This window comes from Callospermophilus lateralis, chromosome 10 (assembly GCF_048772815.1).
Source record: "Callospermophilus lateralis isolate mCalLat2 chromosome 10, mCalLat2.hap1, whole genome shotgun sequence".
Classification (NCBI taxonomy): Eukaryota; Metazoa; Chordata; class Mammalia; order Rodentia; family Sciuridae; genus Callospermophilus; species Callospermophilus lateralis.
The window spans coordinates 10,652,587-10,713,534 of NC_135314.1; the positions used below are offsets into that span (position 1 = coordinate 10,652,587).

General features: G+C 40.5%; 1 protein-coding gene across 3 annotated transcripts; it reads right to left on the reverse strand.

Annotated features, from left to right (window-relative positions):
- Nucleotides 1-26,712: 26,712 nt before the first annotated feature.
- Nucleotides 26,713-57,247, reverse strand: Ifnar1 (interferon alpha and beta receptor subunit 1). Of its 3 annotated transcripts, none has more exons than XM_076867937.2 (11): nt 57,076-57,247; nt 47,959-48,082; nt 44,362-44,462; nt 42,318-42,475; nt 42,061-42,202; nt 41,069-41,183; nt 34,521-34,720; nt 34,270-34,412; nt 32,056-32,206; nt 31,222-31,367; nt 26,713-30,037 (listed from the first exon to the last, which is right to left on the reverse strand). In XM_076867937.2, exons 1-11 carry the CDS (start codon nt 57,146-57,148, stop codon nt 29,780-29,782), a joined length of 1,611 nt encoding a protein of 536 aa, XP_076724052.2. In that variant the 5' UTR covers nt 57,149-57,247; the 3' UTR covers nt 26,713-29,779. The 3 variants fall into 3 exon arrangements, with proteins under 3 accessions (XP_076724052.2, XP_076724050.2, XP_076724049.2); XM_076867935.2 differs by having other exon boundaries at nt 31,222-31,322; nt 44,362-44,540; XM_076867934.2 differs by having other exon boundaries at nt 44,362-44,540.
- Nucleotides 57,248-60,948: the final 3,701 nt, after the last annotated feature.

Consider the following 60,948-nt stretch of genomic DNA (forward strand, 5'->3'; position numbering starts at 1 on the left):
ATTTTTTTGTTATTTGGCAAATCTATCATTTATATTCATATATAAAGTTAGGGGATCTGGGGTTGTGGCTTAGCGGTAGAGTGCTCGCCTAGCACAGACGAGGCCCTGGATTCGATCCACAGCATCACATAAAAATAAATAAATGAAGATATTGTGTCCAACTACAACTAAAAAAATAAATATTTTTTAAAAAGTTAGGATCTGATTTCTTTTTTTTTTTTGGACTAAAAATCTTTATTAAAAATATTGGCATTTTAATTAGGATACTACTGAATTTAGAAAATAGTTTGGTGATGGGGCTGGGGATATAACTCAGTTCGTAGAGTGCTTGCCTTGCATTCACAAGGCCCTGGGTTTGATCCCCAGCACCACCAAAAAAGAAAAAAAAAAAGTTTGGTGTGAATTGACATGTTTTACTTAGAAGAAGGTGAATATTTTCATTAACTCTTTTAAACACCTGAAATTCAACTCTTTCTACTTCTTACTAAGGTAATTCCTTGACATTCCTATTTTAATGTGTTCTTGCCACTTTTGTGAAAGCAACTTCTATTTTAGCTTTTTTATTTTTGGTCCTGGGGATTGAACTCAGGAATGCTTAACCACTGTTACCTCACCAGTCTTTTTTTTTTTTTTTTTTTTTTTACCTTTTTCTTTTATGCAGGGTCTCACTGAGTTCCTTAGGGCCTTGCTCAGTTGCTGAGGCTGGCTTTGAACTTGCCATCCTCCTGCTTCAGTCTCCTGAGCTGCTGAGATGACAGGCGTGCACCACTGTGCCTGGTGACAACTCTTACTTTTGTAATGAATTACATGATTCAGTGCCCTCTTTCTAGATGATTTTTCTAGATGTTTTCCAGATGACTCTATTTTCTTTTTCTCTTCCTTTCCTTTTCTTTCAGAGGGGGGGTCTCACTGTCTTTCCATGGTTGGCCTAGAACCTCCCAGGGGAGCTAGTATTACAGGCGCGCCCCACTGCGCCAGTCTTCTGCAGTTGATTCTCCTAGGCTCCTTGCACACTCTCAGTCCTCTTTGGATGCGAGGGCCTTTGCCTCCTCTTCCACCCGCTGCGACACGCCAGGCAGGGGAGGATTGTGCTTTGCTATGTGTCATGGCCTCCAGAGACCTAACCTGCTGCTCCTGCAGGATCTCAGCCAGAATGCTTCATTTGGACTGTGATCTAGTCTGGACTTCTCCTGAGGAAGGTGGGTGGGGTTGAACCTGCCAGATTCCCGGCAGGATCTTGGCTCTGCCCATTAATGTCACTAGTTAGTCCCTTCAGTGCTTGTCAGGCAACCCCAGACCTGGGGTATGGGAACAATAGGACCCTGAAGGCCCTTTTTGTTTCCTGGGAAAGGCAGGGTCCCTGAAAAGGTTTTGAATCACAACAGAATAGGGGACTCCACTGGGACACATTCCTTGCTATGGTTTAGATATGAGGTGCCTCCCAAAAGCTCGTGTGTGAGAAAGAAAGCTGAGATGTGAAAAGATTGGTGTGTTGATCCACACACAACAACCAGTGTGCTGATCCCCTGGCAGGGACTAACTGGGTGGAAACTGGAGGCAGGCAGGGTACGCTGAAGGAGGTGGGTCGCTGGGGGTGTGCCCTTGGGGTCTATGTTCTGTCTCTGGTAAGTGTGAGCTCTGTCTCTGTGACTCTCCAATTCTTTGTTACCTTGTCCTGAGCTGCTTTCCTCCTCCCCACTTTTCCACCATCATGTTCTGCCTCCTCTCAGGCCTAGAGTTATGGAGTCAGCCAGCTGTGGACTGAAACCTCTGAAACCAGGAGTCTCCGGATGAACTTTTCCTCCTCTAATTGCTCTTGTCAGCTCTTTGGGTCACAGCAGCGAAAGAGATGTCTAAAACATTTCACAGTGTGTCTTGGGGTCAGTTTCATCACCCATGATGGCTGAGAATGGCCTGGAGAAGCTGTTAAGGATTTCAACGATTCTCCATCCAGGAGAGAGAGGGAGTTGGCCTAGAGGCACAACCAAAGCAGAAACTCTGTGGCGGCAGGTGGCTGAAGTCATGGTAGTGCACATGGGGAAGTCACCCTTTGTGGCACCAGGAGAAAGAAGAGAGTGGGTTTCCCAGCCCCAATGGCTTCCTTAGACTCAGAGGTGGCTTTACGAGGCAGTGAAATGACCTGGGTCATTTGAGAAAGATAAAACCCCAAGACAGAGTGAACCTGGAATCCTTTTTGGAGAAGAGAAGGGAGACTTCTCCAGAACCACGGCCTTGAAGAAGTCCCCTCCCTGGACACTTGATGGCCAGTCTCTGCTCTAGGCACCCTACTGGACAGGATCCACTCTCCTGGAAGTAGTTCCACTAAGCTGTCAAAGGCCAATGCAAAGGGAGGCATGACCACAGCTGGGATGGCCCAGAGCACAGCAGGGAACAGCTCAGACTGCCTGCTGGCACCATCAGAGAGACTTTGTGAGCAGGGCCCAGCCAGGAGACAGACTTAGAGCCACCAGAAAACCAGTGGGGAGAGATTTCACTTCTGAGTACCATCTTTTGGCTACCTCACACTCACTCCAGCCCGGGCAACACTGTAATCGGCATGTAACCACCTGGTTCACAAATACTGCTGCCGTGTGGTTTAGGTGACACTTTTATCAGTGGTTAAAGTCCTTCAGACAAAGCGACGTGTGGTTACTATGCTATAACCACACAGTATCAAAGGTTACTTGGCAAAGTGCAAAAGTGAGCCCCACCAACATCAAGGAGGCTCAGGAAACCATTCCTCGAAGCCTTCTGGTGACATCCAGAATGGTGTCAAAATCACATCAGTTCCTCCCAGATGGAGCTCATGTGCCTAAACCCTCTCAGGACGCCCAGAAATCAGACCCTTGTGAACGGATCCTCTTGCTACGTTCCAAGGTCCTGTCGGAGAACAACCAGAGGTTCTAGATCATTGCATCAAAGGGAAGAGAGCCCGTCACTGAGAACATGTCACTGGCTGCATCCTGTCCTGTCCTGGGAACGAGCGTGCCTAGACCGCTCATCTGATTTGGCATCCGCAAATGCCTACTGATGTCACTGCTGAAGATGTCAAGTGATAACAGACTCTGCCTCCGAGGTCTTGCCATCAAACTGGAGAATCAGATGGGGACGTATGGGATGCCCAGGTGAGGCAGAGGAAAGCCCCCGCCCCCACCCCCAGAAGGAAGGGGCTGGTCGATGGCGTCCAACGCTGCAAAGGAAAATGAACCCAAGTCCAGGTGGCTCCTGAGGACGGCTGGCATTTTCAGAGAGCAGTTCAGAAGAGCAGCAGGCAGGGACGCTGAGTCAGGAGGGCTAACCAACGAGTGGGTGTGGGGAAGGAGAGAAAAGTGTGGTGGTGAGGCGTGGTGGTGAGCTGAGAAAGTGGCAGAGAAAGAAGGAACTTGGGCTTATTTTTTATGTTGCAGGAGACCTGGGCATCCCTGCAGCAGCAGGTGAGGTGTCAGTGGGAGACGGAGAGGGAGTCAAGCTCTCGAAGCTTCCATGTGTCACACTGTGGTTTGGACATTGTTTTGGAAGTCTCCCAAAGGTCCCTATGATAAGGGCTTGGTTGCCAGAGTGGTGCTATTGGGAGGAGGGGGATCTGAGAGGTGGGGTCTCATGGGAGGTCCCGAGGTCATTGGGGGTGTGCCCTCGGAAGAAATTGTAGGACCCTGCCTGTCTTCTCTCTGGCTCTACTTTCTGGCTTGAGGTGTGTGACCCACACACACCCCTGCTATGATGTACAGCCCTCAACAGAGGCCAAATCAGTGAAGTCATCCAATCTTGCACTTGATTCTCCAAAACTGTGAGTTAAAAAAACACTTTTCTCTTTATAAAGTTAGTTGCCTCAGGCATTTCACCATAGTCACACAGAGCTGATATTTAATATACTCCATCAGCACAACTGCACAACAAACGTACTCCTTTTTGAACTCAAGGGCACTTGACCACTGAGCCACATCCCCAACCCTATTTTGTATTTTATTTAGAGACAGAGTCTCACTGAGTTGCTTAGCACTTCACTTTTGATGAGACTGGCTTTGAACTTGTGATCCTCCTGCCTCAGCCTCCAGAGCTGCTGGGATTATAGGCATGTGTATAACTGGGCTAACCCACTCTTTTTAACTGCTGCAGTATGTTCAGAACAAGGGTATACCGTTGCTCTGTTAGTATTGTTTGTTTTACAATGAGAATATGCTAATATTTTATATGTGAGGTTTAAAAAAAAACAACAAGAACAATCTATTTCTTGGAGGAGCTCAGGGCAAATTCAAAAAAGTAACCATAGGTAAACAACATGTAGTCCGTGGGAGAGCATATTATTCAGCCATGAAAAGGGACAAAGTACTCGTACATGCTGTGACAGGGATGATCCTGAAAAATATGATGCTGAGTCACAAAAGGCCACACATTGTATGATCCCATTTATATGAAATGTCCAGAACAGGCAAATCCTCAGAAACAGTTGACGGTGTTTGCCAGGGTCTGGAGGGATAGAGGATGAGGAGTGAGTGCTTCATGGGTGTGGGTTTTTCTTTGGTGGTGATGAAAATATTTTGGAATTAGATATAGATTCCAAACACAACCCCACAAATGCTGGGGATATACAAAGAGCTGCCACTGAACTGTGCACTTTGAAGTGGTTGATTATGTTCTGGGAATTTTACATCAGTAATTGAAAAAAATAAATACACTACCATGAAAAATGATGGCCGGCCCTGGCCCTTGCTGGATCCTTCATCCTTCCTTTCAAGGATTCATTGTTTACGAAAGAAACCTGAACAGTGGTGGGTGGGTTAACTACCTGCACAGACATTGGGGCTGGTTTCCTGTCATCTTCCTTACAAACCTGGGTCACGTGTCACCTTTTATAGCTTCCCTATAACCCAGGCTTTAACTACAGTTAACAGGGACCAAGCTTTGCAAGGTAAGCAGCTACCATGGCTGGCCGTTGACCAAGGGTTTCCCCAGACGTGGGACTCTCGGTGCTGGAGCTGGGAAAGCCCTGGGCAACCTAGCATGAGTCAGACACCATGTCTCGGGCTCCGGCTACCCAGGGTTTGCAGAAGTCAAGACTGTGGCCTTTCTGGTCCTGCTGGCCAATCCCAGGCTCTTTCACCCTTTGAGGGCTTTCCCCCGGGGTCAGCACAAATGTACAGGAGGACTCTTGTGTCCCAGGAGGAGGCCGGATCATAAGATCAGTGAACATGGGATGATTCTGGATCAGAGAATGTCAATAGTCTTTCATTTTGGAGTGTAGATGGGAATTTCCTTTGAGGTCCACTTTGAGGTCAAGGGTTAACATCATGAATAGCCTCTTGAGTTACCTGGATGCCAGGCAACTACTTGCAGATTATGCTGATGGTGGTGGTGGGAGATTGGCAGGACACCTGGGCTCAGATGCCACTAGTGAATGTAATCAGGTGACACCTGGGTGATGCAAATAGACTGAGTAATTTATAGCCTCCTATAAATTACTGTATCTAGAAAGGAGATACGAGAAAGAGCCATTGGGACTCTCTGTTCTTTGCTTTTAAAGTCCAGGTTACTGGGGCATGTCTGATGGGTTGGGGTGGGCAGGGCTTGACTGCAGCTAATAAAAGGAAGAACAACAGGGGCTCAGGTTATCCCAAGGGCTGGGAGTCTGGAGGAGTAGGACTGAGGGGAGTCTGACCTGTGGTCCTGCAGTACAGGTCATTTTGGAGGAAGTATTGATTTGGGTCATCCTTTGAGGGTGACTCTGATGGCTGGCTCCAATGCATTATGGTGAATCAAAAGCACTATTTGTGATAGCCCCAAAGCAGAAACAGCCCAAATATCCATTAACTTATGAATGGCTAAACAAAATATGGGGTATCCACATCATGGAAATTATTTTTGGAATAAAAAGGAGCAGCCATGGCTCTACCCCGTGACTGTGGGCCTCAGCAAGGACCCCAAAGTGACCAAGAACCTGAGCATGCCAAGGCACAGCTGTCCCCTCCAGCACCTCACCGAGCAAGCCAATTCGTGTGCACCATGATCTAGGAGCTGTGTGGCTTTGCCCTGCAAGACTGGAATACCTGAAGCTGCTCAAGGACTCCAGGACTCCAGGACAAACAGGTCCCTAACATATTTTCACCAAATGATTTTAAGCATGAGCTTTCCCCAGATCAATTATTCCACTGGGAGTTGCAAGATGCTCATTGCCTGATTCTTTCATTAATTTTGCATTTTTGGGTGCACACCTGTAATTCAACAACTCAGGAGGCTGAGGCAAGAGAATTGTAAGTTCAAAGCCAGCTTCAGCAATTGGAGAGACCCTAAGCAACTTAGCAAGACTATCTCAAAAAAAAAAAAAAAAAAAGAAAAAAAAAAAAAAGGCTGGGGCTTTTGCTCAGTGGTCAGTGTTAGAGCACCCCAGGTTCAATCCCCAGAGTTGGAAAAAAATATATTTTTTGCATCTACTGACTGGAATTTTCTAAAAACAATGATTTCCTTGGTCGATTTCAGGAGTGATTTTCATGTCAACAAACATGGTTTAAAAGCACCAAATTAGTTCAACTACCTCTTTCACAAATGATAAATACTAAGGTTCAGTCCTCTCCTTGCTTTTTATTTTATCTTTTAATTAATTAATTAATTTAGTTTTGGGGGGATAGTTTTATTGTATTATACATAACATAAAATTTTTCATTTTTTTACATTTTAAGTGTGCAATTGAATGACAATAAATCTACAATTACAATGTTGCATAACCATCACCATTATCTATTTTTAGAACTTTCATCACCCAAATAGAAACTTGGTAATCGTTGAGCATCAACATCTAATTCCCCAATCCTTCCAGCCCCTGGTCTCTAACCTACTTTTTTTAAAAAAAATTAAATTATTTATTTATTCTAATTTGTTATACATGATGGCAGAATGCAATTCATTTCATATTACACATATACAGCACAATTTTTCAAGTCACTGATTGTGTGAAAATACTTTTTATTTACTTTTGTGGTACTGGGGATTGAGCCTAGGGTCTCACATGTGCTAGGCAGGTGTTCTACCACTAAGCTACATCCCCAGCCCCAAGAAGTACTGAGGTTCAGGTAAGTAAAAAAAGTTTGCTCAAAAGGCACAATAAATAGAAATGAAAGGATACTTTTTTAATACCAAGAGGAGAAAAATCTTTATTTTGCAATGACTCTGAAAGGCCAGGGCAGGGCACCTCTAACTGTCCTTTTGGAAAACTTGTCAGTATTTATTACAACAGGACAGAGCTCTGGAAACAGCCAGGATCTAGGAAATATTAGAAGATATTCTGTTTTATCCGGAAGCAAAATTTGATCCCAATCTCTCTCTGCAATAATTTCACATGACTTTGGGAGTTCTGGCTAACAGAACAAGATAAAAAGTAAACAAGAGGCATAATGATCATGAATAAGAATACAAAATCATCACTATTTGTATACAGTGTGAATATTCTTTCTAGAAGAGCAATTCTCAAACTTTTTAGTTTTGGGATCCATTTACCCTGTTAAAATTTACTGAGAACCCCAAAAGACCTTTGTTTATGGGGAATATATGTGATATATATGTGTGTGTATGGATACACACACACACACACACACACACACACATTTATCATATTAGAAATTTAGACCGAAAGACCTGAGAATATTTATTATTGTTTCCAAAGTACAAGGTAATTACATATTAACACAAACTACATATTTTCATGAAAAATAATTATGTTTTCCAAAACAAAAAAATATTTGGTGATAAAAATCACAGTGCTTTTAAAAAGATTCTACAAATCTCACTCATTTCTGACCTCAGGAAGCCAGCTTCGGTCTGCTGTGCTCTCAACAGGTGCCAAGAATGCAGCCTCTAGAAAATCCCACTTCACATTTTGCTGAGACAGTGAAGGTAGAAAAGGAAAACAACCTCTTGGCATTATTGTGGAGTTTCGACCTTGCAGGGCCCCTGAAAGTGTTTTGGGAACCGCAATTTGAGAACCGATGTTCTGGAACATCAAGAGACTCAGGTATAAGTTTTACTTATCCATCCATCCATCCATCCATCTTATGTGTACAATTCAGTCATTCTTAGTAACTTCACAGGATTGTATAACTGTTATCACAATCCAGTTTTATTTTAACTATTTTTCCTTTTCTTTCTTTTTTTATTTTTTAAATTTTCTTGGTGCTGGGGATTGAACCTGGAGCCTCACGTATACTGAGCATGCTCTCTACCACTGAGCTACACCTCCTCCCTCTTTTAACTCTTAAAAACACATTAAGTATAATTAGAGTTAGAGAAAGTACATATATCTATTTATATATAAAAACAACTACTTGAAATTTGAAGATATTTTAAAAGTATTTTTTCTTTCAATTACAATAGCTTAAACTAAGTCATTAGAACGATCATCTTAGTGAGTCAGTTATATTCAATTACTTATTGGGCATCGTGTAATGGTCAGTTTTATGGGTCAAGTTTCTGGACCACAGAACCCAGATATTTGGTCAAACATCATTCTAGATGTTTCTGTGAAAGTGTTTTTTAGACATGTCCTAATTTTCTGAATGGTGGCTTGAAACAGGCCAGTAGTTATGGAGGTGTAAAGTGGTCAGAGTCGAGGTGTCTGACAGGCAGCCCTGGCAGGATTTCCTGACACGGAGAGCGCAGGAGGGGGAGTCAGGGAGGATTGAAGCTGACACAAGAGCACAGCAACTTGAAGAAAAGAATTGCCGTTTATTGTGACAGGAAAAGACTGAATGATGAGACAATCTGACTTGATTTCAAGTCACCGTCAGCATCCCTCATTTTATAATGGAAGACTTTAAAGAGAAAGAATGAAAGAAAGGAAGGTAGGAAGTGTGTCTGAAGCACATGGTTCTAGAACCTTCTAGATAACAATGCAACCATGAACTGTGCTGGAAGTTGCATGTCCGCCATCACATATTTTTACATTATCCCTGTGTTGTGGGTGTGAGCAGATCCGCTTTCTGTCATTCCTGGATGGTGCAGGTGCCTTATAAGTACTGTGGCTTTAGGCATGGAGACAGCCAGTAGGTGGCGGGGCTGGAATTTGACTTGGGTTGTTGGATCCTGGAGCCTGTATAGCCCTTTAGGACATCGTGAAATGGCTAACTGAAAAGCTGAGCATCAGAAAGAGATGCCTGACAATAGCCCTGCTTTATCCATTGACACACTGGAGAATGGTGAAATCAGCAAGTCATTTTTCTTCCTGGTAGTTGGCTCTTGAACATGCCACCCATGAAGACAAAAGAGCTTCCCTGCTCTGAAGAGGAAGTGTAACTAGACACCGTTTGCTTAGTCAAGAGGAAAATTTCAACATGAAATACATTATACATTTGGGGAAGTCGGTCAGCAGGCCAATAGACCAACAAAAAAATCAAAACAAAAAAATTAGAGAAATGTATACTTCCCCAGAAGAAAATTGTGTAAGGTTTAAGGAAACAACACAAAAGCAGTAAACATCCGAGTCTGTCTTGACCTGCCAGCACGATCTAAGCCGAGGTTCTGAGCACGGTAATGAGATGGCAGCTCTAGGCTCGAGTCCCGGGCCGGGCTTGGGGGTGGAAGAATGCACCAGGTCTTCCTTTTTCCTGAAACAACAACCTGCAACAGAACTGGGAAGACCCAAGCTTTGGTTCTTGTATTTTTTCTTGAAGATGATCGTCATAAAGATGTGAGTGACAGGAAGTGGGCGACAACCCAAGCTGGTTCATGGTTACTTACAGAGGAAGCCCTGGGTACAGCCGTGGTTAAATTTTAGAGGAAAACAAATATACAAGACAAATGCTTCATTTTAACAACTTTCATCTTAAAAAAACAACGGCAGAATCAAAGCTTATTTATTGTGTTCCATACCATTAATGAGATCAAATACTCTTCTTGCTTAGGGTAAATGTAGACTTGAACTCTCTCCATTCCTAGGCAAATGACACCTGGCCATAGAGGCTGCCCTCTACTTGTGGGCACCGCTCCCCACATTGGAACCTCCTGTCCTTTGTTCTCCCCACTATCTATTCAGTCCTTTTGGGCACAGATCCCTCCTTGAGATCAGAACTTTAATCTCCCTGGAGTTTCAAGGGTAAAGGAAGGGGATTCTAACCCAGGCAGTCGATTGTTAATGCTGCTGACGGGCCACCCTCAGAGACCACAGGGAAGAGCTCAGGGCTTTTTATAGAGAGCCTCATGTCTGCTCTTGGAGTTTCCAGCTACCTCTAAGGTGTCCTGGAATTATGTGTCCTCAGCAGACCTTTTTACCTGGACAGCAGGTGTCTGCATGTTTGTTGTCATTCCTTTCAGGTAAATCACACTACTCCCACAGGCTGGGGCCTGACCCCACATACCTAGGTGATGTCATCTGGAGCTGCTCAACCTTAGCTGGATTCCTCTCTGGGCCTTTAGCAGGGGGTGAGGGTCAGGCCTGTGGGTGTGGCTGCAGGCACTGGGGACTGGCCTCTGTCTGCTGTGACCGAAGGTAAGACCATACACTCATTGTATCTTCCAAAGAATAAGCAGTATTTTTAGGTTAAAAACATAAAAGGCTAGGGTTGTGGCTCAGTGGCTTAGCACACATAAGGCACTGAGTTCGATCCTCAGCACCACATAAAAATAAAATAAAGGTATTGTGTCCACCTACAATTAAAAATATATATATACATTAAAAAATAAAGATATTTAAAAAGAAACATTTCTTCCCAAGAAACAGCAAAGCCAGGGGAATGCTTGCTCTGGGGGATTCCTGGGGACTCCCCAAGAAGTGCTATACACAGATGCTTTCAAGGTACCATCTCCCCACCTGGACACTTTGGACATTTTGGGCCAGATGACTCTTTGTTGTGGGGTGAGGAGGACAATCCTGTGCCTTGGACCTTCTATGCTGGGAGCCATCAGCCAAGTAGGTATGACAATCTCCTTGCCAGCTTACTCCCATGCTGTCTAGTGGAAGGACTCCTGAAAGGTGACCTTGCTCAAGGACCAGGGCGGTTTAGCATAATAGGAGATTAGGGTGTTCCCCCTTTAGAATAGGGCGTATCCTGCTGCTGAGTTCCTCTTGAGTTCTTAGGGTCAGACAGTATATTTCGGGAGACAGAAGCCCATGTGGAGTGGATTTGGGCAGAGTGTGGATTTGGGCAGAGAACGTGGATTCCCCCAGAACGTGTTTGTAGACGGCCGGTGTGAGTTCGGGAATAAAGAATTGCTGTTTGAATCTACAAAGCTGTGAGTGACTCGTGATTTGTGCCCAGCCAGAGACTGCGGCACTTCTAGATACCACTCTTGCTTACTCTCCAGTTGTGACATCTCTAGACAGTGCCAAATTCCCTGCTGAGAATTGAGAATTGCGATCAGTGTGCGATATCTCAGCTTCCGTTGGCGCTCTTGACTACAGCTCACCTGCTGAACTTCTCCACCTCCCCTTCCACGATCATCCTTCATTCCCTCTATAAAGAAGGGAGTAGCCATCCCCCCACCCCCCAACTCTCACTAGGATGCCCCTGGGTGTGAAATTTCTGGGCAAATGTAAGGGACAATTCAAATGCCTACAGGTCACCCAGCAAAGAGACAATTTGGGAAACAGAATGGCCCAGTGACTTGGTGATCATTCCTTTAGGAATGCTGGCACTTATTAGTCACTTGCTTACAAGAGAAAGTAAGGAGAAACCACTCAAATTGCCTGTTGACCAATAATTAAGCATATATTCATTTATTTATTTTTAGTTGTAGTTGGACACATACCTTTATTATATTTATTTATTTTTAGTGGTGCTGAGGATCAAACCCAGGGCTTCACATGTGCTAGATGAGGGCTCTACTGCTGAGCCACAACCCCAGCCCTAAGCATAATTTTAAAACTTTTTATTATGGGAAATTTACACATTATTAAACTAGAAAAAAATAATATATGATGATGAGTCACTAGTGCTATGGAGCTGGGCACTTCTGAGAGACTGAGGTATCTCGAAGACCCCCCTCTTCAAACCCCAATTCTTGTGATGGAGTCAGGAAGATTTCAGACACGTTGCTGAGAGTAATAGCAACGAGTTTATCGAAGAGATTGGGAGGGGGAAGGGGACACTCTCGAGGGAGAGAGTGGGTCCTCCCAGAGATGAGGAGGACCTACTCTCTTGCACTCCAGTTTTATTGGGAACCCCAGAGAGTCCCACCCAGCTCCACCACTTGACTTTTGACTGGTGGCAAGGTCAAAGTCCCACTGTCATGGCTACTCTAGGTCAACTTGACCCACGATGACTGGTTCTAATTGGATTCTTAACCATACGTTCTTACAGATTTTATGGTTAGGAGGAACTATCCTTATCTCCCAGAGTTTTAGGATCTCTGGGAGATAAGGATAGTTATCACAAATTTCCTCCTTCAGAATTCTCTTATCAACATGATTTCGGGCCTGCATTGCCCCTGCAGTGAACAGGTAGTTTGCTGAGGAATGTGACATATCCTGTCCACTGAAGCCAGGCAGGGCTGTCGATAAATTGCTTCTTGGAAATGAAAGCATGTAGGGGTCAGCTCAGGGGGCCCATTTTATAGAATTATTCTCTTAACCTTGGGTTCCCACCACTCACCACCGTCTGTCTCCTAATAACTAGCACCCATCTCTCAACTCTGATTAGCAACATAAAAAAAATTATATCTACCTTGCAACACTTAATCACTGAGCCATCCCTAGCCTTTTTAATTTATTTTTATTTTGAGACAGGATCTAGCTAAAATTGCTTAGGGCCTTGCTAAGTTGCTGAGGCTGGCCTTAAACTTGGTGATCCTCCTCTCTTAGTCTCCTGAGTCACTGGGATTTTAGGCATGTGCCACCATGGCTTGCCATAATCAATATTTTAAACCTTTATAATGACTGGACAATTTCAAACTTGTACAAGAATAGAGTCAACATCCTCCACATGCCCATCACCTAGTGTATTAGGTTTCTATTGCTGTATCACGAGTTATCACAAATTTAGCAGCTTAAGACAACACCCATTTATTAGTTTCTGCTCCATAGGCCAGAGGCTCACATGGGATGGTTGAGTTCTCTGCTTGGCATATGATAAGGCTGAAGTTTTTAGGGGGCACAGGGATCAAAGTCAGGCTCACGAGGATCAAAATAAGTGAATAATTCATATAAAAATTCAGTTAGTGTTAAAATTTTAATTAGCTCATAGATGTCATTACCTTCTTTCAAATGTTCTGACACTTCCTCAAAAATCTAAAATTAGAATTATAAAAGATAACACACACACACACACACACACACACACAAATTGAACATTGATGAACTCTCTCTCTTTTTCTTTACAACTGATTTGCCAATGAAACCATATTGCTTGCTTGAAGTCTGGAGTTGCTAATTGCATCTGTACAGTGTCATGTGGCCTATTTCTCTGTCCCCTGTATTTCCCATGAGTTGGTAATTAAATGAAAGGCCAGGATAGGATGGAGTTCTGGGTAGGACTACCCCATAGGTAGTGATGTAGTCCTGCACCAAGAAATGCAATAGTGTCAGGTCATTTCTATTTTTAGGATGTTAGCAGCTGTTGAAGCTCAACTGTTAGAAACATTTTTTGTTAGAAGTTCACTAAGTAGATTTTGACCTATAACTTAGAAAGAATTCAGACTCAAGTGGAAGTGATATCTTTTATAATTCTATTTTTATTTTTTTGAGGAAGTGTCAGAACATTTTCCATAGCAACTGTACCATTTTACATTCTTCCCAACAATGCAAAAGGTTTCCAGTTCATATCCTCAACAACACCACTTATTTCTTCTTCTTCTTTTTTTGATAGTAATGATTGTGAGACAATATCTCATTGCTGCATTTCTCTAAGGATTAGTGATGTTGAGCATCTATTCATGTGCTTCTTGGGCATGTGTGTCTCGGAGAAGTGTCTATTCAAGTCATTTGCCCATTTTAAAAATTAGGTTGTTTATTTTTTGTTGATATGTTGTAGGAACTATTTACATATTTTGGATATTAAGATCTTAACACACATATGGTTGGCAAATATTGTTTCCGATTTCCACAGGTTGCTTTTTCACTCTATTGATTATTTCCTTTGAAATTTCCAAGTTTGATATACTCCCATTTGCCTTCCATTTTGTTTTTGTTCTCTGTGATTCTGGTGTCATATCCAAGATGTCAGTGAAGATATCCAAGTCCAATGTCATGAAGATTTCCCCTATGTCTTCTTCTAGCAGATTTTATGTTTAGGTCTTTAGTGCATTTCGATTTAATTTTTTATATGGTGTAATGTAAGTTCCAACTTTATTCTTTTCATGTGGACATCCGGTTTTTTTCAATAACGTTTGTTGTACACTCCTCATTGTGTGCTCTTGGCATCATGTGACCATATAGGTGAGGGTTTATTTTTCAGCACTCTAATCTATGTAGCACTGGCCTACATGTTTGTTTTCATGCCAATGACACATTATTTTGATTGCCATAATAAGCTTTGAAATCAGGAATTGAAAGGTCTCCAACTTCATCCGTTTTCCAGGTTGTTTTGGCTGTTGAGATTTTATATAGATTTTAGGATTTTATTTCTATTATGCAAAATATACCACTTGGATTGTGATAGAATTACATTTAATCTGTAGGTTACTTTGGGTAATATGGACATTTTAACAATACTCAGTCTTCCAATCCATGAACATGGGATGTCTTTCCATTTATTTGTTTCTTCTTTAATTTCTTTTATCATTGTTTTATAGGTTTCAGTATACAAGTATTTCACTTTCTTGGTTAAGTTTACTCCTAGGAATTTTAGGGTTTTTAAAAAAATATTTACTTATTTTTTTTAGTTGTACATAATACTTTTATTTTGTTTATTTATTTTTATCTGGTGTTGAAGATCAAACCCAGGGCCTTGTTCATGCTAGGTGAGTGTTCTACCACTGAGCCACCACCCCAGTCTCAGAATTTTAGGTTTTTTGATGCTATTGTGATATTGCTTTTAAAATTTCTTTTTCAGAATGTCTATTGTTATTGTATAGAAATGCAACCAATTTTTGTATGTGTGTGTTTGTTTTGAATTTGGCAACTTTGCTGAATTTGTTAGTCTGCCCTAAACTTAATACTCTGGAAAGTACAAACATTTTCATAGAGAATTTTAATTCATTAGGCCTTGCTGGACATCATTGAATAATATGATAGATGACATCCTCAGTTATGATTCTGCAGAAAATAGACACTTTAGTAGTCATTTTAAAAATTTATTCTTTCATTAACAGATATGAATCGAGTGCCTACATTTTCTAGGAACTATGCTTGTATCTGATTATATATTGGTGGATAAAGTATACATGCTCTCTGCCTCTGAGTCTAGATTCTAGTGGGGAAAATAAATTAGTAACCAAACTAATAAAAACAACGATGGATTGTGAGGAGAATGGTTCAGGAGTCAGATCAGGGATTTACAGGGAAGTCTTTTTGAGAGGTGACATAAAAGCTGGGATCTGAGAGAAGGAGACTATCAGGTGAGGATGGGTAGAGAGGACCAGTAGGGCCACTGTCAGGGAAAGAGGTCCCTGTTTTTGAAGGTCCTGAGGTGGGAAAGAGCTATGAGAAACAAAGAAAGGCTGAGGGGTGTGGATCAGTGGTAGAACACATTCTTAGTATGCAAGAGACTCTGGGTTCAATCTCCAGCACCAAAAATAAATGAATAGATACAAGAAGATACAAGTATGGCTCAAGTGTGGTAGGTAGGAGAAAAAAAAAGAGAGGTGAATGTGGGAGAGACAGGTAGAGGCCAAGCTATGCCTGTTGAATAGTCTTTCTTAGGAATGACACTGACTTGTGGATTACCAGAGAAACATTCACGGGGCATGTTGAAGCTGATGTTCTGTGCTATTTTCTATATTCAGAGAAGTATATGGTAAGCAAGCTTTCTCTGACACTTTGCCATGTTCTGTCAATCATGTTTAGAAAAAGTGGAGAGCAAAGTTCTCCTCAGGTTGAGCCCTCTGGGGAGGGCTAGATGTGCTGTGTGATTGGGAGGGAAGAGATGCCAGAGAGTGAAAATGAAGGGTCTGAGTCTGACATGTGCTCTTCCTCTATTAGCCCTCCATGTTTCTCCTACCATGCATGTAAATTCAGTAAACATTATGAATATTCTTTTTTTAAAAAAATTTTTAGGGGGTACTAGGGATTGAACCCAAGTGTGCTTAACCACTAAGCCACATTCCCAGCCCTTTTTTAAAAAAAAATGTATAAATTGCTTAGGGCCTCCCTAAATTGCTGAGGCTGGCTTTGAACTTGTGATCCTCCTGCCTCAGTCTGTTGAACTGCTGGGATTACATGCATGAGGCACCATGCCCAGCATGAAAATCCTTAACATAACTCTGAACAGATTGTTAGTGAGATGAACTACAGCAATTTTCAGGAACATAAAAATTGGTCTGAGCCAGGCACGGTGGTGCACACCTGTCATCCCAGCGGCTCAGGAAGCTGAGGCAGGAGGATCAAGAGTTCAAAGCCAGCCTCAGCAACAGGGAGGCACTAAGCAACTCAGTGAGACCCTGTCTCTGAATGAAATACAAAATAGGGCTGGGGATGTGACTCAGTGGTCACGTGCCTCTGAGTTTAATCCCAGTAACCCCTGCTCCTCCCCCGCAAAAATTGGTCTGAGACAGACCCTCCAAGTAAAATGAGTGGAAGCATCTCATTTCATGGCTTGTTGAGGACAAATTTTTAGAAGAGAATTTTAGTGTATACCTATCAAAGTTATTTGCCTATCATTTGGTGTAAAATTACTTTGCTCTCTTTTACCTTTTAAAAGAGCATTATCATTCTTTTATATCATTTTTTTTATAGGTTTCTGAGTCTACTAGTTGAATTCTATTCCAGTTCTTGCAAAACCTTCCCACATGAGTTGGTTGAACTAAAGACTACACTGTGCTCTGTAGAAAGAGGAGACTGAAAAAGTCATTTATAATATGCAATCTACTGGGCACAGTGGACAAAGCAGGAAGTAGTGATTCCAAATGCCATCCTCACACCCCACCCTAGCAGGAACCTCCAGCTAACCACTTGCTGGTCTGGCCTCTCCCTGGGGGCAGATGGTGCAGTAGATACTGAAGCATTAGTCATCTCTTAGGAGTCAAGGCTCTGACTGTTCAGTTGCTGGTTCAGGTTATACTGAGGCAGTGAGTCGGAGCTTAGTGAGGCATGGCATCCAACAGGGCATGTGGTGTAGCGATTGTACCTGGAAGCCGGGGCTATCCCCTGGCAGGTGCATCCCACTCCTGAGGAGATGGTTATTTCTTCCCACCCTCTACGTGTCTATTAGTGTAGACAGAGGGCTTCCTTCTCAACAATGAGGCAGAATGTCAAGACAGAAATGGAAGGCCTGAAGAACACCTTGAACCAAATGTTCGTAACAGACACCTACAGAACACTGTATCCATTAACAGCAGAATGTGAATTCTTCTCCAGGCACATGGAACATTCTCCAGGATAGAACACATGTTGGGCCATGCAAAAGTCTCAATAATTTAAAATTATTAAATCAAAATAGGTATCCTCTGACTACAATGGAATAAAATTAGAGATCAGTAGCAGAATGAAATATGGGGCATTCACAAAAAACATGGAAATTAAACAACACTGTTAAACAGCCAATGAGTCAAGGAGAATTTTCAAAGGAAATTAGAAAGCCTTAGAGATGGATGAAAAGAAAAATACAATACCCCGAATTGATGGACTGCAATAAGAGCAGTACTTAGAAGGAAATTTACGTAGATTTTTATAGATTAAGACAAAAAAAAAAAAATGATCTCAAATAAATGACCTGAGCTTGTACTTCAAGATATAGGAAAAAGAAGGGAAAACTAATTTCAAAGTCACAGAAGAAAGGAATAAATATTAGAGTGAAAATAAGTGAAATAGAATAGAGAAATCCTAGCTTGCTGAACTCCGCATGCCTATAATCCCAGCAACTTGGGAGGCTGAGGCAGGAGGACCTCAAATTCAAGGTCAGCCTAGGCAACTGTCCGGAAATAAATAAATAGGCCTGGGGATACAGGAGGAGGAGGGGGGGGAGGGAGGGGGAGGGGGGGAGAGAGAGAGAGAGAGAATATCAATAAGACCAAATGTTGGTTCTCTGTTCTTTGAGAAGATCAATAAAATTGACAAAGCTTTTACTTGACTGATGGGCTGGAGTCTGCAGGGGGAACAGAGAAGATTCAAATTACTGAAATCAGGAATGAAAGAGAGGATAAGGAAAGTGGCTAAATTGTTTCATGCTAAAAAGTTAGATAACCAAGATGGAATGGAAAAATTCCTAGAAAGACACAAGCTACCAAAACTGACTCAAGAAGAAATCTGAGTAGACTCCAAGTGCTATGGTTTGGATTTGAATACCTCCCCAAAGCTCATGTGTTGAAGCTTGGTCACCAGTGCAGCAAATGGTCAGAGGTGGGGCCTCTCTCTCTCTGCTTCTCTCTCTCTCTGCCTTGAAGTGAGCAGATTTGCTAGGCCACAACCTTCCTGCCATGATGTTCTGCCTCCCTGCAGGCTCAGAAACAAGGGAGACAAGTGACCATGGCGTGAAACCTCTGAAATTGTGAGTCAAAATAAATCTTTCCTCTTCTGAGTTGATTTACTCAGGTATTTTGTAACAGTAATGGAGAGCTGACTACCACACAAAATAAAAAGACATAATCTATAATTCAATAAAATTACAACTCACCTTCCCGCATAGAAAAACTGAGGTCAGATGGCTTCACTGGGAATTCTACCAAACGTGTTTATTTGTAGTGTTAGGGGTCAAACCCAGAGCTCCATATTTGCTAGGCAAGAGATCTACCACTGACCTGTATCCCCAACCCTATTGCCAAATATTCGAAGAAAAATTAACACCAATATTCTACAAACTCTTTTGAAAAATAGAGAAGGGAATCTTTCCCAACTCATTTCTATGAGTATATATTTTAAATATTTTTATTTTGCATATTATGATGCTTTTACATCTTAATAAACTGCCTAGACAGACACTGCTCCTTCCAAGTATAGGCAATTCTCAGGATGTCAAAGGACACTTTTGGGATATGTCACTGACATATGAAACTAACCATCAGAGCTGGACCTCCTCTATCCGGCCTGTGCATCCCAGCAGGGAACATTCCCGTGCCCTGCTCATCCCAGGGCCAGGTTCCAGGCAGTGGGGATCATCCCTATACCCCAAAGCCACTGAAGTATTCACACCTGCCAGTCCTAATCTGTTGCCCTGCGCAGCCTTGCCTGTCTTGCAGAACCCTGATGAAGGCTGTGGCCTGAACCTTCCCCTCCTATCTTCTGCCTCTTGACACCTGGTGTTTTCCCCAGGTGACCTGTGTGGTGTGCCGTGCCTCCTGTCTCCAGGTCCTTTGAGTATAAACAAGTTCATTTTTCTGACTGGGCTTAAGGATGCATCTGATTGGCCACACATAAAAGAACACAAAACAGAGTCCAGGTGGGGATAACTCAGTGGCAGGGTGTTTGCCCAGCATGTGTGAGACCCTGGGTTTGATCTCTGATACCACAAAGCAACAACAGACCAACATCCAAAAACCAAACCAAAAGACCAGCCAGCATTACCCTAAAACTGAAATCACAGATACCGGAAGCAAAGAAAACCATAAACCAACATAATTTATGAAGATAAATGTAAAAATCCTCAAAAATACTGGAAAGCTGAGTCCAACAATGTAGAAAAAGCACTATACACTACACCAAAGTGAGGTTTATCACAGGAATTTAGGTTGGCTTAACATTTTTTAAACCTTTATTTAATTTAATGTATTTATTTATGTGGTCCTGAGGATTGAACCCAGTGCCTCACACATGCTAGGCAAGCACTCTGCCACTGAGCCCCAGCCCCAGCCCTGGCTTAACATTTAAAAAACTTGATGTGATAGATCATTTTACTGAAACAAAGGACAAAGAAATAGAGGAAATCTCAGATTTAGAAAAAGCATTTGACAAAAATTTAGCACCCTTTCATGATTAAAAAAAGAAAGAACACTAAGCAACTAGGAATAGAAGGGAACTTCCTTAGTCTGATAAAGGACATCTATTAAAAAATAAAAAATAAGTAAAAATGAAAAACCTTCATAGTTAATGTCATAGTTAATGGTTAAAGATGGCAACCTTTCTCCCCAAGATCAGGACAAGACACTCTGTATTCACCACTGAATTCCAGATTCTAACTGGAGAAATTAAGCAAGAAAAAACAAAAGGCAAGCAGGTTGGAAAGGAAGAAATAAAACTATGTCTATTTACAGATGATATGATCTTGTATGTAGAAAATCCTAAGGAACACTCACCACACACACACACACACACACACACTGTTAGAACTGATCCATGAGTTCAGTAAAGTTGCAGAATACAAGATAAATATACCCCCAAGTTTTGTTTCTATACACTAGTAGTGAACTTTCTGAAAAAGAAATAAAGAAAATTTCATTCACAACAGTATCACAATGAATCAAATTCTTAGGAATAAATTTAAATAAAAATGCAAAGCTTATACACTAATAACTAAAAATTATTATCTAAAGAAATGAAAGAATACCTACATAAATGGAAGGATAGCCTACATTCATGGATTGGAAGATTTATAATTGTTAGTTTGGCCATATTCCCCCAATTGATTTACAAACTAATTGTAATCCTGTTAGAGCCTACTTTTTTTTTTTTTTTTCCAGAAATTGACAAGCGGATCCTGAAATTCATTCTCTTGTTAGAGGCTATCCTGTGTTTTGTAACTTGTTTAGCAGTATTCCTGATCTCTGCCTACTAGATGCAAATTCTCAATTCTTGGGTAAAATGGACTTTGGAAGTCAGAAAAGCCCTCAGGCAAGGAGTCAACAGAAGTTCCCTTCTGCTCAGAAACATTAAATGCCAGGAAATAATAGGAGGCACTAAGGACATCTGCTACAGTTTATCCCTGTGCCCCTTAGAGCTCCTGTGTCCTACATTAATTTATTCCATACTGGAACTGTTCCCCGGTGATGGCTTGTCACAATTAAAAAAGGATAAGAAACACATTTGAGCCAGGCATGGTGGTTCATGCCTGTAATCCCAGCAGCTCAAAAGGCTGAGGCAGGAGGATTGCAAGTTTAAGGTCAGCCTCACAACTTGGTGAGGCCTTAAACAGCTTAGTGAGACTGTCTCTAAATAAAAAAATAACAAGGACTGGGAATATGACTTAGTGGTTAAGCTCCCCTGGGTTCAATTCCTGGTACCAAACCAAACCAAACCAAATCAAACCAAACCAAATCTTTCCAAAGGAGAAATTAGCAGGACAGCTGTAGCCGCATTCCTGCAGGGTCTCAAATCTCATAATAAGAAGTCATCTTCTTCCTCCTTTCCCACTCATTCGAGATTTTCCTCCAACCTTACTGGTCTGGTTTGCTTGCCTGGTGGGATTACCCGCCCGTTACCCTCAGCGCCTGCGCCCCACTGCTGGGCCTTGTCTGTCTCTGTTACTGTAATTGCCTGTGCACAGAAAGCACAAAGACACACCCCTGTGAATTCCTGGCTCCAGATCTGCTCCTTTCTGCTCCATATTATAGTTAGAACTCTGTCACCTCCACATAGTTGGGGTGCTTTCTCTCCGCCTGCATAGCACCTCCATTCTCTGCCTGCTGAACTACTGGTGTGAGGAATTCAAACAATAATGTGGGAGCCACAAATTCAGGTTTAGTGGCGCCCTGACTGTGTGTCCTTTGGCAAAGCAGCCCCTTGTTCCCAAATCAGGAAATGAGAACTTCTAAAGTTGTGGGGTCAGATGGTGAGAAGTGCCACTGGATGTACAACCCTGGGTTCCCAGACTCTGCCGGAGACCCAGCTCCTCAGCCACTTGGAGTTCTTTGTCAACTGGGGCCTTGGCTGTGTCATTTAAGGCCATTCCAATCTTCTGTCAGAGCAATGTGGCATACTGTGGGACTGGATTCTGCTGTCATGAACTCATTGCTTAAATGGGTCCTCCTTTGGCATAAAATGGGTCCTCTGGTCTCAGGCAATGTATCAGGGTTCAACTAGAGAAGGAGAACCACTTCGAATGATTAAAAAAAAAAAAAAAAAGAATTGTGATAGAATAATGCCCCTCTGCTCCAAAATGTCTATATCCAAATCTCTGGAATCCATGAATGTTAGTTTAGATGGAAAAGTGGGATTTATGGTAGCAGATGGATTTAGGGTTGCCCATCAGCTGACTCTAAAATAGGGAAATTATCCTGATTATCCAGATGGGCCCAATGTGGTCACAAGTGTCCTTAAATGTGAAGAGGGAAACAGAAGCAGAGGTCAGAGTGGCACCATGTGAGACTCTGACCAGCTGCTTCTGGCTGTCAACATGGAGGAAGGGGTCCCAGCCGAGCATGCAGTGGCCTCTAGAGACGCAAAGGCCAAGGAAACGGGATTCTCCCCAAGAGTCTCCAGACAGAAACACAGCCCTGTGGACACCTTGGTTTTAGCCCAGAGACACCCGTTTTGGACTTCTGACTACAGAGGTCACAGATCTGTAATGTAATAATTTTGTGTTGTTTTAAGCTACTGTAACTAGTTAGAGTAGCAACAGAAAATGAATATAGATACTGTTAGCTTTCCATTACTATAACAAATACTTGAGATAATAGACTCATGAAGAGGAAAGGTTTGTTTTGGCTGAAACCTTTAGCAGTCGGTGATTGCTTGGCCTGTTACCTTGGATGAGGCAGCACATTCGTGGTGGGAGTGTGTGGAGGAGCAAAACCACTTGCCTCCTGGCTAGGAAGCAAAAGAGAGGAAGGAGGGACCAGGGTCCCAATGTCCCCTTCAAGAGCATGGCCCCCGATCGATCATCGGAAGACCTCCCACTATGCCCCGCCTCTTTCAGGGTCCACCACCTCTTAATAGCACCACGATGGAGACCAGCTTTCTCACACTCTGTGGCCCCTTGGGCATGCAGGACAGAGTGAAATCCCTGTGACAATGAATTGCTGCTCAGCATTGGTCAGGGCTACAGTGGGTGAGGCCTTGCTATCGGGTCCAGCCATAGCTTCCATTATGGTGGCTCTCGTCAAGGTCGCCGTGTATGAAGGCTGAGAGGCTGAAGATGGGGGCTAACTGTCCTGTCCACCTGGCCATTTAGTGCCTGTCCCTAATGGGTGCTCTCGATGAGCGCCTGCCTGGGGCCAGAGGCCTGCACACTTGGGGGCATATTCCCGTGGGCCCACTCACAGCCTCATTCCCCAGACTTCTTTGTCTCTGAATTTCCGATTCTGTCATTCCAGGCTCCAAGACACTTGCCAGGGTGGATCCCTGGGAACAAGTAAAGGCCTCCAGCTCATTCTTTCACTTAAAAAAGGTGTGTGAAGCCGCACCCTGTGGCCAGCCACTGTGCTGAGTACAGGGCATGGAACAAGACTGTCCCGGCTCTGCCTTTACAACAAATTGCCCTGAGGGGTGGGTGATTAGGCCAGTCATTCCATGGAAGAATGGAGTGCCATGGGTGCTGACAGCGGGAGGACCTGTTTGAGGTCCAAAGCAGTCCTGCTTTTTGGCCAAGTGATTCCTTTATCTGAAGGAAAAAACTCAGAAGAGAACAGTGAATCCATTTCTAAAGACCTTTTATCGAGCAGTTACAATAGAGGATGCAAAAATGAATCAACACAACCCCTTGTCCTCAGAAGCTCACATGCCTTGAGAAATAAAAGTCAGACTTAGAAGTAACCGAAACAGGTTGCAGAATCACATTGGTCATACAGTCACGTATATACACACAGCAATACTAGTGTCTATTTTATTCTGCTGTCCTTCCTATCCCCCCTTCCCCTCCCCTCCCCTCCCATCACTTCTCTCTACCCAATCTAATGCGACACACTTCTTTTTTCCCCCCTCACATCATCATACATGCATTCTGTATAACGATGAGAAATTATACCCCATTTGATTCAAATGTATGATATGTCAAGATCATTGTACTCTCACGTGTAACTAATTAAAAAAAAAAAAAAGAAGTAACTGAAACAGGACACGTGCTGACCAGAGCCAGGTGTGGGAAGTGATAAGCAGGCAGATTCTCAGAGAGACCCACACAACCAGATGGGAGGCACCTTTCTGCCCATGTCCTCATCAGGACGGAATTATGATGGAATTTATTTTTATGGCTATAAAAATGTTTGTGATGTTAACTCTCTTAGTCATGTGTTAAATTGTAAATAAATCTGCTTTGCATAATGTAGCTAATACCCACTTCTGTATAAAGCATTATTTATATTGGTTTAGGGCACTGGAGGGCCCAAGGGTACTTATGTATCTTAACATGATTGTTAGACCAGGACTCAAGAAAAGACCACTGACTCCAATTAAAATCAAATTAAAGCAAGCTTATTATTTCGACCGGCCGGGCTGCCTCTCCCTCTCAAAACGGCGGGAACAAGACAGCAACCCCACCTTTCCTACAGCCCAGCTTTATAGTCCAGAAAGTTACACAAAAGGGGGGTTACAGATAACAGAACTCTGACAAGCATCACACTAATGGTAGTTTATATATTTTTTTTTTTGCTGGCCCCAACATCAGAATTTATGAGGACCATTAGAGCCTCAGAGAGGATCGTTGTCTGGCCAGGGAAGGCCAATATTTATGAGGTGTCACTAAAGTTTCAGAGAGGGCTGTTATCTGGTCAGAGAGCCAGGCATGGGTGAGTTCAAGGCACGGGCAGGCATTCCAAGCAGGTTCAGAATTTGCAGTAATTTATAGTAAAGCCGAAATTATCTTTTCATGGCTTTGTGGCAAGATGGCTCCCAATTTTAATAAAAGATCAGGTTGGGTCTATCAATGACTAGTGTTGCTAGATGAAATACAGGATACCCAGTTAAATGCGAATTTCAGATAAAGAAATGAACAACGTTTTAGAATAGGTATGTTCCAAACAGTGCTTGGAACATGCTTGTACACAACAATAAAACAAACAAAAAACTGTTATGTATCTGTAATTTCAGATGCTGCACAAAGATGACATCCATGTTTATGTGGTAGAAATAATTCAGATTTCAAGGAGGGAATGACATACTTTCATACTAAAAATTTCACAATCATTTTTCTATAAGTAAAATGCTAGCATATTCAAAGCATTACACAACATGAGATATTTTTAGTGTAAATATATCTCAAGCAATTTTTGGAATATACTTATACTCAAAATATAGTTTACCTAAAATTCGAATGTAATTCACATTTAAATGGGTGTTCTGTATTTTCATTTGTTACATCTGGCAACCTTATATGACACACACTGCCTTTATGGCTTCTCTTGACAACCGTTTAAGAATCTATTCCTTAAAGAACTGCTCATTGTGGGCCTGAACAGGTGCCTTGTTGCCCTCTAGTGGTAGATCCAGTTAATGTATATACTTTCAATGTGCACTTAATCCAACTTGAGCCTTCACCTTACAAGCAAACAAGGACAATCCTTGTTTTCAAGAGGTTTGCCACATAATGGAAGGAAATATACACTATAGAAATAGAATGAAATGCTCATCTGAGCATTCAACATGCAGGTATGTCCTCTTTCCACAATAAATCTAGAAAACTTTGGGATGTCTCTGTGTGGGAGGGTACTATCACAGGTAAGGTCATATTTTATTTCAATCAGCTCTTGAGTGGTGTTGTTTTTCAATTTCCTTCTTCCTCCCAATACCTCCCCCCCAAGACAGAGTATCTACACTGCCAAATTCCTTTCTTCATATCATCACTAATGACTTCTTCATTACGTGTGTCAAGGGGAAGCAGACCACAGAAAGGGCACTGCGTATCCTTGTACTGCATTTTGCTTGTATGCAAGGGAAGGGAGTGAGCAGTCCTTGGAGGAAGGATGGTTACCAGTCTCTCCTTTGTTCTCTTTAGAAAAAGGAAAAGATATGTTGAATTTTTCCCATTCAATATAAACTTCCCACTGTAAATATCCATGTATTCATACTGTCCTCAAGACTTCCAATCTGTGATCAACCTAAGCTCAAGAAAAAGGAAGAGAGAACAAACTGAAGATTACTGGTACTGGCGCTATGTTAAGTAACCGGATGTACTTTGGGCATTAGAGATGAATTTATTTCCTTCCCTATCCACTTTGAAAAATAATTTAAGGAAGCTTATTAAAAACACAAATATAGAAGGGTTCCCAGATTGAATACAAATTATATTTAACTTCTGAGTCAAAATATGCCCGAGACCAGGAGGGGTCTCTGGGATGCAGCAGCAGCAGCCACTTGGAATGGAGTAGGAATTTTGTAATAGGAAGGCAGTTTAATTCAAGAAAGCCAAGATGGGGGCTGGGGTTGCGGCTCAGCGGTAGAGCGCTTGCCTAGCACTTACGAAGCCCGGGGTTTGATCCTCAGCACCACATAAAAAATAAACAAATAAAATAAAGATATTTTTTAAAAAAGAAAGCAAGCAAGGAGGACACAAAGCCATTGCAGACTCTTGCTTCAGGATGACTATGCTCCTGCAGGGGTTAGGTTCAGGGTGTGGAGAAGAAAAAAGGCAAACAAGCGATTTCCCATCTGCTCTGTGGGGCAGTTACAACGTGGTGGTGGCCCTTTGGGATGCCTGACGGAGGGCGCTGGTGTATCTGGCACCGGCATCAGGTCCCTCTATCAGGAATACCTTCTAAAGGCATCAGCTGCAACATCTTGAAGCATACAATTTATTAAGTTCAAGTGGAAAAAAAAAATCACAAAAAAACAGAGAATCTGGCTCCAGTGTTTATTACATAAAGTTGTTTACAATAATAAAGACAAATATATAAACAAGATAAAAATTGTTGCATAAAAACATTAAAACTCAGTAATGTCCTTCTAATTCAACAAACAAACAAACGTTGCTAGGACACTCACCTGGCTCAACTCAGCCTCATTCATTCCATAATTATTTTCTGAGCACTCTCCACGTGCTCTGCACCATATTAAAGGCACGGGGGGCACAGTGATGAACAGAGTCCCTACTCTCACAGAGCTCTGCTCTAGTGGGGGAAGTCAGTCATCACAGAAAACCAGTGAATATAGTCATGGGATACGGGGTTGGGGAGGATTCTCTATACCCTCTCCACAAACTCAAGAGCAATCTGAGGCTGTTTTAAATGACATAGCCTCGTTTTGGGGAAAGATACAAACTATAAATTTTTAGGTTTTTTTTTTTTTTTTGAGACAAGTTCTTGCTATGTTGCCTAGGTTGATCCTGAATTCTTGGGTTCAATTGAACATGCCTTAGCCTTTACAAGTATCTGGGACTACCAGTGTGTGCCACCAAGCCTGGCCTGAATTATATTTTTAAATTAACTTTTTACAGGTTGCAAATTTCTGGCCAGACTCAAAGTCATAGTTCTAAACAGCATTTAAAATTTTCTAATTACAATTACTACTTATATTAATAATTAGTTTTTAGGTCATACCAGTATAATAAGGGCTACCATCGTATATATGGGCATATATCAGTACAAGTACGTATGTGTTTACAGGCCTGAATCACTTTTTACATATATCCATATGTACTATATAGAATGTCTCTCATGAATTCTCAGATCATATTCAGTCTCTCCCAAAACCAGCAACACTCTAATTTTTAGGCAGTCTATTAGGGCTTCCAAGTGGATGGCATATATATATATATATATAATTTTTTGGGGGGTGCTGGAGATTGAACTCAGGGGCACTTTACCACTGAGCTATACCTCCAACCCCCCCTTTTAAAAAAAATTTTGAGACAGGGTCTTGCTAAGTTGCTGTGGCTGACCTTGAACTTGTGACCCGCCTGCCTCAGCCCCCTGCTGAGGGTCACAGGTGTGTGCCACTGAGGCCAGCCCAAGTATTTTTAAGTAAAAACTATTATTAAAAAAAAAACACTCATCTCCTTACAACTCAGCAGCACCTCCTGATGAAGCATCATGTAGAACACTGTGAAGGACAGAATGGCCCCTCTTCCCTTTTTTTTTCTACTACTGTTCAAGTGCTTGTTCAAAGACACAGAGTTGTCACAAGAAGACATGGGTCCCCAAATCTCAGGGACCTACCAATTCCATTGCTATCTTAGTGTTCAAAGAGTTTCCCCATCTTCATATCCTACGAAGGTGTCGTTTCCGTCCAGGCTGCCTGGCCTGAAGAAAGCAGCTTTTTCACTGTGGTGAACACAGGGTCAGAAGTACTGGACAGGATCACTGAAGTGACACAGTACGAAAGGCAACAGTGGCAGGGCTATGACATGTTCCCAATTTCTCTAAGGGGCGACTTTTCAAAGTGACAGGGCCTTTACAATTGCAGGGTCAACCCAGAAGTTGCACTTTGAACCAAGCGCCTCTGGTCAGGAAGAGGAAGAGAGTGTTCTGGGGTCTCAATGGGGTTCCTTGGGCCTCCTCCTTGGCCTTGGTGTTCTGCTGGGATGACTTGGGAGCCAGCTGACAGGGCCAGAAGCACATGGTGTGGTGTGCACACGCGTGCAGGTGCCTAGGATGGGCTGGGAACCACAGCCCTCCCTTTCTTCCTGGCCGATGGTGTTCCCTCAACAGAGATGACCACGTGACAGGACTGGCCTTAGTGATGGGCGCCCAGCATACCCTCTGACGCCATGTGTTTTCTCTTTCAACAGTTCCAGCTGCAGCCACTGGTGAGAGGCCTGCCCTTCAGGCCACCAGAATTTCTAGACTTTCTGCTACAGAAGGCATCCATGGTTAACCCTAAATGTTATGTAATTTAAAATATGCCCTGAGTGCCTTTGGAAAGCACTATATAATTTTTAAAATTAGGCTTTTTTTCCTCATTGTGTTTTCCCCTTCATGTTCATATTAAATAATTTGCATTTTCTTGAGTGCATGCAGGCTGAACAGAAGGGGCATCTGAATATTGCTAGGCAGTGCAGAGAAGTTTGCCTGGTATGAAAAGTGGCAGATAAGCCAGAAAAACATCCTGGGCTAATAATTAAAGTTGATTAGACAAATTCTTATTTTTTTCACCAAATTTACTTGACTGTTTCCTACTGAATGACTTCACTTCTCACCCCATCTTTTCCATCACTGGCATTTTCTGGTCCCAGGATGACCTGTGTGCTGTGCCTCATGAGCACACACTGAGCCTTTAAAAAATAACAATGGCTTCTCTAATTAGGTAACCACTAGATGACATCAGTGGCTGCCATGGCTCTAACCAGTTATGAATCAGGAGGTCTTCATGCAAAGTAAAAGATTACCTGGTTTTAATCCTAAAGCATTTAAAGGACAGGCAGTTGTGCAATATCTCAGGAAAAATGCAGAGAACTCCCCTGAACACTTTTAAGGATTATTTTTCTAGCATTTGTGGCTGTTTTCTAGGACAAGCTACTTTTTGGAAGACCGGGTGATAATATTCAGACCATTTAAAGAAACATCCTAAGGCTCTAATCAAAGACCAAATGTTCTAAATATTTCCTGAGAAATAGTGAGATGGCGTTGGGAGTGGAGAACAAATGCCACCTGCAGTAACCAGCAGCATTGTGTCAGTACTGACAGGAACACAAAACCTGCCTTTAGCCATGAGACAGTTAGCACGGCACGGGAAAGATGGTGGCTACCTGCCCGAGTTGCCCATTCCACCCAAGACAGGCTTGATAAGAAGGCAGAGCATATTTCTCCAAACTCCTGTGATTTCATTTTTAAATAGTTAAATGCCTGCTGTAATTTTAGGAACTGTGATCTGAAGGTGTTTTTTTTTTCCTTCCCTAAGAAGCAAACATCCTCTTTACAGTTACAAGGAGCTTGAGTTCCGGTGTGAACTCCAATGGCAACGAGCATTTTAAGAGTTCATTTCTGGGGACTCAGTTTCCAGTTGCAGAAGTTCTTCGCTTGTTTTACTTCCCGAATTTTCATCTTCATTAGAATAGTTTCCTGAATCTTGACTGGTTTGGGAATTGTACTTTTTGTGATCCTCCTCAATTTGATTAGTTTCCTTCATTATGGTATTTGTGTTTGTGTTTTCAATTATAAAACACCTTTCAATTTGTTCTTCAGATGTCAGAAGTAGAAGATTCTTTAATGGTTGTTCAGACAAATACTAATTTTAAAAAAAGGAAGGAATAGAGATGAATTGTTTAAAATAATAAAAATTAGCTTCATAGTTCTAATAGCTTTAGTTTTCATTTAGAAAACTTCCCTTTTATTATGCATATTAAAAAGTCAGCTAAGAACATACCAATTACATTGTAAGGTTTGGAATAAAACTAGTGAGTTCACAAATCTTAGTACTTTCTTGGTGAATCCAAGAAGAGCATGTAAGAGGGCACACTGCCCTGGAGCAGCCTAGGAGGGGCTGCCAGGGGAGCGCGGGGGAGCATGGACATTTTATTTTAAAATAATTCAAAATAATCCAACTCAAAGGTACCTAGAAGCAGTACAACCGAGAAATTAATTTTTTTTTCTGTTTGACTAGGAATTTTATAATTAGCTATTTAAAGTCTATTTTAAATAAGAGCTATGAATATTACAGTACATAAAAGTGATATTTAAAAACTCAGGATTATTAGAGTAAGCTAGTGAAGATGTACTGGGCATTCTTAAGAGTGCTGGGCTGTTCTTGGGGTAGCTCTTTCCCTGCTCGCGACTCTGGAGGGGAGTGGTCCTGGCTCCCATGCAGAGCCCAAGGGTACCCGCCTGCCCATCTACTCCTAAGTGACTCACTCAACTTCACATAGCTTGTGAGCATGGCTGTGTCACAGCTCACCACAATTCCAACTCTGCGCTTGGGCTCTTCACCACACGGCTTCTCAAAGCAAGCCTGAACCCTGCCCTGGGTGAACACTGTCCCCAAGCAGTCTGCTACTGGGCCTTCAGCACCCAGCACCCTTGCCACCTCTACAGGAGCACCAAGCCAAACATCAATGTGTCTACAAGGAAACTCGTGCTTCTGAGGATGCCACCTTCTGTGATTACATTCTTGGAATGAATATACTTTCTATAGGGATAGAACAATTCTTTTTGATATATTGTGAAGAATCCCAAAGATTTAAATAATTTAAATAGTAAAACAAATGCCATAATAGCCAAATTGCCAGAAAACAGGAGATTAAGGACAAATCTTACTTCTGTGCTGTTATTAGGTGACTGATTCTAAAGTTCATTTACTGAAACTTTGAACAAAATACCTACATTAGTCTGTATTGTTTTCTGGATATCAAGAAAACTTATGCATTTTGTTGAAATCAAATATATTTCTTAGGTTGACAGAGAAGAGTAACGTACCTTGTCAATATTGGAAGGAGGTTTAAGTGATGGGAAGAACACATAATTGAAACATCTCAGGAGGGTTTTCATAACATACATGGTAAACAGAATAAAAACTCCTGCAATGCAAATTCCAGCTATCACCCAGATTTTATAAGAATTTCCTAAAGATACATAAATGATGTTTAGTATCAATGTATGTTTGGACACACAAATGCACTGATATGAAACTAGCCATATGAAGATAAATATAAAATCTATTAAATAATACCTCTAAAAATATTTCTGGTAACACTGAGTACCAGCACAACCTGACCTTTAAAGACTATCTGGGGACTAATCTAAGAGGTCTTTTGTGGAAGAAGACAATATCAACACATGGGCCGTACCAGGTGAAAGTTCTCCAGAACTTCTACAACACGTGACTAGCAGAATTTAAAAAGATTCTGTGACTAAGCCTCTACCAGTTCACTCTACAAAATGAGATGAAAACCACTTGCACATAAAAAAATTACAACTGAACGACTTGGTTTTCATAATCATTAAGGTTTATGTAAAACATTAAAAACTTATAGTCTTATTAAATACCAAAAGCAACAATTAAAAAGAAATTCATTATGTGGATACTGGATGAAATATAAAAGCATTAAAAATACTAAATTGAGCATTATATATATTTTCTAAAACTGAAAGACTTATCTTGAAGGTTTACTTTTGATTCATGTAATTCATGAAGTGAACATGCAGAAAATCTATCTTTTGAAGTGAAAAGCAAATATTTTACAATTTCCAATGTATTATTTTATTAAGTCTAGTTACATTTGTAAAAAGACACAAAAAAGATATTCTCACCTGGTTTTGTTTTCTCGCACACAGTATTGCTAAAAATACTGCTTTTATTCAACTGTTCCCCCACAAAGTGTGTTCTTCCTTTGACACAATACACAGTCAGTGGTTGCAAGTTGTCAATAGTAAAATCGTTTTTTTCTTTTAGGAATTTTCTCTATGAAAATAATTGAGTCATTGATAAAGTTTAGTTAGCTCATGAAATCAGACAGGGGAGATCTATGAATTATTTTATATTCAATTTAAGATCTGCCTCTCCCAAACACTTAGTTGGTGTGTGTTTAAGAAATATAAATTTGTGGGCTGAGAATGTGGCTGAGTGGTAGAACACTTGCCTAACATGCATGACACCTTGGGTTCAATCCCCAGCACTATAAAAACAAATAAACAAACAAATAAAAAACCCCCAAAACCCGAGAAACCACAGAACAAGTGAAAAGAAATATGTTTTGAACAACCCATTATAACCAAATCAGAAAGTTTAAAATGCTGCTGTCCAAAAAGCATATGATACATTCCTAAGGTAGCTCTGATTTATTTTCATGAGTACATGCTGGTTTGGCTTAATTGCCAATGTATTTCCTCGGATTAATGATAGAATGGCAAGTGGTAGGGATTCTGACCTCAATTGCCTGTGCTGAAGTATCAGTTATGGATGTGTGGCCTTGTGGGGGTTATTTCATTGCTTGGTGCCTTACTTTCTGAGCTGTAAAATGAGTACAATTATGGCTCTTATCTATGTTAGCCAGCTATTGCCACAATATTGAAGCCACCTTAGCATTCAGTGGCTCCAAACATAATTATTTATTTTTCTCAGTCAGTCTACAGGTTGACAGGGGGAGCCCCAACCAAGGTCAAGGATTCCCAACCCACCAGTCTCTTGTCCTCCTTGGACCATGGACTATTTAGATAAATTGCCTTTCTCTTGGCAAAGAGGAGAAGCATGAGAGCCAAGCCAAGCCATGCTGGCACACTTAAGACCCAACTTCAATGAGGCAGGGACTATGCAATCCTAAATATCTGCTGCACAACAATGAAACTGAATATACAGTGTGGCAGGGTTGTTTTGAGGAATGACTGGAGTAGTTCATGTAAAATACTTAGTATGATACCTGATAAATTCTAAGTATTCAATAAATGAGTTGCTCTTATAATAATGATTGATGTTTGCAGTACGGGATAGGGAGGCAACTACAATTGACTGAACCTCTACTGTTTGTCAAAGTAATGTGCTATGTATATTCTTTCAAATCTTAGAAATATCCTTTTATAAAATTCAGCTGCCATGATCACTGCCACTTTAGAGAAGACAAAATAAAGTTTCAAAGAGGCAAAACACCTTGCCCAAGATTAATTATATGGCTATTTCTCAATGGTCTAAATTAAGCTATGGTCAGACAGCTAAAATGGAAGCATTTGAGTCACTTCAATTTGCTTCTAGTTTCCAAAAGAAAGTAAAGTTACAGACTTTACCAACATTGAGTATTTGAAGTTGATTCCTTGATTGTAATTACACAAGGAATTGTGTGTATAACCTGATGTGGCGTTATCAAATTCTGTCTGTGGTTCTGAAATGCAGTGTTTGCCAGTGTTTTTCAACATTTTTTTCCACTACACTTCCTCTGCAGAGACTTTTTAGATAATTAAAAAAAATTCCTCCCCCAACATGAAATTAAACACAAATAAATAAAATTGAACTTTGGAAACATGCTTTCCTCTAGGAGGGCCACAAGCCATGATGATATTTTTTGCCCCTAAGAATCAATTTTGTTGCCTTGGAGGTGTCATCAGGGAACTTTTGACAATGTTCAGAGATGTTTTTGGTTGCCATAACTGGGAGGAGCACTACTGGCATCTAGTGGGTAGAGCTCAGAGATGTTACTAAGCATCCTACAAAGCATAGGGTGGCTCTGTCACAAGAATTATCTGGCCCCAATGTAATGGCGTAGAGAAGCTCTGCTCTAGATGAACATCTAGGAATTGTGTTAGGAACAGTTCTGATTCAGCAGCAATGGGCTCAGGAATCTATTTTAAAAGCAATCTGAGACTCAGATGCAAGTAATCCATAACTCTACCATACAAAAACATGGAAAAATGCTGACATTCTTTATACTACAATAGGCACACAGTTAAATACACAGTCTTAGGGTCTAATATTTTTCCCCAAATTTTAAACTCAGCTTTATTTACCTGAATACAAAATTTACTATGTATAATTACCTCAACATTTGAACTGTTTTCCCAAAAAATAATTTCATAAATTAGAGGGTAAGGCTGCTCCACTGACCCTTCTGCAGCATTGACATAGACACGCAGTGAATCATTAATGGATTTCATGCTAATGACTGGTGGAGGTATAACAACTAGAAAAAAATTGTAAAGATAAATATGTAATTAGACATCTTAAAACAATTTTAAGAATTTGCACCAAATTGAAAAATTATAATTTAAAAAAAAAAACATTGGCTTACTGTATATTCCAGTATTTAATTTTTTCTCTTCAGACCAAAAAGATGTGCTATTTCCATTAGATGCTTGTACACGAAGATAGTAAATTCCTTTTGAGAGATGTTTTCGAGGAAAGATACAATATGTAGTTTTGATGTGTTCACAGTTAGGTATTTGTTGCCATATATGTAAATTGGTCTCACGAATAATTTTTAGAAAGCCACTGTAAGACAAAAAATGTTCTTTAAATTCAAACACATTAATTTAGTAAGTATGAACTGAATACTTACAGTATGCTGTTAGAGGCTAAAGTCACACAAACAAGCAGCTCCCACACCCTCGGGAAACTCATGATACAGTGGAGGAGATGCATCCATCCAATACAAAAGAAAGGTAAAGATTGTTCCAGAGTAGTGTTGTGTCAGAGGTGGCTTGACCATGTGCAAAAACAACTTCTATAATTCCAGGAATGTTCCAAGATGGTTTTTAAATAGAGCCTTTATTAAAAATCTAATTATATACTCTTACAATTAAGAATTGTATTAAAGGGCTGGGGATATAGCTCAGTTGGTAGAGTGATTGCCTTACATGCATAAGGCCCTGGGTTCAATCCCCAGCACTACAAAAAAAAAAAAAAAATGTATTAAAGACAAAGATAATACATATTTAAACTGAATCTTGCCCTAGAGATTTTACTATATTTTATCATCTACATACTTGAGGCTCTTTATGTCTATTGTATCTACATGGTAAAAATCCCATATACCAGTGCCAACTGTGCTTATCTTTCCAGCTCCATGTTCAGGAACAGGATGCTCGTGGTTTGAAAGTGGCCATCATCACAAAATTCAGCCAGTAGTCCAAATAAGACTCTTCCCTTCAGGAGAACCAACCAGTTGCTGAACACATTTGCACACACCCCTGTTTAAGTGCTGGAACAGAAACGCACGGTCTAGGGCTACACTGTGCCTAAACCAAGGACAGGCACTCAACTAAGGCTGGGAGACTAAGAAACTGCTGCTCAAACCAACAGCAAAGAGCATCTCAGTTTAGGCCTAGAACTGCAAGAACCTCCTAACTTGTTTCTTCATGTTGAGTGTCACCTGAGCCCTCTGCTCCAAATATGATGCAGCCATACACATCTTCCTCAAACACAGACCTCATGTTCCAATGGTTCCCAAAAATACACAGGATGGCCCACGGTAAGCCCCATCTTCTCCCATCCTACCAACTTCATCTCTCTCACGGCTCCTCCACACCTTGAGTTCTGTTCCTGTAGGACACCCTCCCCACGGTGGCAGGCAGCATCTTAAGGTGGCCCCAATGTCCCTACCTTTGCACATACATCCTGTATGAGCCCCCACCCCAGTGTGAGCAGGACCTGTGAATCTGATTTGGGCCCTCCTCCCCCTGGATTAGGTAACATTATCTGGCAGAGGCATTTTACAGATGGAATTAAGGTCCCAAATCACTAGTTGTGAGTTAATCAAATGAGACACTGTGCTGGGTGGCCTGATGTCTCAGGGGAATCCTTTAAAAGAGGGGATAGAGGTCAGACCCTTCCCCTGATGCCTCCAAGAGGCACCATGCAGACCTGTCTTGGGACCCTGAGCTGGATGAAGCTACATCCTAGCAACACCCTGATTACTGAGCAGAGGACTCAGGTAAGCCATACCTGGGCTGACACACAGAAACTTTGAGATAAAATGCCTATTTTTAATCTGCTAAATCTATAGTAATTCGTTACAGAGCAACAGAAAATGAATTATTCCCCAACCTCATTTTAAGTCTTCCTATTCCTCCGATTTCCCTCCTGCTGTGACCCTCCTCACCCACTTATCCACATCAAGGCCTTGTTATTATGGGACCTCCTTCCAAGTGGCTTCTGTGCTCTCCAGCCCTATCTACTTTCACTTTTTTGATTTCTATAACTGCTATAATTTGTTTGCTCTGCCCTAAGCCACATGTGGCTGAGCAGTGTCAGCTGACTGCCGCAGGTTTCTGGACTCGCAGGCTTCCTCCTGTTTGTTTGACCTCTTCAGTGCTTTGTGCAGTGTGCCATGCAGCCAAGAGAAGCTCAGGGGCATCACCTCTCCTTCTCTATTCCATGGCCCTATTTTTTTTATATAGACATATTTTAGTTGTAGTTGGACACAATACCTTTATTTATTATTTTTTATATTTATTTGTTTATTTTTTAATGTGGTGCTGAGGATTGAACCCAGCGCCTTGTACGCGCTAGGCAAGCGCTCTATCACTGAGCTCTACCCCGTGGCCCTGTTTTTTAGCATGGATCTGGAAGTGGAGTAGACACAAAAGGTCACTGCACAGTCTCCTGGTGAGGTTGTCTTCCTCTGTACAGATGTGCTCCCCTCCTACTAGCCATCCTTGGTTCCAGGATCACAGTAAAGAGGAGAGAAGATGAGCTCTGAATTCTCTCCACCCTTGTTGTTCCTCTGTCCTTCTCACCTTGTCACTTTTCTTTCCCTGCCTTTGGCTGTTAGTCCCTCTATTCTTCTGCTCTCAGTATTTATCTTTCTTTCTATCCCCAGTCTCCCCAAAACCCATTTTTTCCTTCCTTATGATTTTCCTCTTCTCTCCTTCTTCTCTATTCATCCCCTGACATTTTCTAGTCGATATAAACTGTATGCTGTTATTTAATTTATGCAGTATCAAGACCTCATGCATATTGGCTAATTTCTACTTGGCCAGGTTGAAATCTGCTCTCTCACCAGACGGATTCTCAGCCGAGTTCCATAAGACCTTCAAAGAAAAACTAATACCAAAACTCCTCAAGTTATTCCATAAAATAGAAAAGGAGGGAACTCTTCCAAACTCATTCTATGAGGCTAGTATCATGCTGACACCAAAACCAGACAAAGAAACATCAAGGAAAGAAAACTTCAGACCAATATCCCAGATGAACTCAGACACAAAAATTTTCAATAAAATTTTGGCAAATCACATATAAAAACGTGTTAAAAAGATAGTGCACTGGGGCTGCGGATGTGGCTCAAGCTGTAGCGCGCTCGCCTGGCATGCGTGCAGCCCGGGTTCGATCCTCAGCACCACATACAAAAAACGGAGATGTTGTGTCCGCCGATAACTAAAAAATAAAAAAAATATTAAAATTCTCTCTCTCTCTCTTAAAAAAAAAAAAAAAAAAGATAGTGCACCATGATCAAGTGGGGTTCATTCCAGGGATGCAAGGTTGGTTCAACATAAGAAAATCAATGTAATTCATCACTCAATAGACTTAAATCATATGATTAACTCAATAGATGCAGAGAAAGCATTTGACAAAACACAACCCCTTAATGTTTAAAACACAGAAAAACTAGGAATAATAGGAACATTCCTCAACATTATAAAAGCTATCTATGATAAGCCCAAGGCCAACATCATTCTAAATGGAGAAACATTGAGTTTTCCCCCGAAAAACTGAAACAAGTCAGGGATGCCCTTTTTCACCACTTCTATTCAACATAGCATTTGAAACTCTAGCTAGACAATTAGACAAAAGAAATTAACGGGATATAAATAGGAAAAGAAGAACTCAAACTATTACTATTTGCCAATGACAAAATTCTATATTTAGAAGAAGCAAAAATTCTGCCACAATATTCCAGAATAAATGAATTCAGCAAAGTAGCAGGATATAAAATCAATACCCATAAATCAAATGCATTTCTATACACAGGTGATGAATCCACTGCAAGAGAAATTAGGAAGGGCTGGGGATGTGGCTCAAGTGGTAGCACGCTTGCCTAGCATGCATGAGGCACTAGGTTCGATTCTCAGCACCACATAAAGTAAAATAAAGGAAAAAAAAAAAAAGAGAAATTAGGAAAACTACCCCATTCATAATTACCTCAAAAACAAAAACAAAACAAAACAAAAACCAAATAAGCTTGGGAGTCAATCTAACAAAAGAGGTGAAAGACCTGTACAATGAAAACTACAGAACACTAAAGAAAGAAATGAAGAAGACTTTAGAAGATGGAAAGATGTCCCATGATCTTGGATAGGCAGAATTAATATTGTCAAAATGGCCATACTACCAAAACCGTTACACAGATTTAATGCAATTCCTATTAAAATCCCAATTACATTCTTCACAGAACTAGAAAAAAACAATCATGAAATTGGAATTTCATGAAATTCATTTGGAATAAGAGACCCAGAATAGCCAAAGCAATCCTTAACAAGAAGAGTGAAGCAGGAGGCATCATAATACCAGACCTTAAACTATAGTACAGAGCAATAGTAACAAAAATGGCATGGTATTGGCACCAAAATAGACATGTAGACCAATGGTACAAAATATAAGACATAGAGACAAACCCATATAAATAAGGTTATCTCACACTAGACAAAGGCATCAAAAACAAACATTGGAGAAAAGATACCTATTCAACAGACAGTGCTGGGAAAACTGGAAATCTATATGTAGCAAAATGAAATTAAACCTCTATAGCTCACCCTGCACAAAAATCAACTCAAAGAGGATCAAAAACTTAGGCACTAGAACAGAGACCCTATGCCAAATAGAAGAAAAAGTAGGCCCCAAATCTTCATCTTGTTGGCTTAGGACCCGGCTTCCTTAACAAGACTCCTAAAGTGCAAGAAGTAAAATCAAGAATCAATAAATGGAATGAATTCAAACTAAAAAGTTTCTTCTCAGCAAAGGAAACAATCAATAATATGAAGAGAGAGCCTACAGAATGGGAAAAAAATCTTTACCACATGCACCTCAGATAGAGCACTGATCTCCAGGATATACAAAGAACTCAAAAAACGTAACACCAAAAAAAACCCCCAAATAACCCAATCAATAAATAGGCTAAGGAACTGAACAGACACTTTTCAGAAGAAGAAATACAATCAATCAATAAACATATGGAAATATGTTCATAATCTCTAGAAATTAGAGAAATACAAATCAAAACTCTTCACTCTAGTCAGAATGGCAATTACCAATAATACAAGAGATAATAAGTGTTGGCAAGGATGTGGGGAAGAAGGTACACTCACACATTGTTGGTGGGACTGCAAATTGGTGCAACCACTTTGGAAAGCAGTATGGAGATTCCTTAGAAAACTCGGAATGGAACCACCATTTGACCCAGCTATCCCACTCCTCGGTTTATATCCAAAGGACTTAAAAACAGCATACTATAGTGACACAGCCACATCAATGTTTATAGCAGCTCAATTCACAACAACTAAACTATGGGACCAACCTAGATATACTTCAACAAATGAATGGATAAAGAAAATGTGGTACATATACACATTGGAATATTACTCTGTCTTAAAGAAAAATAAAATTATGGAATTTGCAGGTAAATGGATAGAACTAGAGAACATCATACTAAGAGAAATAAGCCAAATACCAAAAACCGAAGACTGAATGTTTTCTCTGATAAGCAGTTGCTGATCCATAGTGGGGTAGGTGGGGTAGGCAAGGATGAAAGAACTTTGGATTGTGCAGAGAGGAGTGAGGGGACGAGTGGGACTGTGGGGATGGGAAGGACGGTAGAATGAGACAGATATTATTACCCTATATACATGTATGATTACACTACTGGTGCAACTCTGCACCACATACAGCCAGAGGAATGAGAAGTTGTGTTCCATTTGTGTACAATGTGTCAAAATATATTATGTAAAAATGTGGATGTGTAACCGATGTGATTCTGCAATCTTTGTAATGTTTTGAATAACCAATAAAAAAAACAAAAACAAAAAAAAATGTGTCAAAATACACTCTACCGTCATGTATAATCAATTAAAACAAATTTTAAAAAAATTGAAGGGAGATCAGTAGAATAGAAGAAGGGGATTGGGGGAAGGAGGAGAGGGAAAGGGGAGGTACTGGGGAATGAAATTGTCCAAATTATACTGGTTTATTGTGTGCACATATGAATATATTATAACAAATTTCACTGTTATGTATAATTATTTGCCAATAAAGAGGAAAAAATCTGTTCTCTTCAACTTTCTTTAATTTCCCACTAATGTGATCACCATAAAAATTCAGCAAAACCACTAAAGAAAATAGGAGGGTTAACTTTTTGAACAAGATTGAAGTGAGTAGCTTGAAAAAATTTCAAACACTTATGGGAAAAGTGAGCTCTGAAGAAAAGGTCAGGGTCAAAAATCAAGCATTCCTGATTGGGGAACTAATACATGAAACTAGGGCGGGTGGCCCTGGGTTCCGCGGCCAGCACCAAAAAAAAAAAGAAAAGAAAAGAAAAAAGAGAAAGAAAGAAAAGCTACTAAAGTCACACTTATTTACAAAAGAGCCAGTAAGAACCCTAGGAATTAGAACATACCCATTTTGTAACACATGAAGACACCGAGGCCCACAAGGTTAAGTCATGAGCTCAACATCAACCAGCTAGTTATGGGCATAGCTGGAGCTATAATTAAATCCCCCAAATTTCCAATGTGTCATGCCTACTTCTCAGTCAGTCACTGTAGGTGCAAGGAGTTTCAGGTAGCTGAAGTGGCATGAAAGCATAATCAAAACACACTGGGAAAAAGGAATTTATGGACAAGAACTTACTGGAACCATTGAACTTGAAAGGTCGCATTCACATATGCATAATCCCATTTCAGAATATAGTTCTCATTATCAGCACTGATTTCTAAATTTTCTGGTGGAGGCAGCTTATTTTCAGCTAGAAACCAAAGCATACGTTAAATAGCATGTGATTTTACTCTAGTTAAAGAATATATGGCAAAAGTTTTAACAGCATGGGCAAAATGATAAAAGTATTACATCTCATCATCAAGGTAACAACTAAGCTGTGGTGTACATTCACACAATGAAATACTAAGGAGCCATTTAAAAGACTGTGATAGATCTGTATGTACTGATACAGAAGTTATCCTCACCATATTGGGTTAAACAAGCAAGCTATAAAATAAACATATGCATCAGGATTCTCTTTTAATTTGAAAACAAAACCCCTAAATTACATCTTATAAGTCCTAAAAAGAAGTATATATATGCATTGCTAACAATGCTTACCTTTGGGAAACAGAGTTGGGGGTAAGAGAGCAAGAGAGGAAAAGCTCACTTTAAACTCTTCTGCATTGTTTTGATTTTTAAGAAAGAAAGTGTGTTAAGTTTATAATTAAAATAATAAACAACTCTAATCTCCCACTCTTGACCTTAATTATTGGCAAGATATCAAAGACTAGATATAAAAGGATGCTATATTTTCACATTTCATTTAGAGGTATATCTTTTTGGAAGACTGACCATTCTACTATCAACTACCTCCCCTTCTATGGATTTTGAGCAAGTAAAAAACATTTGGTCATTATAAAATATTTGGACTTTTAAGTAGAATTAATTTTCATTACTATTTATTTACTTGAGGCAAAAATCCCAAATAATGTTTTTAACTTATATAAATGCTGTTATAATGCTTTTGTATTAATATCTATTAAACCATATATAACACATAGTTCAGTGACTATGGGAAAAATTCCAAAATAAATATATTGCCAAATATAGTTAATAGTTCTAAAACAAAAGGTTCTCCTTACCTGTGGTATTTATACAACATACTGGACTATAGCTACCATTTTTGTTGTACAAAAGTAGTTTTGCTCTAACTTTTAAACAATAAGTAGTCTCTGGTGAGAGTTTATAAATTTTATCTCCAGGACGAACTGTTTCAATCCTTTCCTATAATTAAGAAAAAAAAAGAAGTCTATTCTTCATAAAAGTATAAAGACAAATTTTACAATTAATTCACCTAATTTTTTCCTCTCACATTAACAAAGGTAAAAAAAATGCTTACTTCCACATTTGAAGAGTTTTTCCACATAACTAAGCTATATGTAAAGGCTGAAACGTCCAAAGACCACATAACATTGTCCACTGTCCCAGGAGGAGAGATGTGTATTGTTATTGCCTTATCTTCAGCTTCTAAATGTACTTTTGGAGGACCTATTTGAGCTGTAGGAACAAGACAATTACTATGACACTTCTTTAATGTCAGGTCAACAAGTACTATGTCCCTAACAGAGCAAAACAGAGGATCTACACTCTCATGGAGATGGCAAAAAACTCAAATAAACTAACATATGAAATGCCATGTGCTATAAAGAAAAATAAAGTCATATGAAGGGATGAAGAATGGTTGGAAGTGCTCTTTTAGATATGCTAGTTAGCATATCTCTTGAGAGATACATTTGAGCTGAGGCCTGAATAAAGTAATGGAGTGGTCATACAAATATCTAGGGAAAAAGTCACCCTGGCTGAGCCCCTAGGATGGGAATGAGCTTAACTTTTTCAGGAGACAATGAAGTTGCTAGAATGGCTGGGAGTGGTTGAAACAGATTTGGGAGGAGGCTAGAGGCTAGATGTGAAAGAAGAATTTCGAAGCCTTAGTAGTCCATGAAGTCATCTGAGGGCTAAGATTAGGAATACCAAGATGTGACTCAGGGGCTGGGGTTGGGGCTCAGAGGTAGAATTCTCACCTCACACATGCGAGGCCCTGGGTTTGATCCTCAACAAACATAAAGATGAACAAATAAAAAATAAAGGTATTGTGTCCAACTACAACTTAAAAAGATATTGAAAAAAAGATCACTAAAAAAAAAGATGTGACTCAGGTTTTAGAAAGAGCATCCTGTTAAGATATGTGGAGGTGTGGAGGCAAGGAAACCAGTAAGAAATCAAGTGAAGAATGAAAGTGGCTTGGCTTTCAGGCTGGAAGGGAGGGAAGTCAGGTATACTTTGAAGACATCAGAATGTGTTGACAGACAAGCTGTGTCAAGGATCACTCTGGGCTCTCGTGTGAACAAAGACACAGCTGATGTTAACTGAGATGGTAAAGATTGCAGGAAAAGAGCAGGTTTTAAGGGGGGATGGAGAGCTCTGTTTGACTATTTTAAATGTGACATCCAGAGGTGTTGAATAAAGGTGGTGATACAAGTCTAAAGGTCAGAGGGTGATACAAGTCTAAAGGAATGTGGCTGGAGAAACAATTTTGTGAGGCAAGAGCATACAGACAATCGATCTGGAAAGCCATAAGATTACTGTTGGAGTGAGCAGAGAAGAAGTTCAAAGACTGGCCCCTGCAGTCTGACATTTAAAGTCTGGGTGGAGTAAAAAAACTGTCAGTGGACAACCAGTGGGCAGGAGAACCAGGAAGGAGAAGTACCCTAGAAATGCCTTCTATCCAGAAGAGGAGGTGTTTCTAGAGAGTGGAGAGAAGTCCACATCTGTGCACCACCAGGTGACTGATCTGGAAGAGAACTGGAAATTCACCTGCACATGGAGGTAGCTTGTGACCTTGAGAAGAATGAGTTTAGTACTGCAAGGAGGAAGAAGGCTCAAAGGGAAAGGGATGATGAGGGAATGGGGAAAATGAAGCACAGAGAGGGAGTGCAGACCATTTTCTTTTGTTTGGTTCAGGGCTGTGCTTCTTTTTTTGGTCTCAGGACCCCTTCTACTAGAAGCAAGAGGTGCCAGCTTGAGGCCAGCCTGGATGATTTAGTGAATCCTGTCTCAAAATAACATTTTAAAAAACGAGATGGGGAAACTGCCCAGAGGCAGAATGCTCCCAGGTTCAATCCCCAATACCACAAAACTAAACCAAAAAACAATGATAAACCCATACTTTGAGAACTACTACTGTAACAAAGCAGAAAAGAAAGAAAGAAAGCATAAAAATGGGGCCAGAGCAGAAGGAAAAAAGAGATTTAAAGGCATCGTTGTTCTTTAAATAATAGGAGATTTTACATCTTGCAAATCAATAGGTTTGGAAAGAGAACTATTCTGGCAACATTTACTAAAGAATATAATATAATTCGGATAGTAACTTTTACTTTTCTTACCTTCCTCAAATGGTATAAATGAGTAAACTTCACTCCATGAAGAAGAGTCATTTCCTTTTTCTGCTCTTATTCGCAATTTAACTTCTTCATAAACATCTGAACTGAGAAGAGAAAAGTGGCATTTGTTGACCACAATGTGTTGACAGCCAGGCAATTTCATCCAGTCATCCACCTCAGGTCTTTAAGTGAAAAGCAAAGGAATGAATAAGCACATGTCAGACAAAATAGTGTCAAATACATTTTCCTCTTACTAATGTTATAAAGCTAGCTTAAGACATTATTTCCTCTACTTGAGTTCACATCCTGTTAACATTTTAGTATGTGCCCTTCCACTCTTTTCCAATACCTATAAACCAAGCTACTACATATAAAATGGAATCATTCAGACATACAATTGATTTTTTTTTTTTTTTTTGGTACCAGGGATTGAACTCAGGGGTACTGGACAACTGAGCCACATCCCCAGTTCTATTTTGTATTTTACATTTAGAGACAGTGTCTCACTGAGTTGCTTAGCGCTTCACTTTTGCTGGGGCTGGCTTTGAACTTGCAATCTCCTGCCTCAGCCTCCTGAGCTGCTGGGATTACAGTCATGTGCCACCGTGCCCAGAATATAATTAATTTTTAATAAGTTTCTATAATATAATTTTATGGGTGGCTGCATTAATATTTCATGGAAGCAGAGATATGCATAACCCATAAGTCAAAAGCAGATTTTGGCTGGCTTTGTAAAGGACAGTTGTATGACTTCTGGCAATTTACTTTCTGTTCTTGGATCTTCTAATTGAAAATTGGATTTGATGATCCCCTCTGTTCTTCTATAGATAGATTACCTGTCCTAAGGCAGACCTCACACATCAGTGCGGTTTAGGGGTTTCCTTTGCCCTTTCCCAAACCAAATCACTCCTCTGCTTCCTGGTCTTCATCATTTCTTTTATTATACCACCAGAAACAAAAAAAACTTTAAAATGTTAGCATGAACAATTTCCTTCAGTGGAACTAGTCAACCAAAAAGGTTTATACGATTTGAGAATGGATTCTTCTTTTTTAAAAGGGGGCAGGGGCTAGAGGTGTCACTCAGCGGTAGAACACTTGCCTTGGTTCCATTGTCAGCACTAGTAAAAATAACAAATAAATAAATATATTAATATGATTTTGGTCCATGCTCACTCTTTATATTTATCTTATTTTCTCTTTAGAAAATGCAGTAAAACTTTTATTAAAATGCTTTTGCACTTAAGAGAACTATTTCAGTAAAGGCTACCTTTATACTTTCTTAAAAAATCTTTATCATCTCCAATAATTAGATCAGAACAGAATTCAATGTGAAATGTGAGTATGTAACCAAAAGATTCATTTCATAAAAGCAGTTTCACAATGTAATTTGTGAAAGAGAACTATTTTACTTCTCCTGTTCACTGAGGTCTTCTGGGCACTCAGAATGAGTGCTTAGCATAGAAGGCATCCAGTATTTACTGACCGAAACTGTGATAGTAGGAGCAAATGTGACTCCATTTTGTTTTATGACTTCATCCTGTAAAACAACCATGCCAAGTAGAAGAGTCATGACTGGGGCAAGATGTTTTTTTTTTCCTTTTGCTACAGAAATCTTTAAGAACACAAAACTACCTAATGGGTATTGTTTCTGTAACTAGGGTAACGGGGCTTTGTTTCTGTAACTGGGGTGACTGGGCTAATTGTGATTGGTTAGGCTTCCCTCCGCTTGACTGCACTGTCCCGCTTCTGTAACCTGGCTTGCTTGCATTGTCTAGACCCCCTGAACATCCCTTTTGCAGTTTTCAGGCTTATAAGGAGTGCCCTTGCAATTGTTCGGGGCTGTTCAGGGGAACAGCTTTATGTTCTGGTCAGCCGCCACCGGTGTGCTTCAATAAAGACTTGATTCGATTATACGTGAGTGGTCTGGAAGTCAGTTTATGAAACCCTTAGGACGAAGCTTTAACTATAACAAAACAATGAGTGCTGCAGGTTACATACATCACGATCCATTTTAGATAGAAGTTACACACACTGATGTTTTAGTCAGAAAAATTTGCAGAAGATGGGTTTCAATGCAAGTAGCCTGGCTCGAGTCCACACTACACTACACTGCACTACACTACACCAATCCAAATGTATATTCTGACATACTTCGGCAAAGAGAGTTGTTTGTAAATTAGCAGAACAAAATAGGGTAAGAATACACTGAAAAAAATCATTTGATGCAAAAGTTAGAGTGGAAGGGTCAAAGATTATGATGAACTAGAGCATCTGGCATAAGCAATGTGAGAAGGAATGCAGGTGTGACAGCAATGGCTCCCTGCTCTTCATTATAAGCATACCTGAAATGACCCCTCTATACCTCAGGCAACCGTTTCATAAGAAGATTCTGAATTAAAGAATAAACTGGTAGCAAAATTCAATTTAAAGAAAATCTCTGGAATTAAAAATGTCTATATGCACATACGCAGACATACACATAATTTCAAAGCTGTCAGACTGCTATTCCAGTTTTTTTTAAATATTATTTTTTAGTTGTAGTTAGACACAATACTTTTATTTTATTCACTTATTCATATGTGGTGCTGAGGATTGAACCCAGGGCCTTGCACGTGCTAGGTGAGCGCTCTACTGCTGAGCCATAACTTCAGCCCCTGCTATTCCAGTTTTAATAATTGGAGAACCACAATGTCATGGCTTGTGGCTGAAGTGGTGGGACCCTGGTTCTGAAGACCCTAACCCCTTGCTTCTTCACTGTCTTCTCCTGCCTGGACAGTGGACCACAGTTAGCAGACAGAGTCCTGACACCAGATGAAAGGCCCAGGGCTATAGGTCCTGAGCTGGGTCCCCTTCTGTAAACATTTTCTCCATAAGCCCTGCCTGCCTACCCTCTTGGAAACTATGAAACAGAAAGACAGTACCAAAAAAGAGACCCTGAAACTTCAATAGAGTCCAACATAGTTTACAAACTGTATCTGAATTTAAAATATTGTGTATGATGGAGATAACAGGAAAATCTGACCATAGGAGTCTGGTTACTTATTCCAAGATCTTGGATTAGCCTTTTTGGGTACTCTCTCATATCCTCAAGGCATGCTCTAGTTCAGACACTAACATACATTTCACAGAATATCCAGAGCAGAGGAAGTATGAGGTAGTTGTGGGCTATAAAAGCCTTTACCACACTCATCTCAAATCTCTTTTGCTTCAAAGATAAATTTGACTAAGTCTCTATTTGTAGAAATCGATTACAAATACTATGAAGACAGAAAATTTCTAATACATGAAAAAGAAATGTTTCCCAAACCTGAAATTATGGTGATAAAGTTATAATAATATTGAGAGGAAAAAAGGAATAGGAAGGTGGAGAGAATCTCAGATAAATCAAAGGTGGATCAGTAATACAGAGGAAAGGGACTGGGGTGAGGGAAAGGGGAAATACTGGGGGTGACAATGGCTAAATTATATTGTTACATTGTGTGCATGCACAAACATAACACAAATCCCACCATTATATATAATTATAATGTACCAACAAAATGGGAAAGTCATAAATATTATCCACACCATTCTGGCAAATCAGTAAGTAGAGTCACTTACGTTTGATAAACTGCTGAAAAGGTCACATTCTCAACAATCTCAATCCTGCTGTTCCACTTCAGGGTGAAGTTGTCATCCGTGATGTAGACCTCTATATTCTCAGGTGGCTGTAGATTTTTTTCACCTATAAAGACAATCAGAAACAAAATTATGTAGATGCTGTACGGATATTTTAAAAAATGTTATTCTTCCCTTCACGTCCGTAATTAAAGAGTGAATACATTCAAACAAGTATTATATACTCCCTCCTTATCTATGGGGGTTGCATTGCAAGACCTCTAGTGGAGGCCTGAAATAACTGAAGACAGAATTGAGCACTATACAGTCCATTTTCTGCCCCCACCTCTTTGTCACACACACACACACACACACACACACACACACACACACCCTGTGGTAAAGTCTAATCTATGAAGTAGGTACAGTAAGAGATTAACAATACTAACAAAAATAGAACAATTGCAACAACACTGTAATAAAAGTTTGTGCTTTGGGGGTCATTAGTAAGTAAAGTAAGAGTAACTGCTAGACTATGCTGGAGCGAAGGTCCACCAAGGAATATGTTGGGACAGATACTCCTGTCCCAGGCAACATGCAGTGATACTTCATTACAATGTTTTAAGTGGCACACAATTTCAAGCTTATGAACTGCTTATTTCTAAAAACTTCTACTTAATATTTTCAGTCCCTGGTTGACCAGGGAAAGGAAAACTGTGGGTAAGGTGGGGGTGAGCTGCTATATTTAATAAATCTAAAACCTAATGTTTGCTTTCAGCACGGAGTGTGTTAATTATATTTCTCCATCTGAGAGACCTCGAAAAAAGGTTAAGTTTTCCATCCATAAAAAAAGTTGTCCTTTAACTGAAAAGAACTCTGGCCTCAGAAGTAATACTGACATCAGAAACACAAGATTCAACCGTTTAACAGCCTCAGTTTGGTTTCACATCCTTTTCAGAGATAGATGCTTCACATACTCTGATGGAGAATTGAACAGATGTGATTTCAAAGTTGACAGCTGTTTTCAGAACTCACATAACAAAACTGAGAGACAGAGATGAATATTTGTCAGCTGAGCCCCTCAGGAACCTAAAAATTTCTCAACTTCTGAATATGTCGACTGAGGTTTTCTGTTTATTTCTGAGGATTCCCATCTATGAACCTTCCTTATTTTTTTAAAATATATTTTTTAAGTTTTCAATGGACCTTTATTTTATTTATTCATATGTGGTGCTGAGAATCAAACCCAGTGCCTTACACATGCTAGGCAAATGCTCTACTACTGAGCCACTACCCCAGCCCCCTTTCCTTATTTTTTACTACTAATAAATATCTTTTACCAATTGGATTACCTCTTTCCTCAGTTTCCCTTTTTGGCCCCTCCAATTTGCAGTGTACCTCTCTTCTTCTCTGATGACCCAAATCCTCCAAGACCCAGTTCTTGACCCCTTTAGAGAAACTTCCCTGAACACTGCGGCTCATGCTGATCTTGCTGTTCTCTTACATTCATGTCATTTAATCTGCACCACTCAATTTCACACTTCAGTAGATGTTCTCAGCTCTCAAATACTTGTTGAGTGCAGAATATACCTTTTCCAATTTTAAAAATTGTGGTAAAATACACATAATGTGAAACTTACCATCTTCAACAGTAAGCGTTAAATACATTGATAACACTGCAACCATCACCATCCATGTTCCTAACTCCTTTCATCTTGGAGAATTGAATATCTATACCCATTAAACAATAACTCCCCATTCCCCATGGCCCAGCTCTGACAACCATTCTACTGTCCATCTCTCAGATTTTGACTAAATACCTCATACAGGTGTAATAATACAGTTTTGCAGCTAACTTATTTCATTTATAAGGTTTTCAAAATTTGTCAGTGTTGGAGCAAATGTGAGAATTTCCCTCCTTTAAAGGATTAACAGTGTTCAATTGTTTATATACCACATTTTGCTTATCCATTCATTCATTGATGGATACTTTGGTGTTTCCACATTTTAGCTATTGTGAATAATGTGGCTATGAACATGGATATACACGTATCTCTTGGAGACTCTGTTTTCAATTTTTTAGGGAATGCATTTGGAAGTGGAATCACTAGATCTTAAAATAATTGTATTTTTTCACTCTTTGGAGAACCTCCATAATGCTTTCTATAGCAGTTTCACCATTTACCTTCCCATCAACGGTGCACAAGGCTTCCAGTTTTTCCACAGCCTCACCAACATTTACTCATTTGATAATAGTCGTCCTAAGGAGTGGGAGGTAGTATCTTGTAGTTTCAACTTGTATTTCTTTAACAATTAGCAATGTTGAGCATATTTTCATTTGTGCATCTTCTTTGAAAAAATATCTATTCAACTCCTTTGGTAACTTTTGAATTAGGTTACTTTGTTCTTGAGTTTTGGGAACTTTCTATATATCATGGGTATCAATTCCTTATCAGATACAGGCTTTGCAAATATTTGCTCCCATTTGTAGGTTGACTTTTTACTTTATTGATAGTGTCTTCTGTTTCCTTATCTTCTGTCTAGTTGTTCTATTCATTTTCAAGAGGGGTAAATATTGTAGTCCCCAATTATTATTGTAAAACTGTATACTTCTCCCTTCAATTCCACCAGTTTTTGCTTCAGGTATTTTGATGGTTTGCCATGAGGTACACAAATCTGCATAACTATTATGTCTCCTGGCTGTATTGAAGCTTTAATTCAAATATAATATCTGTCTCTTGTAACTTTTCTTGTGTGAAATTAGGCATTTCTGGAAGAAAAAACCTATATTACAATGGAACTCTTTAAGCAAGTACATGACACACGCAAGCTCTCTCTCCTGAAAGGAGATGAGGCAAGGGTGGGGGGCTTGAGGTAAAGGCTGCCCCAGGGCCTTGAGAAAACGAGCCCTTACTTCTGATTTCCTATAAAAAAAAAAAAAAAAAAAAAAAAAAAAAAAAAAAAAAAAAACTCACCTCATAACATTTAGGGAAAAGAACAGCTCCCCAACCTGACTGATCTTCTGGTCAAGAATGCTGCAAGATATCACCCCAGTCCAGTGGTCAGAGTTTCCCTTTTCCCTTAACCTGCCTGTGCAATGTCCCCGCCAATGTAGTAAATGAATGCATTATTGATTTGTGACTTTGTTCTGTGGCTATAAAAGTTCAAGTAACATTTGAACTTCAGAGAAACATGTCATTCAGGGTAACTTGAACCCGTGTTTCCAGATGGTGGTCACTCATATATGGCTTAGAATAAACTATTTTCTTACTTCATTTAAAGGAGAATCATTATTTTATGTCAAAAATAGTGTGAAGTACATTCTTACTAATATTAATATAGATACCTCTGTTCATCTAAGTCTTTCCCTTGATGTTGTAAGCCTTCAAAATATACTCCAGACTTCTGAAACAGTCACACCAGACAGAGTACGCTGGTCCAACTGTGTGGGGAGCAGAGAGACCCTTTCGCTTTCTACTCCAGTTATATTTCCAGAATCCCCCAAATACGTATTTTTACCAACTGCTTCTCTGTGTGAAACACACATCTCAAACCATTAAAGGCAGAGTCTATATAGCATCATACTACATTTGTATGTTTCAGGATAATCAGCTGGACTTCCAGAAATTTCTTAAATATAATTTACTTGGAAGCTTTAATTTTTAAAAACTACCTTTTATTTCTGATAAATTTAATATTGTTTAGCGTTTATTTCTACAATTATATTATTTCCTTACAGGTGGATTTACTTATTGTATTTTTACCACAAAGGTCCTTGTAGAACATTTTTTTATTGGGATTGTTTCTTCTATTTTACAGTTAGATATGGTATGGGGCAAAGAGGAAACCTTTTTTTTTTTTTTCCTGGTACCAGGGATGGAACCCTGGGGCAGGCTGGCAACCACTGAGTCATATCCCCAGCCCTCTTTTGAATTTTATTTAGAGACAGGGTATCCCTGAGTTGCTTAGGGCCTCACTAAATGACTGAGGATGGCTTTGATCCTGCAGTCCTCCCACCTCAGCTTCCAGAGCTGCTGAGATTACAGGTGTATGCCACAGTGCCAGGTGAGGAAACTCTGAGAAAACATTTTTTGAATTTTTTTTAATTTAAAGAATTTAAATGGGTAATCAGGTCTTTCCACCTCAATTTTAAGTTTCATATTAAAAATCTTTGCAACTCTATCCCTTAACAAGAACAAATTTCTTTACCCTTATTTTCTTGATTCCTACCCAATTTGTTGGAATTTATAGATTTTGTGCAGTCAACAGGTAGTAGTTGGATTTACAGGGGTTAACAAAAGATCTGGTGGTGTTTGTAATATTTATAGTATACTGTTCAGAATACTCAAATTGAAGAAATTCTAGGTCTTGAGAGAGGCAGAGGAAATGTGATGGGGAGATTCAGGGACGTACTCAAGGTTGCAATCCTTCTATTGCTAAATGAAGGAGATCCTAGAGTTAGAGTCATCTTGGCACTTGGGAGACCAACAAAAAACTTATTAGAAAGTGAACATGAACTTGGAGATAATAGTTATCAAACAAGATTTCAATTTTCCTAGATTCTGCTGTGCATCAGCAATCTCTTAATAAAATTTATTTTACCTTTCTAGCATGCAAAATGTATAAATGCGCATTTATGAATGTTTTTGGCTGCTTCTAACCTTTCACACTAATCTCTTTTGTTGTTGTTGTTGTTTGTGTATGTTGCCCAGGTTGGTCTCAAGCTCGTGGGCTCAGGTGCTCCTCCTGCCTGTCTCCCTAGTTCTGGGACTGACAGCATGAATTACTAAACTCTGGCTAGTGGAGTTTTCTATTATTATGGTTAGGATCTGGAATGTCCCCCAAAGGGTCATGGGTTGAAGGCTTGCTCCCCAGTGTATCAGTGTTCAAAAGTAGGATTTTTGGGAAGTCATTGCAATATGAGGGCTCTGAGTCATCAATGGATGAATGCATTGAGGAATTCATATATATTTTTTAAATTTTAAAAAAATATTTATTTTTTAGTTACAGGTGGACATAATATCTTTATTTTATTTTTATGTGGTATTGAGTATAGAAACTGGTGTCTCACACATGGTAGGGGAGCATTCTAGCTCTGAGCCACAACCCCAGCCCTGAGGAATTCATATTTAATAGCATTATTGGCAAATGGCGGAAGCTGAAGGTGGTGGGGCCTAGTGAGAGGAAGTGTTCATTGGGGGGAATACCCTGGAAGGATAGATCTTTTCTCCTTCCTCTCTCTCTGCTTCCTGGCTGCCATAAAGTGAGCTGTTGTCTTCTACCACATCCTTGATGCCATGATTTTCTGCCTCACCTCAGGTCCAAAGCAATGGAGCCAGCCAATGATGGACTGAAAACCTCTGAAACCATGAGCCAAAATAAATATTTCCTATTTTAAGTTTCAGTGACAAAAAGTTGACTAATACAGAAAATTGGTACCAAGAGTGGGATTTTTGCAGTGATTATACATAACCATGTGATTCAGAAGCTTTTGGAAGTGGTTTGTGTGACGAATTTTGAAAAGTTTGGAGATATATGCTAGAGAAGCCTCAGAATGTTTTAAGTGGAGCTATGGCAATTCTGGTGGGAGCACAGAAGACCAGAATGCTGATAGGAAAGTGGACAGTAAAGACTATGCTTTGGGAATAAGAACCCTGTTGAGAATTGGACTAGAGGCCTTTCATGTTCCATTCTGGCAAAGAACTTTGTCTACGCTCTGAGCCCTTACATGAGTCTCAGTTTTAAAATGATGGGCAAATTAATTTTGTAGGGGAAATTTTAAGGCAGCACTATATTCAGGTGGCATGGCTATTGCTGGCTGTTTTTTAATCAGTGACAATCAGGAATAAGAATCAGAGTGAAAAGTTATGACAAATTTAGTTTCGCCAGGAAAGAAGCCAGTGAATTGTGACCAAGGAAGGTGAACTTGCTGAAGAAATTAGTGCCACTAAAGAGATAATGGATATTTTGACCTGGACAACAGGAAAGATGTCTTGAAAACATCTCAGGCTTGGCCAGTCTCTGCCTACAGCAGGCTCAGGGTGTGAAAGTATAAACTCCTTTGAGACAATTTGCTTTTACAAGAGAGTACAGGGTACCCTGTACTCACTGGGCCACCTAAGAAGCTATAGCCCCAGGATTTGTTTCACCATGCTCAGTTTCCCAAGCATTAGGAGGCTGCTGCAGTCATGGTCCAAGTAGACCTGGCTACTGCTCCCACTGGCAGCAGACCTTGGCATCATCCCCACAGCGCTGGCTTTGCAGGAATGCAGAATGTAAGAGTTATGAGGTTCCCACTGAGATTTTCACTGAGTGAAACTAAAGCTTCAATGGAGACCTCAGGAAGGCACAGATGAGAGTAATGTGGACTGTCTGCCAAGAAAAGGTGCAGGCAGTGAGCAGAGCCAGCCAAGAAAGAGGCCATGTGGGCTGCAACCAGCAAAGCCATAGGGGTGGGGCTGCTCAAATCATGTAGCTCCTATCTCATCGCCTGTTCCCTGGATGACAGACATGGAGCTACAGGATTCAGTGTATGCCCTGCTGGGTTTCAGTCTTGTTTTGGGACCCATCCTTATTTTCTATCCCCCACTTCTCCCTTTGGGAATATTTACCCTGTGCCTGTCCCATCATTGTATGTTGAACGTATGTAATTTGCTTTTCAATTTTTACAGGGAATCACAGCTATGAGTTGCCTTGAGTTGAGAGAAAACATTAGATTTGACTTTTGAGAAACGCTGTTAAAACTAAGGGATGCTTAGAGATGAACATGAGCCTTTGGGGCCAGTGGCAGAATGTTATGGATTGGATATTCCCCAAAGGCTCATGTGTTGAAGAATTAATCCCCAATGCAGCAGTGTTGATTTAAGAATTGATTGAATCTCAAGGGCTCTACCCTCATCCGTGGATTAATTCATGGATGGATACATATTGATGGTATTATTGGCAGGTAGTGGAAACTGTAGGTGATGAGGTCTAGTTAGAGGAAGTGGTTCACTGGGGGCATGCCTACAAGGTTTTATCTTGCCCTGGCTCCTTCACCTTTCTCTTTCTCTCCGCTTCACTGTTGAAATGAGGTGAGCAGCTGTGCTTTGCCACATCCTTCTGCCATGAGGTTCACTAAAGCAACAGAGCTGGCCAATCATGAGCTAAAACCATGAGCCAAAATGCTCCTTGTTTTTTCTCGGATATTCATCCCAGCATTGGAAAGCCTATACAATTATCTTTTTAAATCTGATGTAAATGCACTCACATACATCCATACAAATATGAATGCAAACTTCCTCCTACATTTCGGACAATTTTCTTAGACTAGGGTCCGAGAATTGTATTTAATAGGTTAAAAAGTATGCATATTTCTATGACTTTTGAAAGACCAACATTACAATCTCAAATTTGGGTTAACATTTCACTTAGTTTTGAATATTATTATTGCTCTGGGGAAAAAGAATGTTAGCTAAAGATAACTGATAAGTAGGCTCTTAACATATAGGTAGATAGTCGAGAATTTAAATTGTTTGGCTTCTCCGAAACAGTCCAGATTGGTTAAGACATAAGGCTTTCAGACTCTCAGGATATGATTTCCCACTCAACCAGTGGCTGACTGGTTTCATGCAGTTACTTAAAGCTCTCAGATCTGTAAAATGAGGACAATACTTTCTAGGTTTTGAAAGCTAAGTGAGTTTGCATCTCTAAAACACTCAAATTAGTGATTAGTATATAGTTAGTAAATAAATGCTAAGTACCTATAAATCATATTTTAATAGCTCTCTAGTCTAAAATGAATTTCTCTGTGCGCATCTTCCTTGAAGGTCAATGTACGTGAAGATTTTGGGGAAATTCTTTTTCTATTAAAGCAAATATGAGTTTAATGCAAATTTTTCATAAAAAACTTCAAAGACATTATCATGGGTTGTACCAGGATCCTAACACCCATACACTGTTACTATTTGTGGAGGGTTTGAGGAATACTATATCATGCACCACACAGGTATAGAGTTTTTTAAGAAAAGAGGTATTCTGACCCTTCTACTAGCCTCAGAGGCCTCCTGGATTCCTGCGCTGGGATGCTTGGCCCTGTTTCTCTCACTACAAAATTTCCTCTCTTCTCTCGATCTTTTTTTTTTTTTTTTTTTTTTGGGGGGGGGGAGTACCGGGGATTGAACTCAGGGGTACTCGACCATATTTTGTATTTTATTTAGAGACAAGGTCTCATTGAATTGTTTACAACCTCACTTTTGTCAGGCTGGCTTTGAACTAGGGATCTTCCTGCCTCAGCATCCCCAGGCACTGGGATTACAGGCATGCACCACCCCACACAGCTCTTCTTTCAATTCTTAAACAACAGTTGCCATCCCCCTGATGCTAACCATCCCAGCTAAGTATTATGACTTGCAAGAAGCTAGTAGTGGCTTCTTGCATGTTTTTCTTTTTTCTTTTTAAATGGTACTGGGGGTGGAACTCAGGAATTTTACCATTGAGCTACAATCCCCAGCCCTTTTTATTTTTTGGGATAGAGTCTCACTAAGGTGCTGCGGCTGGCCTTAAATATGGGATCCGCCTGCCTCGGTCTCCCTAGTAGCTGGGTTCACAGGCATGCCCAGATGTTCTTTTATTATTTTTTTATTAGACCATGAGGTTCCTGCGGGCAGAGAAATTCCTTCAACACTTATTTCACTCCATCCCGGGGCTGGGGGCAACTGTTTACTAAATCGAGGAAGTGCGTTTTAAGGACACCTTGTTTATTATCAAGCCCGACAGCAGAGCCAAGCATTTCTCCAAAAGAAGCAAACGCCAACACGAGGCCCCGGCACAGCTGGTTTCCGAGGGTGGGAGGCCGGCGCGCGGCCCCAGGGCTGGTGGTCTAGGGGTGCCCCCAACGCGGGGCGCGTACACTGGCTAACAAGCTAGCGGTGCCAGGGCTCCAGTTTGATTTTCGAGCCCACATCAGGTTCAAGTTGAGCGCTAAGGCCCCGATCCCACGCCACGGAGGCACTCACGGAGGCACTGGCGACCAGACACACAGAGACGTCGGTCTCCCCCGCCCGCGTCCCGGCCAAGTCTTCCCTCTGCCCAGCCTCGCGTCCCGCCACCCGCCCTGCGCCCAGATCCCAGGTCTCCCACCTGCGACTGCGGGGAGCATCCAAGGCGCCCCGGCGACCAGCGCCAGCGTCGTCGCGCTCAGAAGGGCGAGCATCGTCCGCGGGCCGCGGCGGGCCCCGCCACTCACATCCTCTGTCACGCGAGCAGTGCCGCCGCTGCTACCAAACTTCTGCGCCCAACCGAGGCCCGCGGATGCACCGCCCCCGCCTCCCCGGTTCCCCCACCCGCGAACGCCCCGCCCCTCCGCGGACGCCCCGCCCCCGCCGCGGACGCCCCGCCCCCGGGCTTGGAAAGGAGGTCGCCCGGCCTTCTCCTCCCGCCCCACCCTGCCGGCCGGCGGCCACCCAGTTCCTAGAGTCCCAGGAGGCCTTGGCCCCGACTGCTCCGCGGCTTGCTTCCGGCGCGCCTGCGCGGAGCTCTGGGCGCGACGTGCGCCCCCAGCTTCCGGCCCGTGGCAGCGCGGGGCGGGGCGCCGGTGCAGCGGTCGCTCGGCCCTCTCCCCTGGCCTCGCCCGGGAGTCGCTGACCCAATGGTCGTGCTATGCGACCGTTGGGAATCCCCGGGGGACGGGGCGGTGGGGGCTCGAAGAACGTAGGGGTGAGGTTTCCTGTGGGCGGGGTTGTCCAGAGTGGGGCGCTAGTTTTCTGGGTGCGCGGGGGCTGGAGAGAACTGGCCTCTGGGCTGGAGGTGTCTTGGAACTGCTGTGTCAGCCTTTTTGATCGCTGACCTTTTTACCAGTAAACAACTGGACCCTGCCATCCAAAGGGTTATAGATCCAAATACCTTAATCACATTATGCTCATCAGGAAGATATGCAAAAGGATTTTAAAGCATGAGAGATGGACAACCAGAGAGTTGTTACTTAACAATAAACTATTAATTGTATGGTAAAATGAATATTTGTAATGAGGGACAAACCGGTAGAAGGTGCCTGTTTTTAAAACCTCTCATGAGATATAATTTATATACCATGAAGTTCATGTATTTTTCAGGAACAATGATTTCTGGTAATCTGCTCTTTTAGAAAACCTTGGATTTTCACGTATCGACTCAAAGTTATTGGAGTCTGATTCTGGTTGTATCAGTGATTTGTTTTTGCTGTGACATGGCAGCTAAAACAGTACCACAAGAAGACGTGGATCCAAAGGGAAGCAGAAAAGTCCCGATTGTGGTTATGAAATCATACCATTTTAAGAGCCTTTCCAATGACCCTTTGAGGCTTTCATCAGAATTTCCACTTCCTGTCTGAAAGTTCCCGCAGCAAACTAGTTGGAATAGAGGCATTTTTTTTTTTTTTTTAGAACAATAAGCTTAAAACGACTGGAACATTTAAAAGATTTTTAAACATGCTGTCAATTTTTCTCTACTTTCTTTGGTAGGCAGCTAGAGTTTTCATAGATGCACACAGTGTTTTTTGGTAACAAAAATTAAATCCAAGTAGAAATATTTCCAAATATATTTAAAAGTGCAAAGGATTTTTTTTTGGCTTTTACTTTCTGACTATAATAGTAGTGTTAAAGGTTCTAGTAGTTTTTCCCATAATTGTTATATAAGCATAGTTATGTGAGCCATTTGTTGAACAAATGATCAGTAAATAATCTTTCAAAAAAAAAATACATGTGTCATTTTTTTTTTCCCCATAACTCATCTTAAAGTGGACAGCATTTGTATGGCACAAAAGATTTTCATGATCCCCTTCTTAGTACAACCTGTCTTAAATATTGAATTACATTTTAGTGCCATTGAATTGTGTTTTAAGAAAATGTACTGTATGTGAGATGCCCAGTAGAAAGCATTTCAGTTTCAGCTTATTTATGATGATAATTTGTCGTTGGATGGAGTGTGATGCTAGCTCTGTAACCTTAGTTGAGAACCTCCTTTCCCCTCTTTATCCAGTTAAATTGATCCATCAAAGATTATACCTTCCTTTTCTGTAAAGCATGTTCTTCGTAACAAATTATTTTGGGATAATTTCAAATTTACAAAAAGTTAGAAAAATAGAGAACTCTTCCCAGATTCACCACATTGTTAATATTTTCCCACATTTGTGCTCTCTTTATACATGCACTCAAATTTATATTTTATTTATTTGTTTTCCTGGATTTCTTTAGGTTTATTTAATCTGGGACAGTTCTTGTCCTTTGTCTTTCATGTCACTGTCTTTTGTTGTTATTGCTGTTGAAAAATATAGGCCAACTATTTTATAGAGTACTTCTCATGGTTAGATTCAGATTATGCATACTGCAGAACTACATAATTGTGTGGGGTGCTCAGAATCCTGTTTGTTATCTCCTTATCTGTGAAGTCCATTTTCATCAAGGCCAGATGTTAGCCAATCTCCCTGTATTGTTACCATTTTTCCTTGGAATTGACCTGTATGTAGATACTCAGGTCCTGCAAATACCCTGCTGTTCATCAGACTTGTTCACCTAGAATTAGTGTCCACTGATGATCTTTGCCTGAACCAGTCTCCGTTATGGTTGTGCAGTGGTGCCTTTTCAACACTTCCCTGACCTCTACAAGTACTAGTTGACATACCAAAGAGCTTTTATTTCTTATATTATTGGTTTGGTTCACATATTCTTATTTCAGTGGTTATAGTTTCATTGCTACCTTTATTTTAAAGATTTTAGTTAATAGACTTCATGTTTAGGACAGTTTTGAACAAAAACTACAGAGAGATCCTGTTTACTCTCTCCTCCTAACCCTTCTCTAGTTTCCTCCATTGTTAATGTCTTACATTGGTATGGTACAGTTCTTAAATTTGGTAAACTTGTATTAAACTCCAGGATTTACATTTGGGTTTGCTCTTTGATTGTGCAGTTTTATGGTCTTGCCAAATTCATGAGTTCAGGTATCCCACATTATAGTATCATACAGAATAATTTTACTGCCCTAAAATTCTTTGTCCTTTACCAATTCATTCATTCTTTCTTTCTTTCTTCCTTTCCTTCTTTCTTTTCTTTTCTTTTTCTTTCATTTTTTGTTGGTCCTGAGGATTGAACCAGGGCCTTGTGCATGTAGGCAAGCACTCTACCAACTGAGCTCCTCCTATTTACTTTAATACTTCAGTTGTCCCAGATTTTGTCAGTGATAGTCACTTCACACTGGCACCTATGAATATTGAGGTGTCCTTCTCAGTTTGCTTTGTTTTATTTCTTGTGGTGCTGGTGATTGAATCCAGAACCACAAGTGCTAGGCAGGGGCTCTACCATTGAGCTACTCTGGCCCACTCGTCATTTTTTTTGAATGCTTCTTTACTTTCTAGCACAAGACATTTCAGGTTCATCTTATACTTTTTCTGCCTGGTCTAGAAATCAGCAATTTCTCCAAGGGGACTTGATTTCTTCTTGAGGGAAATGATATTTAGAAACTAAGAACTGGGTACTAAAACCTTTTGTTTTAAAGAAATAAATTATTATTGGATGTATAACCTTTGTGATTAACCAAAAAGTACTTCCTTAGATTTTTTGAAAAGGTCATGCTGGAAACATCTGTACTTTGTGGCACATGATAATGAAGTTAATTACTGTGAAATTTAACTTTTATTTTTTCAGATTTTCAGATATGTTTCCTAATATCTTCCAAAAGTATTGCTAAGGGATATATATTAATTTATCCTCATATTATGACAAGAAAAATAAGTGGCATGTGATTTTTGTCTTTTGTTATTAACTAAGACCCTCAAAAGTGACTTCTAAATATTGTCACCAGTTGTGAAATTTTGTAAAGAACTGAGTGGATGAATATTATGTTATCTTAAACACTCTTGAAAGAAAATTGTAGTGGTTTGCTTTTTTTTTTAAAAAAAAAATATGGACACAATACCTTTATTTTGTTTTTATTTTCATGTGGTGTCGAGGACTGAACCCAGTGCCTCATACGTGCAATAAT

What these genes read in the sequence shown, in the direction of transcription:
- Ifnar1 (XM_076867934.2), bottom strand. Translation starts at nt 57,148, where the DNA reads ATGCTCGCCCTTCTGAGCGCGACGACGCTGGCGCTGGTCGCCGGGGCG. An exon ending in TTTTCAGCAGTTTATCAAAC is followed by an intron (nt 44,541 to 47,958) that starts GTAAGTGACTCT and finishes TTTCACTTAAAG; the next exon opens with ACCTGAGGTGGATGACTGGA. An exon ending in ATGTTGTATAAATACCACAG is followed by an intron (nt 41,184 to 42,060) that starts GTAAGGAGAACC and finishes TTTGGTTTCTAG; the next exon opens with CTGAAAATAAGCTGCCTCCA.